Genomic DNA, 64,357 nt, shown 5'->3' with positions numbered 1-64,357 from the left:
CCAAAGCTGAGTCGAGGCTGTCGATGGTTCGCGTGGCCGACACATGTATTGTTCTTAGCGGTTGATGTGGTGGCTGCTGGTGCTAATTTGCGCTTCCCTCTTGAGTTGCACACTTGCACGTCTCAATGCTGGTTTCTGTAACTGGTTCAAAGGATTGGAGAAAAGCTTGCATATGGCTACTCAGACACAGGTTGAAACACATTTTTTCCGGGTATCCAAATATTATTTTTGTTGGTAAATTATAAATAACAAAAAGTTATTTTTTTAATAAAAAATTATTAAATATTGTTAATATAATCTTTTAATTTTATAAATGATATTAATAAATTATTGTTTTATTTTTAATACATCTAAAAAGATACGTATCATTAATTAATTCTATTTGTAAAATTTAAAAATTTTATTAATAATGAATTAGATAATTTTTTTTAAATTATCTAAATTTAACATTTGAAATCATAAATTTAATAATTTTATTCATAATATGACTCATATATATATATATATATATATGCCTAGCATACGTATAAACAATATTTTTAATAACGTAATTAGTGGGAACAATAAGTAACGTGCATGGCATCGTACGGGTCAAAAAGTTACTGAATGTTTGGTAAAATAGGTGTGAGTTGGCGAAGTCCAACATTGGTGCTGTTGTTAAATCAAAGCAGATCCCTCAGAGAAAACGCAACAGTTAATCGGTTATCTTATTCGTAGCTCGAAGAAGGAAAGGAGGATGGGGCCTTTATTCGATGCCAACCAAAGTGCCCAACTCTGCACCATGCCGGCACTGCAGTACTATAGTGCCAATTCCCCTTTGCTCTTTTTTGCGCAAACACTTGAAGCGATCAAATCAAACGCTGCTTTTTTTATTTATAGAAAAATTTTGAATTTTGTTTTTTAATAAAAATAATACATCAATTACCATTCACCGCACGAAATGTTGGGACACTAACAAAAAATGAAGCAGCGGTTTTAAAAGATTTTTCATTTTTCGTTTTGCTCTGGGGAAATTTGTGGAGACAGATCATCTGATTTTGATGGGTTCTGACATAAAACGTTGAGACGGGTTACACGTGGACGTTATGGATAGTAGTTGTGATGACGGATGGCATTCAATAAGATGATAAATCAGTGGTTTATAAAAAGAAAAAATTGCAAAACCTAGTTGAGGTGACAATAATGGACCTGACCGGACCTCACCTATGCTTAGGTGTCCTCAAGGACTTTGTCCTCCATTCAAATGTAAATGGGCTGCCCAGATGAGCACCAATTTTAATAATACAGCGAGTTGCGTCCCGAATGATTCGAACTCGGAAGTCGGATCCATAAGCTCAATGGCACAAACTAATTAATTCATCCCCCACTAAAACCCAGCTTCCGCCGTCTTGCGTTCGCAAATTGCAATCCATTCTCAGTTCCCACACCCAAAACCCTACGACAGAATCGGAAAGAGGACAGAAACGCAAAGAAGAAGCTGAGGATGAGACATCCATGGAGATTTCTTCTCTTCCGAAACCACCCTCGATCTCCTCTTCGAGTACCCACCATGTCCCAGGTACTCCCTCCTTCCGTTCCTCCCCCTCATACTCACTCGTTCCACAACATTTATTCACACTCGCAACTCGCAAACCCCTTCAACATGATGAAAGAATTATCCATGTTAAATTCCAAAAATACTCCCATCAATCATTGTAGTTTCTCATCGGCGGCGGCTGTTGAACAGAAAGAGCCAGATCATGTTTTGGTAACTGTGACTGATATTTTTACTAGACTTGGTGATAGGAATGATATAAAGAGAGAATTGGAGTTAAATGATATTGTTTTTAGCCATGAAATGGTTTTGAAAGTGCTGAGGAGTGTTGAGTCTAGTCCTGATGTGGCAAGGAGGTTTTTTGATTGGGTTTTCGAGACTGATGCGGAGAGATTGAGCTCCAAGTCGTATAATCGGATGCTAGGTATTTTGGGTGTTAATGGGTTGGTTGAGGAGTTTTGGGGTTTGGTTGATGTTATGAAGAAGAAGGGGTATGGTATTTCTGGTGGCGTGCGTGACAGAATTGCAGTGAAGTTTGAGAAAGAAGGGTTGGAGAGCGATTTGGAGAGACTGAGAGGGGTTTTTGCTACAGGATCGGTGGATAATTCAATGGAAAAGGCTTTTTCTAGGATTTGTAAGATTATTAGGAGCGAGTTATGGGGTGATGATGTTGAGAAGAGATTGCTTGATTTGAATGTTACCTTTTCTAATGATTTGGTGAAATTGATATTGGAAAATCTTGCTTCAGAGCCAGCAAAAGTGTTGATATTTTTCCGGTGGACTGAAGAGTGTGGTTTGGTGAAGCATGATGAGCGCAGTTATAATGCTATGGCGAGGGCTTTGGGGAGGGAAGATTGCATTGATAGGTTTTGGAAGATTGTTGATGAAATGAAAAGTTTAGGGTATGAAATGGAAATGGAGACATATGTGAAGGTTTTGGGGCGCTTTTGTAAGAGGAAGATGATTAAGGAAGCTGTAGACTTGTATGAGTTTGCAATGGCTGGTTCCAATAAGCCTTCTGTGAGTTGTTGTACCTTCCTGCTGAGGAAATTAGCAGTGAGTAAACAATTAGACATGGGTCTGTTTTCAAGAGTTGTGAGGATTTTTATGGAGAGTGGGAATGTCTTGACAGATTCTATGGTTGATGCAGTTCTCAGATCTTTGGCAAGTGTTGGTAGACTTGGAGAATGCAACAAGGTTCTAAAAGTAATGGAGGAGGGTGGGTTTGTAGCTGGTGTTAACTTGCAGAGTAAAATTACTTTTAGACTTGCTAGCGCCGGTAAAAAAGACGAAACTGCTGAGTTTATAGATCTTGTTGAAGCTATCAATACCAACTTGGATCACAAGGCATGGGACTCTTTAATAGAAGGGTGTTGTGCTGCTGGGGATCTTGAAACAGCATCAGCTTATTTCAAAAATATGGTTGAAAAAGAAGGGGTCTCTCATGCTGGTTATGCCTTTGAATGGTTGGTATATTCATATTGCAGTAGGAAAAGAGCAACGGATGCATGCAAGCTTCTACACAAGTACGTTAGTGAGAGCCAGTTAAGGCCGTGGCCCACTACCTACAAGGAATTGATAAGGAAGTTATTGGCTCAGGGTGGATTTAAAGATGCTTTGAATCTCTTAGGTTTGATGAAAGATCATGGTTTCCCACCCTTTGTGGATTCATTCATTGAGTATGTATCAAAGTCTGGAAGTAGTGACGATGCATTTGCTTTCCTCAAGTCTATGACATCAAAAAGGTTTCCATCTCTATCAGTGGTTCTCCGTGTTTTTGAAGCCTTTTTAAAAGCTGCAAGGCAAAATGAAGCACAAGATTTATTGTCGAAATGCCCAGGTTACGTTCGTAACAATGCCGATGTTTTGAATCTTTTTTGTTCCATGAAATCAGGTCAAGTTGTTGCTGCACCTCCTGTGGTTGCTTAGGCTTCGTTGGCTGTCATTGACATTGTATTTTTCTTGATGAGCTATGGCATTTGTTCCCAAATTTTGGCATGAATTGTTCTCCATCAGTCCTTAAAAACCGTTGTCCTCTTGGCTTCCACTTGCCTGGCTGGCAAATAAAAACCAAGATATTCAAGGATTTATGATTTTTCCTTGTCAGTGCTTTTCAATTGCATGTGGCTGTCAATTTTAGGTGGATACTTACGCCCTATATTGTGGGTATAATCAAATGAAACAAACAATAGAATGGCATCAGTCTAGACTCTAGAGGGTTTCCTCTAGGTGAGCGTGTGAACCTGGGGATACGTTTCACGAACTAAACTTAAATCAAGTTCAATATATAAAACCTATACGAAGTTCGATGGGGGAAGTTTGTAAAATTTTTATAAAAAATAAATAAATAAAAAATTTAAATAGATAGATTAATATAATTTAATGTAAAAATTAATAATATGTAAAAAAATTATTAAAATATTATTTATAATTTAAATTTAATTGACATTTATTAAATGATAAAAATTTTATTAATATTTTTTATTAAAAATATTTATATAATAAATATATAAAAAATTTAAAATTTTTTTTAATTTTACACGTTTAATCTATATAATGAAAAATTTTAATATATTAATTTTGATTTTTAATTTTAATTTTAATTTATTTATTTCTAATAAAAAATTTTATAAACTTTACTTATATAACTTTGCATAAGTATTTTTTTATGTTTCATTGTCTTATATTACTACTATATTGTATTATAAATTTTTAACGATTTTCCTTTTCTTAGTATGAGAGAACAATTTTTTTTTATTAATAAAAAACATTTTTTTAAAAAAATTTGAAATGTACAAGTTTTAAAATTGATTTTATATAACCAAATTAAATGGATGGTTGAATCCCAACCAACCAAAATCCAATAACTATTTATCAAGTGGGACAAAGAAAATATAACTTGCCAAAAGGTCAGACATCATACCAAAACAAATGATCAAAAGAAAAAAGTTAGGCTCCAGATTTTTACTTATTACTCTTTTCGTCCCATTTTATTTGTTTAATTATTTTTGGATGTTTCAAAAATATATTTTTTTAACACTTAAAATGTTTTATTTTTCTATATTTTAAATTTATTTTTTGTAATTTTTTTATTATTAAAAATTATGAAACTTCAAATTTATAAAAAAAAATTTAATATTATAAAAATTAAAATCAAAATATTTTTTTAAATTTCGTAAAAATCAATGATGAATTAATATAATGGGAGGAAAATAGTAATACCTTCAATTTTAACGTCTTGCGCCTTCCATTAATAGAGAGAAATAGTAAATAGAAGTGGTTTTCCTTAAAAAAGAGAGAAATGGTAAAATAGAATCGATTGAGTTGATAAATATTAAATATTTTATTTATAATGTTTAAGTTTGATTTTTGGTGTCAATAATTTTTTTATGAGTTATTGTAATTTTAATGTAAATTTTTGCTGAAATTTATAGTATATTTTTAAATAAAAAATCTACAATATATTTTAATTTAGAAATGAAGTAATAAAAATTAAAAAAAAAAAAAAACCCCTGAAGGGTTGGCAACCGCGGCGTTGGAATGACGCGCAAAAAAACCCAAAGAGCATCCCTCGCCCATGTATAAATGTAGTTTTGTCTAATATGTTTCTTTGCACTTTTATCTCTCTCGCTATAGATTTTGAATCCGGATCTACCGCCATCAACCAAAGTAACACTCACCCCTGGTCTCTTTTCTCTGTCTTTTATAGGTTTAAAAAGTAAATTTGAATTAGTTTGAATTAAATTTTTTTATTTTATTCAGATTAAATTTAAGTATTAAATATATATTAAATTTAAATAAAAAATAAATTTAATGGAATTATATATTTTAATATATATTTTAAATTTTTATAAAATAAAACTGATTATTTTATATTTAAATTTATTTAAATATATTAAAATAATATATAAAAATAAAAAATTTAAATTTAAAAAATCCATAAATTGAATTAAATAAATAAAATTAGATTTAAATGGGATCATATAAAAATTCAATTTAAATTTAGATCAAATTTTAAAAATTTATAATTTTATTTATTATTTAAAAAATTAAATCAAATCAAATTTCATCCAGTTCTAACGATTATCATTTTTGTCTTTAAAACCTACTTTGCCATTGCTTTGGGTTTTTTTTTTCTTTTTATAATAATGGTAATAATCAAAAGGAACCGAAGAAGAAAATTGCCTCTAAAAAACAAATGAAGAAGGTAAAAGCTTATTCGTCTTCTTCGCAAGAGAATCAGAAGAATAAGTTTAAACCTATTTTCAAAGCTAAGTGTGCTAATACCTCCAAGCTTTAGCCGTAGCTTGAGTACTTCGAAGATAAGCATAACTTTGTATCATATTTCTCTTCCTTTCTCGAGTCAAAATTTTAAATTTGTTGTTTATGATTGTATTTAAAAAAAAAATGCCTCTAGGTTTTCCTTTTGTGACTTTATTTTTTGGTTTATTGAATATCTGGATGAATACGATGCTAAAAGATTTAGATTATATGATAAATTTCTTAATGTTGTTGACTTTTTCAATAGCATTTTTATGAACTTTTAATTCTAGATAAATCCGTGGTTAAATTTAAATTTATTTTATGAGTGTAGATATTTGATTTTGATTACTCATACTTTATTCTTTTAAATTTTTTTAAAATTATTAAAATTAAGGATAAATCAAAGCAGGTAAAAGATTGTTTCAGTGAATTATTTTATGAAATAAGTGATAAGACTATTTTAGTAAAAGTTATTTTACGAAATAGCTAGTCATGGAACAATTTTTTTTTTTTTATAGAATTGCTTTGTATGAAACAACTATTCAAGGAACAACTCCTTTGTAGAACAATATGTCACGAAATAACTATTCTTGGAACAACTTTTTCAAGGAACAAGACCAACACCTTTACCAAAAAACTCTTGAAACACAAATTGCTTCACTTAGAGTTATTTCACAAAAGATATTTCATCAAATGTTACTTTAACTAAAGAAAAAGTGAAAATAACATCGAAATATAGTAAGATTTTTAGGTTGATTTCACTATTGGAATGTTCCGTAGAGCTTGGCTTAGTAGATCAGATATAGAGATGGTTAAGAGGTTTTCTCTTAATCTTTCCCTGAAATATTAGTGCTTTTCCTTTTCTTTTAGAACGGATAATGAACTTCTATATTCACTATATCTATTACCAAGAAGCTAATTAAACTCTTATTAAACAATACATTTATACCTCGTGTAACAGCTAAGTCTCCCATTACTCACCATTATTCTTATTCAATACTTAAGATATGTAACTCCTATTCTTGAAACCTATAAATGAGAGTTTTCATAATTCATGAGGGATTTTGGACTTTGGCAGATTTTTCACCACTTTCTCTCAAACCCTTTTTATAATCCTCCCTTCATAAATCCTTCTTTGAGCCTTATTCTCTTCTTAATTTAGCCTTACTTCATCATTTACCACTGCATTCAATATTTTTCTATTCAATACTAAAGATATGTAGCTCATATTCTCGAAACCTATAAATAAAAGTTTTCATAATTTATGAGAGACTTTTGGACTTTGATAGATCTCTCATCATTTTCTCTCAAACTTTTTTTATAATCTTTTCTTCTTAAATCCTTCTTTGAGTCTTATTCTATTCTCTACTTAACCTTCACATCTACTAGCACCTGTCACTGTAATCAATACTTTAAGGTTTGCTTCAATCTTTCTTTTTGCCATATTTCAATACATCATGTTTTTCTTATTTACAACATTTTCTCACTTCAACAAAGAATCTGTTTACATTTTGACAACACTACTAAAAAGGAGTGATTGCATTAAGCAAAACAATTTTTAATCTTGCTTTGCCAAAAAAATGGAGGATTCCACTAAAAACCAAAATGCTCAGACCCCTGCTTATATCCAAGAACTGATAAAGATAATTTAAAATTTCCAAGAAATGATGCAAAAGTTAAAAGAGACTATCTCCCAACTCACATCTTCTAATGCCATAACCTTTCAAGCCTAAACTACTACTGATGGGAATGAAAACACTTCTAATTAAGCTATCCTAAATGGCAATAAAGAAAACATTACAAATGTGCCAAATCTTGGTGTTAATGAAAATTTTGGTAAGAACAACACCTTAGTTGTTGGTACTTTCACTGTGGCTTTTCCTCAAACTACAACTCAAGGTTTTGCCACGAAAGAAGAACTTCAAAATTTGCTTGAGAAAAAGAACAAGAGCTTGAACTTTTTTGAATTTGATCTTAAACTACCTTATTTTGCTAGAATGGCTGCTAAATCGTATCCTAAGGACTATTCTAGTCCTAAGTTTAACCAATTCAATAGCAAGATTGGAGATGCTTGTGAGCATGTAATAAAGTTTGTGAAAACTTTTGGAGGAGTTAGATTAGATGATGATTTAAAGTTAAAGGGATTCTCTAAGTCTTTTATGGAAAAAGTGTACACATGGTATGTCGATCTTACAATTGGCTTTGTTAAATCATAGAGTCAAATGTGCAGAATGTTTGGAAAAAAATTTTTTCTACCCAAGAAAATGTTACTTTGATTGACTTAGGAATAAAACATCAGAAGTCATGAAAAGATCTTATGGAATACATCCAACATTTTAGGAAAAGAGTGTTAGATATTCAAGATTCTCATGATGAGAAGGAGCTAGTAAAAGTATGTATCCAAAGAATATTTGATAAGTATAAGGTGCACTTGGAGAATTTGTCTCTTCCAACTTTTACTGCTTTTGGTTGAAGCTATAAGAAGAACCAACAATATAGTTCTTAGGTAATGGGGAATCAATCATTTCACTAGAAAGAATACTTTTACAGTGAATACGATTTAAAATGAAACAAGAGAAAAAAAGAGACCTTCTCGGCCTAATATGTGCCATAGAAGAGACAACCAAAGAAAAAGATAAGATAATGATATTGACTTTCCACCATTCTTAGTTCTAAGGATAAAGTGAAAACACTTCTTAAAGAATGGATTAGGGATGAAAATACAAATCTACCCTATGTTTCATGACCTCTAATAGCAGAAGAAAAGTCCAACCCAAGACATTATGACTATCATTGAATGATTGGTCACCACTTTCTAAATGTAGAAATTTTCATAGAATATTTCATCAAAAAGTGCAAGTAAGAGAAGTGCTAATTGAAAATAATAGAATTAAAAATAATCCACTTCTAATTTATCAAAATCCCTAAGGCATGTGAATATAATCATTCATACTAATTATGATGATCTTTTTCCTTCAACTATTCTGTTTGAAGACATGTAAGTAGCAAATATGGTTACTTTTTCCATTGTAAATTTACTTATGAGAACACCCAGTTCTAGGCATTTTTTTTATTAACTTGAGTTTATGGAAGAATCAAGAAAAGATGCAACTCTTGCATTAGTGAAGATAACAAGATAACAATATAAAGAATGTAATATTGTAGGAAGATCTATGAGAAAAATGGTAAATGGATATGAGAATGTCATAGTATTCATAAGGCTAATATGTGTATTCTTCATCATTTTCAGAATAAGCCACTTTATGTAGAGAGTACCATCAATAGATATCCTATCAGAAGAACATTCAATAATGATAGATCTTCTGTGAACCCTATGCCTTTGTCCATTTTGAAGGCAATGAATATTAGCTTAAAAAGTTTATGTCATCCTATAAGTATCATTTCTTTTAATAATAAGGAGATTTTGATATTGAGACAAGTGATAGTGAATTTCAAGATATGACCAATTCAAGATTAGACTTGTTTCCATGTTATTGATGCTAATGTAGCTTATCATGTTCTTATAGGAAAAAAGTTCTTGTACACCCTTAACATTATCTCATCCATATACCATCAATGTATTAAATGTCATTGAAAAGGAAATAAATTTTCATTCTATCTATAAAGGCACCATTTGATTAAAATAAAGTAAATTATACTAAGGTATTTTTTTAAAAATCAAGCAGAATATGGAGAAACATCTATTGCCAGACCTATAGGTGTTTCACTTCCAAAATAAAAAGAGTTCTTTAGTAAGAGAGATGATAATGGTGAAAAAAATGTCAAGGTGGAAAAAGAAGACATGAAAATGCTTTTGGAGATGAAATAAAAGTAGAAGGAAAAACTACTAAGGCAAGTTCTTACACTTGTAAAGATGGTAAAACTATCTATTGTTATGATGGGACATAGGGTTTGGGGAAACACCTCTCTTTACCCCTATACCATAAGAACCTCGTAATGAGTGATCACTTTGTTTTCAAGTAAAAATGAGTAAATAAAAGATACAAGACAAGTAAAAATGAGTAAATAAAAGATACAAGAGTTTGTACTTAGCTCTAAAACAACTTCAAGATCAACCTAAGCCATAAAGAGATAAACTGGAAGAAACAAACATGGTTAAAAAATGAGAGACGGTTAAACCACTTTTTATTAGCAAGAATCTTTTAAGTGAACAAAGAATTACACTGATTTAACTCTTGAAAGAATTTTAAGATGTTTTTGCTTTGACATTTGAATAGTTGCCTGGGCTACAAGAAAATCTAGTTACACATGAATTACACATTACTCTTGGAAGCAAACATGTCAAGCAACATACTTGAGTGTTCCACCATGAAGTTAAAAACTAGATTAAGGAAAAAATCAACAAACTTCTCAAAGTTGGGTTTATTAAACCAATACAACATCTTGCTTGGTTAGCTAATATAATTCTAATTAAGAAGAAGAATGGAGCAATCAAGGTATGTGTATATTTCAGATACTTAAATAAAGTATGTCCCAAAGGTGATTTTCTTTTTTCCAATATTGATACTTTAGTTAATGCTACTATTGGCCATGAAATGTTCTCATTTATGGATGGATTCAGTGGCTACAACCAAATTAAAATGGCCCTAAGTGATGTAGAGAAGACAACTTTTCTGAACTCTATTTGAAAATTTTTATTACACCATTTTACCTTTTGGATTGAAGAACTTAGGTGCAATTATCAGCGTGCTATGATAACCATTTTCCATGACATGATGCATGATTGTATGGAAGGTTATATAGATAATATAGTAATGAAGTCCAAAAAAGCCTCAGATCATTTCCAAAATTTACATTGAGTCTTTGAGTGGTGTAGAAAATACAAGTTAAAGATGAATCTTTTAAAGTGTGCATTTTGGAGTTTTAGTTGGGAAGTTCTTGGGTTTTGTAATTCATATAAAAGGAATTGATGTTGATCTAATAAAGAGAAAGGCTATCCAATCTATGTCACCTCAATAAACCAAAAGTAAATTAACAGTCTATTAGGGAAAGTCTCTTATATTCGAAGATTTATTCTAGCTTTGAGAGAAATAATAATTCTTTTTCAAGCTCTATTGAATATGGGAATTTCTTTTGAATGGGGGGTACAACAACAGAAAAAATTTGACAAGATTAAAAAAATTTTAACTTATCCAACAACCATGACGATGCTTATGAAAAATCGACCAATGATATTATATCTTACTTTTATTTCACATTTAATTGGTGCTTTATTAGCACAAGAAGTGGAAGAGCAAGAATGACCTGTGTATTACTTGAGTAGATATCTACATGAAAGTGAGTTAAATTACTCACCAATGGAGAAACACTGTCTTGTGTTGATATTTGCTACTCAAAAGCTTCGTTACCACTTTCTGGCTAATAAACTTATAGTGGTGATCAAATCATATTCAATCAAATTCTTACTTTTTAAACCAGCTTTATTAGGAAGAGTAGCAAAATGGCTTTTTTTTCTTGGAGAGTTCGACATATCAATTGTTCAGTCGAAAGCTATCAAGTCTCAAGCATTTTCAGATTTGTTAGCACATTTTTTATCCCAACAATAAAAAGGTCTACACTGTTCTATTCTAAATGAATTTCATGAAAATATATATGCAGTAAATATAAAAGAAAAAGAATAGAATTTATATTTGATGGTTCTTTTACAACTTCAAAAAAAGGCTCTACTATAGTTTTGATCCCACCAGGTAAAGAAGTTGATTCCTCGAAAGAGAGTATTGAGTTAAAGTCATCTTATTCAAGTAGAAGAGACACCTTATTGGATGAAAAAGCATGAAAAGAATGACACTCCTTGATTCTAGGTTTAGAGTTAAACTCCCTAGAATCAGGTAGAGAACAATCTCTTTAGCCTTTAAATTGGATTTTGCATGCACCAATAATCAGATAGAATATGAAACATTGATTTTAGGATTGTTTATAGTAAATACCATTAAAGTTAACAATCTTTATATTCATGGAGATTCTAATCTTATTATTAAGCAGGCCAATGGTGAATTCGCATTGAAAAAACCAATATTAACTTCTTATAGAACACTTGTTGAGGCTCTATGGAAGAAGTTTCAGAATGTAAGATGTGAACATAGCCCAAGATCCATAAATATGTATGCTAATGCACCTGCTACCTTAGCTTTCAAATTTTGATCCTGGATGAAAATTAAAGTATTATTATATCAATAATCAGAAAAACTCTTCCATGTTTATCTAGTGAATTGTGATAACCTCCAGATTATGAAAATGATGAAGATTGGCGTTTCCCTATCATCAATTAATTGGCCAAGCCTACTTTTATTAGTATTTTAGATTTGAAACACTTTGTTTTAATCTATGGTGTTTTATACCATAAAAGTACCAATGGGGTACTAGCAAGATGTGTTTCTAAATGTGAAGCATAAGAAATATTAAAAATGATACATGAACAATTGTGTGGGGAGAAAAGTCTATTATTACATCATTTACTTAAAAAAGCTGGATACTTTTGGCCAATAATGTCTAAAGATGTATTGTAACTTCAAAAATCTTATAGCAAGTGTTCTAAACCTCTTGATGTCAAATAATGCAATTTTATTGGTAGTGTTGGTGATTGACGAAGGCCTTATATTGATCATCTCAAAAATAGAGTTCTTTTAACTAATTATCATGATGCAAGATGGTTTAAGAAAAGAGTTCAAAATTTTTTCATGAATGGGAATGATTAATTTTGAATCTCATTCTCGAAAAAGTCTTTGAAATATGTATCTCCAATTGATGTACAACTATTGTTAAAAGAAGTACATGGTAAGAATAGTAAAAAACATGAAAAAGGTAAGAAGCTCTATCAAAAACTTTTAGATATTAGGTATTACTGGTCTACTATAGAAGCAGATGTTTTGAGTCATGCAAAGAAATATTACCCATGCCATGTTCATGGAAATGCCATACATGCTCCAGCAGTAAAACCCTATAGCATTACCACTCCTTAACCTTTGAATACTTGGGCATTCAATTTGATTGGGCATATTAGTCCTTCTTTCAAAAGTTACACATGGATACTAGCAGCAATAGAGTATTTCATGAAACGGGTAGAAACTATTCCTTTAAAGAATGCAACAGGTCCAGCAGTGGCAAACTTTATTAAAAAGAACATTAGTTATTTTTTTAGAATACCCAAAAGAGTTATGTCAGATAATAGCACTCCATTCATCAACTCAAATGTGAGAGAATTACTTGCACTTTATGATGTTGATCATGTGAAATTATCTCTTTACTATCTAAAAGGAAATGGTCAAGCTGAAGCCACAACAAAGTTTTATTTAAAATACCTAGTAAAATGGTCTATAAAGAGCCGAAATAGAGGTGTAAAGCTCTCCCAGTAGCATTATGGGTGTATAAAACTCCAAAACAATGACCTATAAAAGTGACTCTTTTTTCATTAGTATATGGAACAAAAGTTGTATTACTAGCCAAAATACTATTGCCTTCTATAAGACTAGCTCTAGATGTTAGGTTTGATAATGATTGTTTATGAATTTTAAAATTAGAAGCATTAGGAGAAATAAAAGATAAGGCAAAGAAAAACTTGTCAATGTACCAAAGAAAATTGTTTAAAGCCTATGATAAGTTAGTGAAGAAGAGAAATTTTGAAGAAAGTGATTTGGTACTACATGCTGCAGAACATATCACAAAAAGAACACTAGCTTCAAAGTTCAGTCTAAAGTGGGAACGACTATTTATTGTATATGAAGTAAATAATAATGGCTATTGCAAGTTGATGAATCCTTAAAATAGTGCTATCACAGCACTTATCCACTTTTAATACATCAAGAAATTTCATGTATAAGACTTAAACTCCACTTTTTTTCTGTTTGATGATTGAAAAGTGAATTTACCTTAGTCGTAACTTTATCGCTTATATTTTAGCTGTACTTTATTATTTATAGCCGCAGTTTTTATTAATTATGTTTTGATTATACTTTTCTACTTATACTTCAATCACAGTTTTATCGCTCATATTTTGACTGAAATATGTTATGTACATTTACAAATCATACATTGACTATAACGTTAACGCTTTTTAAAAGGACTGAATTAATCTCCTAAACATTGAGTTAAGAGATACTCTCTTTTTAATGTAAAGTTGAGAAAAAATTTTCCTTGGTCGCATATAAGTAGAAATGAAGAATAATTATTAGCAATGAAAAAATAAAGAAAAGATGTAAAAAAAAGTATTCAACCAACACTAAGAAAAGTTTAAAAAAAAAACAAGAGAAATGTTGAAGTAAAGAAATAAAAAAATAAGATCTAATTGACTATGTAACTTCATAAAAAAGAGTTAGCCTTGCAAAACTGAGAAATAGTTTCCAACTTCTTCCATAACTCAGCCTAATGATCTTTTTGCAACTCTAATTCCTTTTGAAGTAAGGTAATCTTTTCTATGTTTCCACTTTAGTTTTCTTAGCTCCTACAGAAAGAAAAACTTTGGCTTTAGACATACATATGTTAATACACCCAAGTCTAAATCCAACTTTTAAGGTATCATCTATAAATTATAACATCAACAACAATCTTTCTAAAGAAACATTAGACAATAATGTATCTACAATCAATAAAACTTTTCCCAAAACATTCAAAGTGCAAGAAATAAAATCTTCACTCTGAAATATACATGTATTCCAATATTTACTTTCTTTCTGATAAATACAATCTAAATATTTCACATATTATGATAGAACAAAAAAACCATAAAAATCTAATCCACTTAGGTTAGAATACTCGCAGAATGTGTTTCAGGAGTATCAAAAACACTAACAGTATTCTTATGCCTCGATATTGGATAAAAAGAAACATGAGGAGCCATATCAAAAGCAATAATAGTTTGAACAAGTTGAGTCTGAACAATTTGAGGTTGAGCACTCCGAATAACATCACCAACAACTTTGTTCACTTTTGAGATTACAATTTTGTCATTATAAATATCATTGACAAACTTATTAAAAAAATCATTAGCATCAATATCAATTAAAGATTTAGAATTATCTACTTGGATATTATCAGCATCAACTTCATTATCATCTTTTTAAACATCATCATCCGTATTCGAAAAGTATTCACCATCAATCCTATCATTATATTCATCATCACAAGACTTGTCACCATTAATAACAATAAGTCCTTCTTTCTAAGTAAAGTTTTCCTGTAAAAGCAAAATATAAAGATAAAATATACATCTTTACCCAAAAAAAAAAGAATAACAAAAATGAGAAGAGCTTACTTTGTGAGAAGATACATATTTCTCTTTTGATTGACATGAAGCATGAGAAGTAATAATCCCAGTGGTTTCTTCATCTATTTGATTCTCACATGTTTTTTCTTTTTCTTTGGATGAAATATGTATCAAGCACAAAGATATGTCACTCGGAGCAACATTGAGAATTGGAAGATATTTCTTAGAATTAGACAATGGTATGCAAAAGGTGTTCCAATAAAAAATACGTTCATCCCAATAAGCAAGCCATCCAAAACTGTAGTAGCTGTCTTTATCAAATAGTGGCACAACATAGTGTCTAACCTCTTTATATTTCTTCTAAACTTCATAAAAAAGAAACTCAGAAACATAAAAGAAAAAATCTTCATCCAAAGGCATAAGAAGAGCACGTGAAACCATTTAATCGTACCTAAATTGACGTGTAACTTTACACATTGAATATACTTCAATGAATGTGAATCTCTATCAATACTAGCAGTAGTACTCTATATTATAAAATGCAGCATAATTAGTTAATCTAGAAATAGAACTCAATTTCTTGCCTATTTAATGTTTGAGAATGAAGTTGGCTTGGCGTACCATAGTAAAAAGCATGATCACCATAACCATTTTTCATCTACAAGTTTGGGCGCCAAATAAACTTTTTGGCTATATCTAACATTTCAAGAACACTTTTTTTAATACTCTGATTATGCCATGCCCAAGCTCTATAATTATTTTTGAAGAGAAGGCTGGATGAAGAAATAGCAAGTGGAGGATGTGAATTAGGCATTGGAGCACAAACACTAAATCTTTCCCACAAGCACATCTGAATGAAGAAAAATTGATATACGTTAAAATCTTTTACCGAACAATTGATGCTTCAGTTTTTGAAAGATATAAATCCAATCACTTAGAAAGAAATCCGAGATAGAGATGAGCTAATAAGAAACGCATACCGTTAGCAATTTTAATAGATATAAGAATCAGAGCTGGACTAATTCCATTATCTAGACATCTTAAAAATACATACCAAGCTAACTACATCATCAATAGTGCTTCCACTTCATACTTAGAATCAAGAAATTCCTGAGAGTTATTTTCATCTTCTTTTATTCTGAACTTATAAAAAAAAAGTCCAACCTAATTAGATAATCGAGCTATATTAGATTTTTCCTTTTAACACTTAAGCAAATCACAGAAGAAGCTACAAATTTTCTTTTCTATTTTATACAATTCAATGTACAAATATTGTCTCTAAAGATAAGGAAGTTTAAGAAGAACACGTATATCTTCCAGAGTAAAAGTGAACCCTTTTCAAGTAGTGATTATAGCATAAGAAAAATTGTTCCATTTGTCAAAATAGCACACCATGCATCCATTCTACCTTCTTTATGAATACGAAGTTTGGAGGTAACTTATACAACATTAAGCACCCCTACTGAAGATAAAACTTTTGCATAGTAGGCTTTTTAATTATTTTGTTCAACCAATCTTCCTAACCTTGAACAGGTTGTGAATTTCAACCAAACTTAGTAACAAAAAGTGGAAACACTCCATATTCAAACTTGAACTTTTTAGAATAGAGGAGCCTAGAATATAAACTCTATAGGTTGATGCTTTAAAACCATTACTTTGCCAAAAATAGCCAATATTAAGACTTTGATAAGAAAAAAATCTTTCTCTCACACACTTGTTCCCAAAAATGATCTTTTTCTCCTTTTCTAATGATTTTATTTAACCAATCTTGGGGAAAAGAATGAAGTACATAACTCTTTCCATCACGAAGACATACTTTCTTTCCAAGATGCGCTTTTGAAATAGAATCTTCTGAAATATTATTTTTTTTCTCTTTCTCACAGGAGCTCAAATTGTGTGGGAAGATTGACCATAATTAACTCTCGACATTGAAATTGAAGAATACCTACAAGAAATCAACAACAGAATTCAAATAAGTTTTTCTTAAACACACACAATAGTTTTTGTTTTTACTCTAAAAAAATAAAAAATCAAATACCCTAAAAAAAAGTCAAATAATTAAAGAAAAGAAATTTGCTAGAACTTTTAAACAAAGAATAAATTGTTAAAAAATTATTCATATACAGTTAATATATCATATAAAACATACTTATCAAACAAATCAATTCTTTTTCTTTTCTATAACAATTCACATGTATCACATAAAACAATATAACAAAAAAAATTGAAATATAAAATCTCATCATAACAATATGATAATAAATACTATTTTTTACTTCTTTTACGTTTTCCAATAAACAATAGTATCATAACTTTAAAATGTACTATTAACACTATTATTTATTATAAAATTACTATCCATCAAAACTATTATTAAGACTAAAACTATCCATCAATTTTTTTATTATACACATAGAAGTTATGATGACATACATATAAGAATATCACAAATATTTTTTTTAATTCAATTGATTTGACGAGACTAGTGCCTTCACACGACTTCCATAGCTCAACTATTTGCTTGAAATGGGCAAGCCAGAGATTAGCCACAATATATATATATATATATATATATATAAATTGAATAAACAAATGAAGATAGAAAAAAAAGTTAAAAAAAAAATACTTGTTCAAAAGATAAAAAAAAATTTTAAAAGAAATTAGACTTTCACTTTGAATTGAAAATTTTTTCAATATAATTTTTATATTTATAGGATCAAAGAATCAATTTCTTTAATAAAAAATATTTATTTTTGTTATTCAAAATAATTTTTAATGAAATCTCAAAGTCTTCAATTTTTATTCTTCCAATTCCATCAAATTTTATTCTTAAAAGATTTTAATATTCTTCATATCTTATGCAAAATTCTACTATATTATAATTAATTTATTCATTAATTTGAGTATGACAAAACACTATTAAATGACATGATTAAATCTTTAAAAAGAATTTTGGCTTGGTTCTAACATATAACGAGGTGAAAAACATCAACCTACTAATTTTAACAATTTTTTTAAGAATACAAAAGAGTTGCTTTGGTAGCTGCCAACTTTCAATCAATGAGTTCTTGATACAAGTCTGCTTTTCCAAGTTGTATAAACCCATATTCTCACTTTTTAAGCATCCATCAAATGCTTCATGTCTTGATGTTAAAGTTATACCCCATTACATATAAACAATTTTTAAAAAAATAACATACAAACTAATTATGATTCACTAAAACAGCACATCATTGTTAAAAACTTTTCTTTACTTTCTTATACAAGGAAGTGATAAAAGAAATAATTACAAATTTTACTTTTTTTTTGTTATTAAAAAAAAGTTATATATATTGCTCCTCTTTATTTTTGTTATATGAAAGATAATTTTATTGTTAAAGATTGAATTTATGCATATTTTTGTTTAAAGGAAATAGTCACATTAATTGTTTCATTGAATTTAAAATATATATATGTAATACCCCAGCCCAAATGATAATTAGGCTAAAATAATACTAAACCCATTAGTTTATTAAATGATTAATTAGTAAGAGATAAAAAGGCTGAGATATTATATAAAAGAAAATATAGCTATTATGAAACAAAAAAGAAATTAGAATTATTCTTCCTCATCTTTCTTAAGGTTAAAGAATATGAAAAATCAAGATGCAGATTGGAAATCAGAAGCTACAATCAAGTTAATCTCCTAAAAGTGACTATATTTCATCTTTTTGTTTAAGAAATATGTCATGTTGGTTGCTATTATATGAAGTTAAAGTTTCGAGAGAAAAATAAAATAAAATGAATTCTTTCATTAATCTTCATGATCAATTTGGGTAAATTATTGGGTTTTATTTAATTCATGTTAATAAGATTTAATGATGATTATTAAGTAGATTGTGAATGCAGAAAGTTGGGATTTGGATTTTTAAAACTTAAAGTAGAAATTATATTTTTAGATAAGATACTATTATCTATAATAGTAGACTAAAACAATATTCTATATCAAGAGATTAGATTTTGCCATAATTATTATATATCGTTAGAACACATGTTGAATCTACTTTCTAATGAAATAAATGAAAGTCGAATTTGGATTTTCTATGAAGAGTTGTCTAATTTTTACTTAAAGATATGTAGGCTATATGGCAATAGCATCATGGTTGAATTATGAAAAATGTCTTAAATTTTATACAAGGAATTAAGAATTGAGCCATACATGTTTGAAAATATTATTGAGTCTAATTTCTAACAAAACAAGTAGAATTGGAGTCTCCTATGAATAAATATTTAATTTTTATTAGAAGTTAGACATGCTATCTCAAAGCAGCATATAATGTCAATTGAAAATTTTATTATAATTAGTATACAAGGAATTATGAGGTGAGCCATATATGGTTAGAAAGCTTATCAAGTCTAGTTTCTAACGCATTAAAAATATCTTAATTTCAAGTTGTATATCTTGAGATATGATCATTTTAGTAAAAGTAGCGCGAGTTGCTAAAATTAATTAGTTAAGTTAATTCTTGAGTAACTTAGTTGTTTTTAGTATAAATTGTCTCAAAAAAGGTTGATTAATTTCAGATGAGTTGAAATGATCTTGAATAAGCCATTAATAATTTTTGGGAAAAAACTAAGTGGTGAAATCGAAAAGAAGTTAGTAGAATCTCACACACTTTGCTTGGTTTCAAACCTATGTATATATGTATGTTTCTAAATGAGTAAATGTTTTATTTTTTTTATTTTTGTTATATGAAAATTGATCAAGCATATGATTAGTTTGTGTTTTTGCTATGTAAATGATGGATCATGCTTATGAATAAAATTGGAAAATGATTCATGTTTAAAGAACAATTTTATGACAGCTACATTTTTACATCCCAAGGAAGTGGGATCATTGACACCGAAACTAGTTTTATGACCCAGGCTAACAGGTTATATTAGTTAGCATAGTCATGATCATACGGCCTTACTAATGGGTTATAGTAGTTAGCGTAAGGCTTTCGCTAACAGATTATAATAGTTAGTAATGATCATGAGGATGAAATTATTGATACGGTCAATATCACAGGTTATAGCAGTGACCATAACATATGATAAACAAATGATAATGATGATTTTTAAATATTGATTCATGATTTAATTTAATTACGATATTTGAATGGCAACAATTTTGAAATGATTTATGAATTGATATGTTTAATATTGATTTGTTATCTACAAAATGTTTGACATAATATTGATTTTTGAAATGTTTTGATATTATGATTTAACGAATGTTTTATATTGGTATGTATGAAAACAAGCTTGATCCAGTAAAATATATGAGGTTATACTTGTTGAGTTGTGGTTTGTTCATTTCTTTTTAACTTTTTCTTTACAGATAATTAAAATGATAAGTATGCTTGGTCTTTAGAGAGCTAGAGGATCAAATTGGAAATATCACTTGAGTATTAAAGACATTGTTCGTTAGTGAGATCTTACGAAATAGTTTTGTATTTTTATTAGTTTATATTTGATATATATATATATATATATATAGATTTATCGTTAGTTGGATTAAAGATATGGATTTTATTTGGTAAATAATTTTATTGAAGAATTTTAGAATGATTAAGAAAAAAGGCTTCGTATAATTTTAAAGTATTACTTCAAAGTAATATGACTGTGTTGTGTCTTAGTCTTAAAGCGTGACAATATATATATATATATTCTTTTTTATTATTCATTTTAATCACTTCTCTATTTTTTTAGAGAACACCTTATTACTTTTTTTTAATATTTTTTTATTTTTAGGGAAATACTCTCATTACCTATTCATTATAGTAATTTTTTTATTTTTTAGGTAAATACTTCCATTATCTATTTCTTTTAGCAATTTTTCTATTTTTTAGGGAAACACTCATTTATCTATTCCTTTTAATAGGTTTTTTATCTTTTAAGAAAATACTACCATTACCTATTCCTTTTACTTTTTCCAATTTTTAAAGAAACATTCTCATTATTTGTTCACCTATTTTGTAAGGAAACATTTTAATTATGTATTCTACTATTTTTTAAGGAAACATGTTTATTACTTACTTTTTTATTTTTTTAAAAAATAAACACTTCTACTATTTCTTCTCCTATTTTCTTTAGGAAAACACTTTCGTTAATTGTTCTATACATTTAAAAGTTTTAATAATTTTTAAAATTTGATCATTCTATGCATGAAACATTCTTTAATTTACATCAAACAATTTTCATACAGAGGCAAAGAATCCATACATATATAGTCAAAAAATATAAAAATATATATTTTTATTTTCTTAGATATATAGTTTACTTTTACTCTTTCATTGTACTAATGCATAAGAACTTCTTATACTAAGAATTCTTATACATGGGGCAAAATGTATATACTTAATACTTTATTCTTTTAAATTTCTCTAAAGTTATTAAAATTGATGATAAGTTAAAACAGGTGATAAAACAGTTTCAATAAAGGTTATTTTATGGAACAGGTGATAAAACTATTTCAATAAAGGTCATTTTACAGAATAGTTATTCATCAAACAACCATTTTTACAAAATAGTTGTTTACAAAATAACTATTTAAGGAACGACTCATTTGCGGAACAACACCTTCACGGAATAGCTGTTCTTGGAACAACTTTCTCTAGGAACAAGCCAACACCTTTACCAAAAAACTCTTAAAACACAAGTTGCTTCATTAAGAGTTATTTCATAAAAGATGCTTCACCGAATGTTACTTTAACAAAAGAAAAAGTGAAAATAACCCAAGATATGGTGGGATTCTTGGGTTAATTTTACTATTGAGATGTTCCAGAGAGTTTGACTTGATGGATCAGATATGAAACTAGTTAAGAGGTTTTCTCTTAACTTTTTCCTAAAATATAAGTACTTCTCTTTTTTCTTTAGAATGGATAGTGAACTTTTATATTCACTATGCTTATTACCAAGAAGCAAATTAAACTATCATCAAATAATACATTTATATCTTTTGTAATAGTCAATTCTTCCACTACTCATCATTATTCCTATTGAATACTCAAGATATATAACTCTTATTCTTGAAACCTAAATAAGAGTTTTCACAATTCATGAGAGACTTTTGGACTTTGATAGATTTCTCACCATTTTTTCTCAAACTCTCTTTATAATTTTCTTTTTCTAAATCTTTCTCTGAGCCTTATTCTCTTCTCTACTCTGCCTCACTTCACCATATATCACCACTTCCCGCTATACTCAATACTTCAAGATCTACTCCAATCTTTCTTTTGTCTCCTAGTACATCTTATTTTACTTATTTACAATGCTTCTTCACCTCAACAAAGAACCCGTTTACATTTTTCAAAGAATTCGTTCATATGTAGTAAAAAAATATAAAACTATATATTTTATTTTCATATATATATTTTACTTTTACTCTTTCATTGTACTAGTGGATGAGAACTTTTTATATTAAGAATTCTCATGTAAAGGGTAAACTATAGATACTTGATTTTGGTTACTAATACTTTATTCTTTTAAATTTCTCTAAAGTTGTTAAAATTGAGAATAAGTCAGAAAATGTGATAAGATTGTTTCAATTAAGGTTATTTTATGGAATAGGTGATAAGACTGTTTCAGCAAAGGTTATTTTACAGAACAGCTATTAATGGAACAACTCCTTTATAGAACAATACCTTTATACAATAACTATTTTTGAAACAACTTCCTCAAGAAACATGACCAACACTTTTATCAAAAAAACTCTTGAAATACAAGTTGCTTCATTAGGAGTTATTCTACAAAAGACGGATCAAAAGTTACTTTAACAAAGAAAAAGTAAAAATAACCCCAAAATATAACAGGGTTCTTAGGTTAATTTCACTATTAGGATGTTTTGAAAAGCTTCGCTTGGTGAATTAAATATAGAGATAGTTAAGAGATTTTCTTTTAAACTTTCCTAAAATATGAGTGCTTCTCTCTTTCATGTAAAACATAGTGCACTTCTATATTCACTATGCCTATTACCAATAAACTAATTAAACTCTTATTAAACAATATATTTATACCTTTTATAATAGTCAATTCTCTCACTGCTCACCATTATTCCTATTTAATACTCAAAATATGTAACTTCTATTCTTGAAACTTATAAATAAGAGTTTTCACAATTTATGATGAACTTTTAAACTTTGATTTTTCACCATTTTCTCTCAAACTCTCTTTATAATCCTCTTTTCTAAATCTTTTTGTGAGCTTTATTCTCTTCTCTACTCAGTCTTATTTTACCATCTACTATAACATACCGCTGCACTCAATACTTTAATCCAATCATCCTCTCAGCCGTCTCTGATATATCCAGTTTTACTTATTTACAACACTTCCTTGCTTCAACAAAGAACCTGTTTACAATGAACTTTCGCATTCTTCTGTGAAGATTAAAGCTTAATGGGTAAAAATTTGGAGCTTGAATAATATTTATTGATATAATTAAATGGGGTAAAGTCTTGCTTTGTTATTGTTTTGTAAATTCGTTTTGATGAAATTGTCAATTTACGTTGTGTGGGAAGACTTATGGGAAGCTGCATTTTACAGAGGTTGGAATTTTTTAGTTTCATATGTTATATTTTTGGTTCGCCTTTTTCATGATTGTAATTCCTGTTGAGTACAATTCGTTTTTCTTTTGCTGTGTGGCAGTGGAATCAATTGCACATTGTTTACTAATACAACTGAAACTTTTCCAATCTATGAGTTGCAGGAGGTTTTTTTTGCCTTCTCATTTCTCATTTTTAGTTGCTGGATTGCTGCTTTGGTTTTCTCCAAGTATCATACGAAGTTTGGTTTAGAGCTAACTGGATTTTTTTACTGTTCTTTTTATGTTCAGGATGCATTTGAAGAGAGGGGAAATCCATATGGAAAGGAAGTTTATCTCTTTGGTTGTACGGAGCGTAAGTAGTTCACAGCCCTGGTCCTGGTATTTTGCACATTTATACAGAAAATTTGTGGCTTCTTGAGGGGAGAAAATGTTTTTTATGCCATTGGCTGCATTGCCCCTTCTATTGTTATATATTTATTTTATTGTGTAAAATGTAAGAAAGAAAGCTTGTGTGCTAGGTTCTTGATTTGATCTAAGTTCCCATAAGTTTCTTTCTTGCATCATGCAGTTTAAATTTCTTCTGACCTGTCCTTTTTGTTCATCAATTACACTTGATTATTTTTTGTTATTTTCTGTTTGTGCAGCTCAATTGGTCCCTTTCTAGGGAGAAAGCAAAGTCATTTTTATAAACGTGGTTGTAGCTGTAAGTTGTCTAGCATTGTTGTGGAGTGATTTTAATGCTTGTCATGCTAAATTGATTCAAGGGATGTTTCTTCCTTCTTCATCTTGTGATGAGTGGGCAGAGTAATAATAGCATCTTTAACCATCTTTTATGCTAAAGGTTTATTATTCAACAGTATTTCTATGTGGCATTGAAGTTATATATTCCCTTGCTGATCTCATTTCAACATTTTCCTTCGACGCTTCAGTGTGGCTTTTCCTTTGAGGTGCAGTTGTCAAGCTTAGAATCTTAGAACTCAGGGCTTTGCCTCTTGGATAAATGGGTTTCGTTACTTCACCGCTATAGCTGTGGACATGATTTTGTCACTCACTGCCTTTTGATGGCCATATCAAGATGCATTTTATGGACCATTTTCCTTACGTTTTATTCAGTGCAAAATGCCATCTCAATCTATTATATTTTTTATGGAAAGAGTTACCATGACGTTGCTTAGTTAATTAGGACCAAATTAGCAACAGTCTAGAATGTTGAGAGTTAAAATCTTCCTAACTTCGGTCTAGCTTTCTTTTATGATTGATAAGTGTGCATCTTTGTTGTTTTTTCAGTGGTTTATTATTTTCTACAACTGCAATGACATAATTATTAATGGTTTATGAGATTGATTTGTTGAAAATAGTTCTTTCCACCATGACCTGGCTGTATCTTCTTACTGATTAATCTTTGACTTTCGGTGCTTCTTTTCAGGTTGTGTTTGCTTTCCCACCTTCAGATAAGATTGGTATTAACTCGGTGCATAGAGAAGCTGAAGAGATTGTTCCCATGAGACAAATGAAGATGGACTGGGTTCCATATATTCCACTTGAGAATAGGTACCCAATTTTGATTTTTTATTTTTTGATAAGATTTAAAGTTAATCATTAAGGGGATTATTTAATCTAATTCATCTATATAGTGGGCCAAGTTGATAAATGAAATATTATCTATTTTTCATCTTTATTAATTTTGAGTTTGAATTGATTCAAAATCAATTTTTGAGGTGATTGTATATTTTGATTCCTTTCCAGAGACAGCCAAGTTGATAGACTGAAATCTCAAATATTCATCTTAAGCTGCACTTAGAGAAGGTATAGTTATGCACACTAACACTTACAATTCTTTTTAATGTTTTTTCTTTTGCGTAAGATTGTCAACTAGAGCCAATCATGGTGTCTTTATTTGAAATGCATTTTTCTTAGATTGTCAACTTGGGTCACGCTTCTTTTGGTTCTCTCTAAAAGATTTGCTATAAGTGCTGGAATCAGGTTTGCTATAAGTGCTGGAATCAGGTTTGCTTCTTTTGAAATTGCCAATGGATTCTGATCAGTTTGTTGCTGTGCCAGTACTTCCAGAGAAAGAAATTTGTAGTCCATAAACTTGCCGTGAAATAATTGTTTACAATCTATACAAGAAAGAAATTTATGAATTGTTTAAAATAAGGTCAACTTAGCTAATACACAGACATACAAATAGTGTTCTCCAAACATGGACATTTCAATAGGAAACCACAAAACCAGGAGGGTCCAAATACTAGAAATGCACATTGATAAGAAAGTGCTCAAGCCTCTGTGGATGACCACAAGTTTCTATTATATTGTTATTTTCAATAAGCATGACTGAAGTCTCAGCACTTCATTTGGTTTGCTATGTATCTCTCCCTGAATTTGGGTGTGCATATGTATATTTTCAATGCATGCATGTATTTCAGGTTAACTTTTTATTTTTGAAACTCCTGCAGGGTTGCTGTGAAACAAATGAAACTAGATTGTCTCAAGAAATACGGGAATTGTCTGCCTTGTGAGTTATCTAGATATCTCTGGATGTTAATTGCTGGAGTGCGCATTAACTTCACATGTCTGCTGCTTGTCGTAATGGTTTTGGGATCACTAGACATAAAAAATTTTAAAATCAAGGAAAAAAAATAAGAGAATCACCATCAATCTTTTTTAGAGTGTGATTGAACACTCAAAAGTTTATCTTTTGAATAAAACTATAAAAGCGAATTTAAAATTTATCAAAAAGATAAATTTCAATCAACAAAAACTAAGTTGGGTCCGGAAGTCGGTTATGTGTGAGGAAGGGTTAACACCCTCACAATGCCCATAAATTGATACCAATTAATTATGCATTATTTTAAGTGTTGGATGAAACAGTTTTAATTTAATATTTAATAATAATTCATTTCATTTTAAAAAGTAAAATTTTGTTAAAAGCTCTTTATTTAGAAATATTGAGAAAATCTTTAAGTTAAAGAATTACCTTAAAATTTTTCAATATCTAGGCAGAATTTAAAATAACTCTTTTCACTTAAGATTTAACACAATATTCTTTAAAATAAAAATAACACTCTTTGTAGAAGATAATTGTTGGTGACTCTCCAACATTTAGGTAGAGTACCGAGAATTATTTCCTTCAGAATGTTATTTTTGTTTTAAAAATATATCTCTTTTTTTTTTGTGAGACATTTTATATAAGAAAGAAATAATGGTATTATTAGGTAACAGATAAAGATCAAAGATAGAGAAATACGAAATAAGTGTCAACAACAATATAATTATGCATATATATGCCAATGGATATTATGCAAGATGATGAAACGCAATTAAAAAAAATGGATTCTTGAATACAATGAGACCACATTGACTCTCTAACATCTAGGCAGAGTTTAGATACGTATATTTATATCTAAGACCCATTTTATTATTAATTAGTTATTAACCCTATGGTTGAAATGAATTAAGGACTCACATGAAAATTTTAACGGAATAAAATTTCTAAAGGACCCCATCATCTATACGGCATTTGGTAACAAGCTATTCCATTAGAAATTTTCACACGTATCCTTAAAGTTTCAGAATAGTTTTGAGTATAAGTTTAGGTCGAGGTTTTAAGGTCTAGTGACTTTCGGGTAATGATTCAGGATTGCATACCAAACTTGCGACTTTTAGAGTTTTGGATTTTAAGGCTTTGAATTTCAGGGTTCAGGATTTTGAATCTTAAGGTTAATGTTTTGAGTTTCAGAGTTTGGGGTTTAGGACTTTGATTTTAGGGTTATGAGGATTTAGGGTTTTGATTTTGGGGTTTGAGATTTGGGATATCAATTTTAGGGTTTGAAGGTTTTAGGGTTTTGACTTTATGGTTTGAGATTTTAGGGTTTAAATTTTAGAGTTTAAGGTTTTAGGACTTCAATTTTAGGGTTGGAAGATGTAGGGTTTTGATTTTAGGATTTATTTTATTATTATTAATATGTTTTTAAAAAAACACGAACATTTTTAAAAATTTCAAACATCTAGGTAAACTTTTAGAGCAAGTTCAACTTTTATGATTTTTAAAAATTAATTAAAAAATCATGTATTTCCTTTTTATAAGAACTTATTAATAATAAAATTACTAATTTATTCTATGATCATTTTATACTTATTTTATTATTATTTTTTAAAACTTGGGTTATGATTCTTAGAGAAAATAAAAAAGAATCAAAAGTTTTTTTTTGTTATTGGTGTTGTTGTTATTATTACTATCGTTATTATTATTTTATTATTAATGCTTATTGTAAAACAATAAATTTTAAAAGTCTTAAGTATACAAAAATAACAATAATGAAATAAAAACAAAAATTGATACATAATATATAAAAAAATTAAAAATTAAAAAAGCATAAAAAAAATTACTTGAACCGGATTGGTTAACGATCCGATCAACGTTGGTTCGATCGACTGTTGGTTTGGTGGTTTGACGGTTCGATCCAATTTGATTAAATCGGTTCAGAGCTATTGGAAGAGATGGGTCAGCGGGTCGGTTGCGCGGATCCCAAGTCAGGTCACGGGCATGCGCAGATCCTTCCTGGTTCAATACGACATCGTTTTGGGTTTTTTTTTTTATATAAAAGCCAACATTTTTTTTTCAAATCATTTTCATCCTTTTCTTAAAACAAAAAATTTCAGAGCTTCGCCCAAATCCAGCACCGTGCCGTTGCTCCAACTGCAGCTGAGGTTCACCTTCGACGATAGTCGTCGGTGATTGAAAAATGAGAAAAACCTTCCAGAATCTCTTCTCGGCTTTCTCTTGTCAAATTCGGTGTCTTTTTTATCAAAAACAGTCTTGATATGAACAAATCAAGTTTTGAGGATTCTGTTCTCTTTTTTTTTAATTTTTTCCTTTTTTTTTTGAAAACTCAAACTAACAATCTTTTTTTTTGTTACAGGAAAGCTTTGGCGCTGAGGTTCCTCCCTACGGGAAGAACTGTGTGTTGTTCTATGATCTTTTTGGTTGGGTGTTTAGGGACTTGTTTGCGAGAGCTTCTGAATGTAGAAAAGCTGAGGTTTCTATATGTAGGAATTTGGGTCTTCTGGGTGTGGAAAAGCTTGGGTGCTTGTGTTTGTATTTTTTTTCTTTTTGAGTCTGAGAGCCCTTTTAGGTGTGTCTGAGCTTAGCATTTAAAGGGACTGGGTGTTTGAGAAACAAGAAGTGCTGATGGAGCTACAGTGCTCTAGTGAGGGGACTAGATAGGAGGTGACATGATGGCCAGGGCAGGGTTGCAGGTGGCCGGTGGTGCCATACATAATACCCACTGGCACTAGCCCTTACCTCTTTGTTTCTTATTCTGTTTGAATTTTTCTGTTTGTCTCTTCTTCTTCTTCTTTCTAATTTGTTTTATTTTTTTAATTTTAATTAAACCATTATTATTATTATTATTATTATTATTATTAAACAAGAATTGAAAATGATAGACTTGAACAAAATCCAATGTCTATAGCTGTCCTTCTTTGCACATTACTAAGAATCATAAACAGGGCAAAGATAAAGATAACATTTTGTCCGAAGCTAACTCGATGAGTTTCCTAAAAAATTTTTTAAATTTTTTTTGGTTTTTTTTTTTTAAATTCAAGATAGAACTATGAATTAAATGGAAAAGAAAAATTGAAATGATATCGTGAAGTAAAAAATAATGATAGAGATAAAATGATTGGGATTAAAATGTGAGTTAGAAAATGATGATGATTAGGATTGAATAGGCAAGTCAAAAAAATAAAAGCGACTAGGATTAAACCATGAGTAAGAAAAATATAAATAATTAGGATTAAACCACGAATTAGAGATTAACGATGGCTCGAACTGATCCGTAAGTCAAAAAAATAAAAGCGACTAGGATTAAATAGCAAGTTAAGAAAATAAAAATGATTAGGATTAAACCGCGAGTCAGAGATTAATGACAGCAGTGACTGAACTGCAAGTTAGAAAAATAAAAGTGATTAGGATTAAATCACAAGTCAAGAAAATAAAAATGACCAAGATTAAATCATGAGTCAGAGATTTACGACGGCTGGGACTGAACCGTAAGTTAGAAAAATAAAAACGACTACGATTAAACCGCAAGTCAGAGATTAACGACGGCAGGGACTAAATCGCAAGTCAAAAAAATAAAAGCAATTGGGATTAAACCACAAGTCAGAAAAATAAAAGCAATTGGGAAAAATAAAAGCAACTGGGATTAAACTGTGAGTCAAAGATTAACGACGGCTAAGATTGAACAACAAGTCAAAAAAATAAAAGTGATTGGGATTAAATCGTAAGTTAAAAAAATAAAAATGACTGAGATTAAATTGCGAGTTAAAGAATAAAGACGGCTGGGACTGATCCATAAGTCAAAAAAATAAAAACAATTAGGATAAAATCGCAAGTTAGAAAAGCAAAAATGACCGGGATTAAACTGCGAGTCAAAGAATAATGATGACTGAGATTGAACAGTGAGTCAAAAAAATAAAAGCGACTAGCATTAAACTGTGAGTTAAGAATATAACGATGACTGGGATTGAATCTCAAGTCAAAAAAAATAATGACGACTAGGATTGAACTTCGAGTCAGAAAAAAATAACAAGATCAAGATTAAACTACGAGTCAAAAAATAACGATGATAAGAATTGAACCGTGAGTTAGAAAATAAAGATATCAGGATTAAACCGTAAGTCAAAAAATAAAGATTGAGTGGTGAGTTAAAAAAGTAAAGGATTGAGTACTCCACAAATTAACAGTCTCGATTTTAAGAATCGTGCTAGAGGTAACATATCATCTTCAAAGCCATCATTTTTGTTTTGAAAAAAGAAAAATGTTGATTTTTTTTTATGTCTCATAGAAAACCTCCAATTCATTTTATCAAGAGGTATGTGATGCATGCAATGATTATGAGGAATGAAAAGATAAAGATGCAATTAATGAATTATATCATGTATATTCATTCATGTTAATTCAACTTTTGGTTGATTCTTTTAGACTTTAAAAGCTGTTTCTAGTATTCTCCTTTTTTTGAATCTTTCGATTTTCATCTAGTTATTTCTCTTTCTTTTTATTTCAGAATCTCTGTCTTATGATGGATTCATTTAACTTTTGGTTGCTCTGAAGTCTTCTTTGAATCATTTCTTCATTTTTTTTTTCTTATTTATGGTGATCAATTTCATTTTATTCTTTTTGACCTTGTATTGTTATTTCTGTTATCTTTACATTGCATTCTCTTTTTAAGTGATGCATTGGTTTATTATGAACTTTATCCATCATTATCTTAACTTTAAATGACAAATGCAATGATTTCATCTTTAAGGCTGAATATGAAACACAGTCAACAATGGAGTATTTTGGTTTGGAAAGATAAAAATAAGCTTTTTGAAACACAAAGAACAAGTAATCCAAAAACATTTCAAGAATCAAGCATCAATTCTCTAGATAATGAATATTTGAACGATCTTGACCTATTTGGACTAGATCTTTTTCCAAAAACTCGTTACATTTACGATCTTGTCACGTTTGATCTCATACAACCAACCATTGCTCTATATTTACAACTAATGAAAACTTGCCCTCAAAAGTCATCTTCCTTAATTCTGGCATTGATTCGTCTAGTTAGTGCCAACCTTTTGTTCTTTAAAGGACTTTCTCCTAGCTCTATCTTCATTTAAGCTACCTTTTTAAGTTTTCAACTTAAATGATCCATCTTCCAATTCAAACCATCCTTTTGGGGTTTTCAATTTGAATCATCTCCTTTTTCTTTTTTTTTTTTTATTTTTTTAAGCAAAATATTTTTTAACAATATATGAATTCATAGGATTCGACAATTCATCACTATCCATTTCTACAAGAATCAGAGTTTCACCAAAGAATGCCTTTTTTACCATTTATGGACATTCCCAATTGGGCATCCATTTTCCTCTATTGTCGTGTTGATATGGCAAAATCTTTTTTAAAACCAATTTGCCTTCATGAAAACATCGAGGTTGTATTTTCTTGTCATGTGCTTGCATGATTCTTCTTTGGTACATTTGCCCATGGTTAAGTGTTGAAAGCATTTTTTCTTCAATAAGATTCAGTTGCTCAAAATGGTTTCAAACCCATTCTGCTTCTTCCAATTTTACCTCCATTAAAACCCTTAGGGAAGTAATTTCTACTTCGATTGGTAGTACAACCTCTAACCCATACGCTAGCAAAAATGGGTAGGCCCCTATGGAGATTCGAATTGATGTTCTATAGGCAAGTAAAGTAAAAGGTAACTTTTTGTGCCAGTCTCTATATGTATCAGTCATTTTTATCAATATTTTTTTAATGTTCTTGTCTGTAGCTTCTTTTGCGCCGTTCATCTTTAGACGATATAGTGTTGAATGATGATTTTTTATTTGAATTGTGCACACAATTTTTTCATCATTTTATTATTCAAGTTGCTGGCATTATCAGAGATAATCTTTTTCGGGAGCCTATATTGGCATATTATTTTTTTTTTATGAATTTGCACACCACCGATCACGTAATATTAGCATATGAAGCTGCTTCCACCCACTTTATGAAATAATCAATTATTATAAAGATAAATCGATGCCTATTTGAAGCTTTTGGGGTTATGGGTCTGATCACATCTATTCTCTACATAGAGAAAGGACATGGTGATGCCAAGACATGCAGCGAGATTAGAGGGAATGAATTTTATCCATATAAATTTGGTATTTATGACACTTTCTAGCATAATTGATGCAATTATTTTCCATTATGGACAATAGTAACCAGCTCTCATAATCTGTTTGGCCATCATATGCCTATTGAGATGTGTTACACAAATTTCTTCGTGTACTTCTTCAAGTATCCTTCTTGTTTCCATAACATCTACGCATCTTAGCAAGATTTAGTCTCGACTTTTCTTATATAAGATTTCACCATCAAGCATAAACCTCGTTACTAATCTTTGGATGATCCTTTTATCATTTTTTTAGGCTTGTTTAGGGTAATTTTGGCATTTGATATACTGTACAATGTCATAATACCATCTTTGCCAATCTACCTTTTCTTTTATATTTGAATAGTGAGCTAGTGAATCTCTTATTTGTATTTGGATGGGTTGGATTCTCGTATTGTCATTTAACTTGAACATTGCTACCAGAGTAACTAAGACATATAATGTTCTTCTCAGGGAACATGCTAAAACTGAATCTCTTTGAACTATTTTATTAGGCTAGTTATGTGCCTTTGGTGTAACAATAATTTTGGGTCTTTAATCTCCCATTTGCCTTTTAGTTGATAAATTATCAAGGCTAAATGCCCATATACTTCTAGTGTTTCAATCTTCTTTTCAATGGCCATCTGCAAACCCATGACACATACTTTATTTTCAGCAACATTGTTTGTGCAATTGAAGTCTAACCTTGTAATACATGGGTAATAACTTTCTTCTAGGGATATTAGCACTGCCCAATACCATGCCCCATTATATTAGATGTTCCGTTAAAAAATAGCTTTCACACTTTTCTTACAGGCTCTTCGTATTCATCTTGCAAAATCACCATTAAGTCTTCATCTGAAAATTTAAACTTTATAGGCTAGTAATCTTATGTAGTTTAGTCAGTAAGAAAATCAGCTATTGCACTCCTTTTTATGAATTTTTATGTCACATACACAATATAATATTTCAAGAGCGTGACTTACCATCTCACTATCCTACTTGATAATAACGGTTTCTTAAAAATGTACTTGAAGGGATCTAACTTCGATATCAGTCAAGTCGTATGATAGAACATGCACTGCCTAAGTCTACGAGTAGTCCAAGCCAATGCACAACATATTTTTTCTATTTGGGGATGCTTAGCCTCATACTTGTAAACTTTTTACTCAAATAGTATATGGCATACTTTTTCTTACCAGTTTCATCCCTTTGCCCTAATGCACATCCAATTGATTTTTTTTGCATAGTAAGATATAAAATCAATGGCCTTCTTGCGATTGGTGGTATAACATCAGTGGGCTTGTCAAATAGTCTTTAATATTTTCAAAGGTAATTTGGCATTTTTCATCCTATTCGCCAGGATTACTTTTACAAAGTAACCTAAAGATTGGATTGCATTTTGAAGTGAGTTAAGATATGAAGCAAGAAATATAATTCAATCACCTCAAAAAGCCTCTCACTTCTTTTTGTGTATGTGCACTGACAACTCTTGAATGGCTCGAATCTTATCAGTGTTTACTTTTATACCTCTTTCATTGACTATGAACCCTAACAAATTTTTAGATTTAACACCGAAGGTGCATTTGGTTGGATTCAACTTAAGCTGGTATTTTTGTAACCTTAAAGAGCTTTTTGAGATTAGCAACATGATCTTCACCTTCTTGAGACTTAACTATCATATCGTTAACATACACCTCTATCTCTTTATGCATCATATCATAAAAAATAGTAACCATCGCCCTTTGATACATGGCACTAGCATTCTTTAGCCCAAATGGCATGATTTTATAGCAAAATATGCCCCACATGGTTACAAACGTAGTTTTTTCCATATCTTCGCCAGCTATTTTGATCTGATTATAGCTAAAAAACCCATCCATAAATAAAATGATGGAGTTTTAGCAGTGTTATCTACAAAAGTATCAATATCTGGTAATAGAAAATTATCATTTGGGCTAGCCCTATTTAAATCTTGATAGTCCACACACGTCCTAACTTTTTCATCTTTCTTGGGAACTGAGACTATATTAGCTACCCATTCAAGATACTTGGCTACTTCTAGAAAACCTATGTCAAATTGCTTCTTTACTTTTTCTTTTATCTTCAATAACATTTTCGGCTTCACGCGTCTCAACTTTTGCTATACCGATCAACATTCTAGCTTTAGGTAATTTATGTTCAACCACATCTATACTAAGTCCAGGCATATCTTAATAGGACCATGCAAATATATCCACGTATTCTTATAGCAAATTCACTAATTTTTGTTTCTCAATTGGTGATAATGAAGTACCAATCCTAACTTATTTCTTATTCTCACCATCTTCTAAGTTTAACAAATCAATCAATTCTTGATGTAGTTTTATAATTTTCTCTTCTTGCTCCATCTATTTTAATAGATCATGAAATAAATCATAGTCCTCTAAATCAATATCATTATCCAATTAGCTAATGTGAATCAAATTTTTGAAATCAAACCCGATGTTATTGCCTTGGTCATCTATAATGTTCATTATTAAAAAACCTGAAAATAGGTATAATCACAAAGAAATATATATTGATCTTGGCAAAGGTGATAAGGATAGCAAAGAAAAAAAATGGAAAGACATAGTATATGTGAAATACATTGCATTCATCATTTTATTAAGACAATGAAAATAAACTCATACATTTAACCTCCGCATGCTCTTGGGCAGAAGCAATTGGAATTTTGAGGTTAGGAGGGTTCAATGATAACAAAAATGGTACATCATTCTTAGGTCTCTTGTCCTAAAAAGGAAAAAACATTTCCTCATCTTGCATGACATTTTCACCTACTCTAATTTGAACTCGAGAAAAGGCTTCATCCAATCCCATTACTGGTTTTCCTTGTTCAACCTCCGATGATATACCTACCTGAATGGAATGTTTCATACAAATAAGGGAATACCATTTTCCTATCAATTGAATCTTGCCCTTTGAAACGTGCTATTCTTTTTTCTTTCTTTTCCAACATTATATTTTTTTTATCAATAGCAATAGGCTTATAGCCTAACCCCTATTTTTTTTTATTTTTAACTGAACATGGTGCTCTTTCAATTTCTTGTAAAACTTTCTCTAAGCCTTGCTCGGCTTGCCAACCCTTGCCAATAGTTTGTTTGATCACCATGTTTATAGTTTTTGACAATCGAAGGATTGGTATCTTTGACCCTTCTCTAACATAAATAGCATTTGCTACTTTAAAAGCTTTAAATAAGCATTCAATTACCATTTCTGTAGCTTTAACATAAATAGTAGTTAAGGTCTTTGTCACTAATAAATCTTCCTCTCTGTCTATACAAACTTGTTTTTCTTTCATAACGAATTTCACCTTCTGATGTAGATATGAAGATACAGCTCCGATCTTATGAATTCAAGGTCTTCTAAGTAAGCAAATATACATTGGTGTTATTTCTATCACCTGGAATAAGACATAAAAAGTACATTGACCAATCTATAATTGAATCTTATATCACCAATTACCTCTTTTCATGTTCCATCAAAAGCTCTTACATCATATGACTATTTCGCACGTGAGCAGGGTCCACCGGAAGCTTTGACAATGTCATTAGAGGTATAACATTAATAGAAGATCTATTATCAATCAGTACTTTGGTCATAGTATAGGTTTTGCACTTGATAGTAATGCGTAAAGCCTTAACGCTACCTCATATTTCTAGGGGTATTTCATCATCATTAAAGGTGATGAAATTTTGAGTTATAATATTCCAACCATGTGATCTATCTTATCAATAGAAGTATTATGCTCGACATAAGCTTGGTTGAGCACCTTCAACAAAGCATTCCTATATAACTCAAAATTCAATAATAGTGACAATAAAGAAATATGAGCAAATAGTTTGTTCAGCTGGTCGATGATACTGTACTCGCTGTGCTTAATGATCTTTAAGAATTCACAAGCTTTTTTCTATCACTGGTTTATTGATTTGTATTTCTGGGCTTACTACTGGCTGAGAACCTTAATTTTCCCTTATGTTTTCTTCTTTCATTTTACCCTTTCTTTTTTTGAAATTTTTGGACATTTTAAGAGTGTAACACTGACCACTTCAAGTCATTCTTCCTATTCTTATTATGTTGATAGTATTCCTCATACTTGGATCATTCGAGGTCACATCAAGCCCTCTTATCACAACATCATAATCGTATTTCCATGAGATTGCTTTATCGATCAATAAGGGAATGAAATAGGGACATATATAGTCATTGATGTCTAAGAAGAGGAAATGGCTTTTTCGGTTACGGGCATAATTGTAAATCGTGAGAAGTTTGGGAATAAAAAACTCGCCAGGATGCTCATCACCCATCGTATTCACATAGTTCTCGTCATATTCATCATAAAACTTAATGATGGCCTTATCCATCAAGCTTTACAATATTTGTCTAAAGGCTTCACAACCTTGGATCAAATGTCCAACCGTTCTTTCATGATACTTGTAAAACTAGTTAAGGTCTTCATAACTTTCATTATCATCCAAAAATAGCGATTGAATCATGCCTGTTTTACACAATCATATTTTCGTTCAAAAAGGGTCTTTACTTCATCCACGCATCTTTTGATCCTCACATTTTTTTCATTGCCTACCATATTAATCTTCCCTTCTGTGTGATCTGGTAAAGGATTTTCACTGACACTTGGCTTGAATTTGGTGTCAAAAGTTAAAAGCTCATCATTTATTAGACCCTACATTTTATGTTTAAGTGTTGTGTAATTTTAAGTAGAGTGTCTTGTAACATCATAATGATAATCACACTTAGCATTAGGGTCATACCAACTCGAGTGAGGTGGCTTAATGGTTTCATGTAGGTAGAAATGATAAGGTGACCTCTTACCAACTGAGGGTACAACTAGGTGTAAGACATGAGAATTGGATTGAAATGAGGTATTTCTCAATTGTTGTTGTTTTGTGGGTTTCTTTGGTTGTTATTTTGGTCGGTTGGTTAGGCAAATGATTGAGTTGAAGGTACAAAAATGTAATTAGATGGCTGAAGGCTAAAGCTTAGTCTGGGCGATGGTTGTTGAGGTGCTTGGTAATGATATGGTTGTTGAAAGATTTGGTTGATAGTAGGATAGTAGGAGGGATAAAGTGGGCTTGGATTATACGAAACAAAAAGACAGTGTAAAAAATTTCTGTGGGTGATAGCATGTGTCTCATGTTCTTTTTTGTTGAATTTAATGTCTTCTTTTCAGGCCCTTCAATTTTGTCACTTTTAATGGCATTTTCTATCATTTCTCTCGAAATTACTAGATCAATAAAGTTTTTCGTAGCGTTCCCCACTAACTTATCATAGTATGGGGCTTTCAACACGTTAACAAATAACACAATTATCTCCTTCTTAATTAGTGGTGGTTGGACTTGGGCCACCCCATATTTCCACCAATGTGCATATTCTTTAAAGGTTTTGATTGATTTCTTCTCCATCTTTTGCAATGACAGCTTATTAGGGGTTGTATCAAGGACATGCTTATATTGAGTAATAAAAGTTTTGGCCAAGTCTTCCACGAATAGATTTTACTTCGATCTAACTGCACATATCATCTTATTATCGATCCAATTAAACTGTTTTGAAAACAATGTATCAAGAATTTGTCATTTTGGGTATGACTCACCATCTTTCGATAAAACATGGTAATATGAGTAGAAGGACATTTTGTTTCATCATATTTCTTAAAATTTGAGATTTAAATTTGGGCGAGATAACTAGGTCAAGTACTAGGCTTAGCTTACTAATGTCGACAACCCCATAGATATCATTATCTTCTACTGCTTTGAGCCTCTTTTCAAGTTAATCATACTTGTTTCGTATCTTTGTTGACATTTCGTGAGACTTTTTTTGTTCAACAGGATCATCAAGATTTAGCACCATGATGAGGTCAACTGGGATATTTCTCGAGTTAGTATTTAAATTGATCGATTGTTAACTTGCAAAATGATTGACATAAGGGTATAATTGCACACTTTGTGGCTGTATGTTTATGCCACAAGGAGCTTGAACTTGAGCTTGAGGTAGAGTAAATCTCGAAGGGTATAGTGGCTCTTTCATATTAACTTTTTCTCTTATCCTTGACTCGCCAGCAACTTCTTTACCTTTCAATGAACTAGACAGTAATTGTTTTAATTCAACCATCTATGCCTCGATACTTTGTTGTATCTCTATCACTCTTTCTATTATTTTTTGTTGTGCCCTTTCGACTCTTTCAAATTTGGTACGTTCTCCTCTTCTTTAGCTCGAGTCTGAGAATGAGTATTATATCTATACGGGGATTGATTGACTTAGATTCTTCGGCTTTGCTATCCTTGAACCTTAGTTTATTAACCATGAATTAGATTGCATGATATAATATCATTGTTATTGTTATTAGCATCTACTTTTATTAAAATGCATGCATAAAATGAATGTAATGCAAATTGGGGTATTGTTTTGGATCCATTGGAATAAAAAGAAACTTTCATTAACCATAAGGATTTTTATAAATATTTCGATCATCTTTGCATTAAAACCATAAAAACATTTGATTTGAGCGTATTGCTCCCTAGTTTCACATAAAAAGTTCAATAATCTTTAGCTATGGCCTTGGGTCGGTACGATCTTTCATTCTAGTGCTTTCACTTTTTTGACCATGTTGCTTACTTTTCAAATGACCTTGTAAATTTGAACGATCAAATGTTCTATGTATTGCTGTCTACTTAAACTTTTGGCTCTTCATATTTTTCGAGCATCTATTTTTATGTTACAAGTGTGGGCCCAATAATCTTTTATTTCTTACCATTTAGTCAAAATCTTATCTATGTGGTTCTGATTGTTGGTCAACTAAAGCTCCAAACTTATTAATTCTTGCTCCAAGGCTTTTTTCTCATTTTGCAACTCAGAATTCCTATTTTATTCCTTCCTTAGTTCGACCTTTAGCCTTTTGTTTCCTTTTTGGCATTTGACTACCTTTTCAAAAACTCCCAAAAACTTTTCTTCCCATGTGTGCTGTTCTTTGGTGAGAATGGAGATCATTCTTTATTATCTTGAGCTCTATTCTTCTAATACTTCATCATCTCTCTTAATTTTTCGATGTCTTTTTTTGATCCCTTCGAAGGTCTACTGTCCAACCTTAGTTTCTTATTTTCTTGATGCAAATTTTGGAGATCTTTTTCAATGCCTTTCATTATTTGGTCAACTTTTGTACTGTATATTCTTTTATCATCAAATCATATCTCAATTGGTTGACTTAATCCATCATTGCCATCTTTTCTTTCTCTAACTTTTTTTTTTAATCTCAAACTCTCGTAAAGCGATCTTAAAAGTTGACAATATAATCACTGAAACAGGAGTGGGCAACTTATCTAAAACATCAGCTGGTAAAGGCCTAACTTCATTAACCCTTTTCATTCTCTATACAACATAACCTTTCATAATATTATCTATAAATCTAGTCGAGCTCATTCGATTAACTTACTTCTATGATTTGATGACTTTATGAACCTTTTTCACATAGCCAGATACCTTCTAATCAAATTCAAGCGAACTAAGTCCATGAGTCTTAGAGATAAATCGTCGCAAGTTATATTATCTTTGAACCATAAGAGGTGCATAACTCACTGCCCCTCATATTTCTAACAAGGATACCCATGATTCGTCTCCACAACTATATAAGATAGGCATAAGAAGCATCTATGGTACCCTTTATGTTATATCTTCACTGGTAAGCTTTAAAAAGAATAACATCCATTGGCCTTTTGTCCACTCCCTCCGCCATTCTTTGGCAACAAACTCCTTGATGGGAACAAAATTAATAGAGAACAACTAAAATGATATCTTCTCTTTTCCTCAAAAGTAACTTCTAAGTTAAATAAAAAATAGCTGAGCACACCCTATAAATCACCTCTCACCCTTTTTTTGATAAAAATTAAGTGGTCTAATGGTTTACACTAAAATAATCAATGAAAGATTTATACCTTTATCCAGTTGCTCAAAAAAGTTAACCACTGATGTTTCTATATGTCCTAACACCTCAGGGAATATCATTAACCTATATACGGCTAGAGTAAACACATCCAACCCCTGATCAGTATCAATATAATTTTTTATATGCTAAAAAAAAAGTTGATGAAATAGCCTTAACCCTATTTTTTTTTCTTTTTGTGCTTATCTATCTCCTCAAACCTTATTTGCATAATCTTGGCTAACTTTTTTCTATATCCAGTAGTCTTCTACTCCTTCCAATAGATCTTATCTTGATTGACAGACTTTATCCAGAGTAAACTAACTATTCTTTAATTATGAGAGCCAAGTCTTCTTAGTTAAACACAAAGCATTAATAAGATAGATCCCAAAATTACATTGCGGCTCTAATCAACTGTTCATCAACCTTTACTGACATAAGTAATGCCACATCCTCATATTTCTTAGAAAATTATTCTTTTTTCTCTATTCCCTACTATTTCCAAATAGTATTCAATTTAGATATGTCATTTTGACTAAGATCCATATGCACTAACTGTGGCAGCATTGATATATGACCATTTACTAAATAGTCTCCTTCTTTCTCTTAAGTACTTTTTAACTAGCTCTTAACCTCAAGTAACTTTTACACATGGATGACATCTCTATAGGTTTTCTGAGAGTTTTTCTTGCTAAATATTGGTCCAAAACAATATCCTTCTAAGAAATATGATACCTATATAATGCATCCAACAAAATTAAAAGAAACAAAAGAATTAAACAAGTCAATAATGTAAATAAAAAAATAAAAAAATAAGTAAATAAATAATCAAACAAGTATAGTACATGACAGAATAGAATATGCATAGTGTCTTAGTTTAAGGTAATTTTTTTTTAAGAAGGACAACATGGCTCTATCCAAAGGCTAGGCTTTACGGCTCACTGTATATCGGCTTAAGATTTATGCGTCTAAAAGTTCCCAAACTATTCCTTACATCATCGTCCATTATAGACTAGTAAGGTTTTTCAATCCTCACCCATTACGAGTTACTAACGAAAAAGATTCAATCTGAATATAAGTATTTCACTAGCAAATGTAGAGGTTATCACCTCACGAGAGCGTAGCTACTTCACTTTCTCCTACAAATGATGAAGCTCGAGTCTAGAGTTGATGCATGTAAGTGTATATGCTAAAGTGTGCAAAGTGACATATTAATCAAAATATCCTAAATGCAAAATCAAAACAAAATAACAACTAACATACAATTTATCTTATTTATTAACGTTTACATATATATATTTTTTCTTGAAAAATTGAAATAAAGGGGATTAAATTAAATGTCAAGTAAGACCAATTAAATCCAACAATTCTTAATAGCACATAATTAAAAAGTTTTGGCTTAACTCTAAAAAATTCTCAGTAGAGTCGCCAAGCTGTCGTAATGGTTTTAGGACCGCTAGACGCAAAGAATTTAAAATTTGAGGAAAAAATGAGAGAGTTGCCACCAATCTTTTTTATGGTGTGATTGGTCACCCAAAAGTTTATCTTTTTAATAAAACTATAAAAGCAAATTTAAAGTTTATCAAAAAGATAAATTTCGGTCTACAAAAACTAAGTTGGGTTCAAGAGTCAGTTACGTGTGGGAAAGGATTAGCATCCTTACAATGCCCATAAATTGGTACCAATTAATTATGCACTATTTCAGGTGTTGGATGAAATAGTTTTAATTTGAAATTTAATAATAATCCCTTTCATTTTAAAAAGTAAAATTTTGTTAAAAACTCTTTATTTAGAAATATTGAGAAAATCTTTAAGTTAAAGAATTACTTTAAAATTCTCTAACATCTATGCAGAATTTAAAATAACTCTTTTCACTTAAGATTTAACACAATAGTCCTTAAAAAAATAACACTCTTTGTAGAAGATAATTATTAGTGACTCTCCAACATCTAGGCAGAGTATCGAAAATTATTTCTTTCAAAATGTTATTTTTGTTTTAAAAATATATCCCTTTTTTTTTTTGTGAGACATTTTATATGAAAAAGAAATAATGGTATTATTAGGTAACATATAAAGATCAAAGACAGAGAAATACGAAATAAGTGTCAACAATAATATAATGATGCATATATATGCTAATGGATATTATGCAAAATGATGAAATGCAATTCAAAAAAATCGATTCTTAAATATAATGAGGCCACCTTGACTCTCCAACATCTAGGTAGAGCTTAGGTACGACTATTTATATCTAAGATTTTATTTTATTATTATACTTTTGTTATTAATTAGTTATTAACCCCATGGTTGAAATGAATTAAGGACTCACATGAAAAACTTAATGGAATAAAATTTTCTAAGTACCCCATCATCTATGAGGCATTCGGGAATAAGTTATTTCATTCTAGATTTTCACACATATCCTTAAAGTTTCAAAATAGTTTTGAGTATAAGTTTAGGTCGAGGTTTTAAGGTTTGGTGACTTTCGGATAATGATTCGGGATTGCGTACCAAACCTGGGGCTTTTAGAGTTTTGGATTATAAGGCCTTGAATTTTAGGGTTCGGGATTTTGGATCTTAAGGTTAATGTTTCAAGTTTCAGAGTTTGGGGTTTAAGACTTTGATTTTAGGGTTTGAAAGGTTTAAGGTTCCGATTCTGGGTTTTAAGGTTTAGGATTTTGATTTTAAGATTTGAAGGTTTTAGAGTTTTGATTTTATAGTTTGAGGTTTGGGATTTCAATTTAAGGGTTTGGAGGTTTAGGATTTTGATTTTACTATTTGAATTTTAAGGTTGGAGGTTTTAAGATTTGAATTTTAGGGTTTGAGGTTTTAGGACTTTAATTTTAGGGTTGGATGATGTAGGGTTTTGATTTTAAGTTTTATTTTATTATTATTTTATTATTAATATATTAAAAAAAACTTGAACATTTTTAAAAATCTCTAACATCTAAGTAGACTTTCAGAGCAAGTTCATTTTTTATGATTTTTGAAAATTAATTTAAAAAAATCATATATTTTCTTTTTATAAAAACTTATTAATAATAAAATTACTAATTTATTCTATGATTATTTTATACTTATTTTTTTTGGTAAAAAAAAATATGGAGGTAGATAGGCTGCTCAGTCCCTCAGGTCAAGGCAAGATGTGCCGTACCTGACAACCTAATACAGGTAGCTATAGGTCGTGCATTCGAGATGACCACAATAAATGACCACCGACAGAACTCGAACCCAAGACATCTTCATCAATGAGGATGAAAGTTGAATGATTGAACCAACCACTTATTGATATACTTATTTTATTATTATTTTTTAAAACATGGGTTATGATTCATAAAGAAAATTAAAAAGAATCAAAAGTTTTTTTTTTAATTTTTGTTATTGGTGTTATTGTTATTATTACTATCATTATTATTATTTTATTATTAATGCTTATTGTAAAACAATAAATTTTAAAAGTCTTAAGTATACAAAAATAGCAATAATGAAATAAAAACAAAAAAAGATACATAATGTATAAAAACAGTAAAAAAAATGAAAAAAAATTTACCTGAATCAGACCGATCAACACCGGTTCGATTGGCGGTCGATTCAGTAGTTTGACGATTTAGTCCAATCTAATTGAACTGTTTCAGAGTTGTTGGAGGAGGCGGATCAGCGAGTTAATTGGCAAATCCCAGGTCGGGTCACTAGTGCATGCGAATCCTTCTTGGTCTAATACGATGTCATTTTGGGCTTTTTTTTATATAAAATTCAACTTTTTTTAATGATCATTTTCATCCTTTTCTAAAAAAAAAAGTTTCAAAGGTTAGAAAAATCTCTCTACCTCGCCAGAATCTGGCACCTTGCTGTCGGGCTAGCCGTTACTAAGGTTCATCATCAGTAGCGATTGTTGGTGGGCATTGGTGACCAAAAATGAGAAAAAACCTTTCAGAAGCTCTTCTCGGCTTCCTTTTGTCAAATTCGATGTCTTTTTTGTCAAAAACAATCTAGATACGAACAAATCGGGTTTTGAGGATTCTATTATCCTTTTCTTTTCTTTTTTTTTTAAACTCAAATTGACAATCTCTTTTTTTTTATTACAGAAGAGCTTTGGCACTGAGGTTCCTCCCTACGGGAAGGACTATGTGTTATTCTGTGGTATTTTTGGTTGGGTGTTTAAGGACTTGTTTGCGAGGGCTTTTTAATGTAAAAAAGTTACAGTTTCTATATGTAGGAATCGGGGTCTTCTGGGCGTGGAAAAGCTTGGGTGCTTGTGTCTATTCTTTTTTTTTTTTTTTTTTAGTTCGAGAGTCCCCTTAGGTGTGTTTAAGCTTAGCGGGACTAGGTGTTTGGGAAATAGGGAGTGCTAAAGGAGCTACAGTGCTCTAGTGAGGAGACTGGACAAGGGGTGGCATGATGGCTAGAGTAGAGGCGCGGGTGGCTAGTGGTACCGTGCACGGCACCCATTAGCACTAGCCCTTGCCTCTTTGTTTCTTCTTCTATTTGGATTTTTTTTGTTTGTCTCTTCTTCTTCTTCTTCTTTTTAAAATTTTTAAATTAATTAATTTTTTTAATTTTAATTAAACCATCATCATCATCATCATCATCATCATTATTATTATTGTTGTTATTAAACAAGAATTGAAAATGATAGATTTGGACAAAATCCAGTGTCTACAGCCTATTCTACACTGCCTATTCTAATGACTTGTCAACGAGGAAAAAAAAAAGAAGGAACAAACCCTTATTTATTGCTATGTTTTTTGGCATACCTGTTTTAACAGATTTCTATCAGCCTTTGAAGGAAGATGAGCTTGGATAAAGCACCGACGTTCAAATAATTTTTCCAGCAGAACCGAAGTCGGTAAGGGTTTTGTATATTCTGAGAAAATTAATTATGAGTGACACTGGGTTTTGTGGATATTAATGGATGGATGGAGTTGGTTTTAAAGGTTGAGCTTATCATGCTTTGATAAATGAACTGTTGCATTTAGTGTAGTTGAAGCCACCATTTTAAGGCTCATGGCACAAAAAAGGTGCTTGCATGAGTGAAGCAAAGAGTTAATTGCTAAAAAGATTAATTCACACCATACACACGTGCATATTTACCTATTACGTTTTTATCTATGATACTCCCAACAGTTAAAACTTGGAGGTTTGAACTTCAAACCTCGTGGAGGTAGGGTTTCTAAATGTACCAATGCCTCTTTTATACTTGTAAACCTGAAGTATAGATGCATTAGTATATGTTGAAAAGTCGGTCTACTCCTTTGCCTGATACAGAGATCAAGCATTAACCAGCATCATTAGTCTAGCTTTATGGACATAATCTACTTATTTTTGAATCGTGAACTGTCCTTAATCTAATGAAAATTTATCATTAAAAGAAAAGAATTGAAAACAAAAAAGCAGTTTATTTGAGGCATGCCTTGCACCTTAACAAAGTATCTTGATTTGAGGGGTCTGAGGTGCTTTGCTAGATGGTGTTGTGCCTTGGTGTCGAGGCAATCCTTGACTATACTGCCTGTAACCATTTTTATTGGGATAAATGTGGCATCTATTCTGCAAAATATTATGTAAATCCATCCTTTCTGTCCTTGTAGGTTTTCTGTGAATTTGATTGGGAGTTGGATGAACTTGATGTAAGACAACGCTTTCGTCATTATGTTATAATCTAATTAGCATGATTTTTGTGATGTTTGAATTATGTGAATTGGTAGCTTGGAATTGTTTCAGTTTCAGTTATTTATGCATTAGACTTTAGTCAATCATTTTAAGCTTTGGCTGTTTATTTGCTTGTCATAGGAATTGGGTACTAAACTATATCTACCAATTTGCAGGAACTGATTGAGGCAGCTGAATTTGATAAAGATCAAAAGGACGCTTTTAAGGTGAAGTTCTTTTTGAAGATCCACGTGGATTTCATATATTTCCAACTACTAGTTCAACCTAACATGCTTTTGGTTTTGTAGGAGTTTGTCAAAGAGAAAGTTTGAGAAGCAAAGGAACGTAATCTGCAGGTGTATTGTTGGCAACATTGCTTGACTTAAGAAAATACATTTCGTTGGGGAGCATGAATTTGGATATGGTGATTAATTTGGCCAATTCCATTGTTATAGGCAAGAGAAGCTTGCAAAAAAGCCGTTGAAGAAATGAGCAAGGAAACAAAAGCAGCATTTGAGAACATGAGATTTTATAATCTACCCTGCTCAAACTCTGGATGCTCCTGATGTATCATTAAGGTAAGGTTTTATGAATTACTGCTTCATATATGCATATATACATATATATATAAATATATTCTTTAAACAAGGTATTATTTTTTGGTAATTATTTATTTTGTTAAATGAAGCCTTATAGCTAGTTTTAACATCTAGTTTGGTGAGCACAAATTATTTCTCATACATAAAGTTATTTGTATTAGTTCTGAGAAGATTTTCTTTATATCTAGTCATGGCATTCTTATCAGAGCTTGTTACATAAAAAATTAAAGCATTTTGATTTCTTGGGGAATTATATCGATGATAAGTAGTGATCGCACGGTTTGCTTTAAGTGTCTGAATGGTAATAATGGCTTAAATGTGTTTACCTGGTAAGATTGGACAAGTTTATTTTGGCCGAATGGATTTGATGTTGGCATGGTTTATCAAATATGCTGTCGCACCTCTACTTTTTGTTGGATTACTTCTTTTGTTCCCAGTGTTTTGGATTTTTCTCTAGGAAATCAATTGAATTACATACTTCCTCTGTTCCTTACAATAGTTTATCCCTCAATCTATGGCTTTTCTTTGTCCTCTCAATCCCAGTTGTATAATTCTGTTTGGCCAGAAGCTCCTAACCAAGTGGATCTCCTTTTAGTTAGATATGACATAACAACTGGAACTTCATGTGGATCCCCATGGTGGTTATAAGCCCTTCAAATAGTTAATGATGTTGCTCGTAATGCAGAACTGAAATCATTAAACTGAACATTGCTTAATAAATTTCATTCATTTTTTCACGTTACTTGTTGAATTTGAATTCAAATCATAACCAACTTCACTTCCAATAATTCCAATTTATATTTGTACATTTCATGATTAGAAATTCAATAACAACTCATCTTCAGTCACTTGTCCACTAAGGTCATGCTTCAGGGACGTTATCTTTAGGATTCTAGATGTCACATCCCCATATCTAATCTCATTTACGACAACAGCATGATCGGCAATTTTTTGAATTATTCTTTTTTTGTTTTTGGTGGTTCTGCCTTTTCGGGCTCCTTTCATAATTTACTAGACTCCTTGGTCTAAACCATAGTTTGAAGTAGCTCATATAATAAATAAAAATCCAGCAATTGATGCTCATTTTCATTTACTCTTCCCTGCTGCCTTGCATTATTACATGCAGGAAATTCAAAGAGAAGCAGTATGAGTGAGAAATCTGACTTGTATTTATATATGAAATAAACTTCACAATTAATGCCAGATTTTATATTGCATTTAAATAAGGGAAGAAGTACAACTATTTTACAGTTGTACAACCTCTGTATTATATATATTTGCACCCATTAATTTATTTTATTCTATTTTATAGTAATGTTTATTTGATTTATTATCTTTTTATAGGCACCGTTGGTCTAAACAACCAAATTATATTATTTTTTAATAATCAGATTCATAAATAAAAAAAAAATTTCACTATATATTATAATATTACAAATTATTAAAATTTTTTTAATTTGTGAATTGCGGATCAATGAAAAGTGTTTGCATCTATAATTTTATAATTTAAGTTCGTATTTAATGATTATTAAATATTTTAATTTCACAAATAAAGAAATCAGGTTAAATTTTAAACTACTAAACCGTCTTTAATATCATATTAGACAACGAAAATGGTAAGAATGACAAACTGGATGCTTATCATCCTCTTCTAAAATTGCATATTGACTATAAAAGTATGCATTTTACTTCATATGGTCATTTTATCTATTTATATGTTTGTTCAATTTATTTTATTTTCTTGGTTATAATTTTGTAATTAACGGTGGATTTTGTATAAAATATTCACCAAACAAAGTTGCAGCCAGCTTCCTAAAGTCAACAGAATATTCTGTTAATAAGGCAGTATTGACTCTCTGGGTATCAAAATTAGTTCTGAATAACAGGTGACTATCTCTAGCGAGCTAAAGGCAATTAATTTCTCAAACTGCCCTAAATCAACTCCATTTACTGACCTAAAAATATCTCTTCCTGAAATTTTTGCTAGCCATCAGCCCATACCAATCTAATGTTAGAAAACATCCTGCTTAAGTGGAAGTGTCAAAGAATCTAGAACATATACAGATATAAGAAATGCAACTTCTTACTAATTTAATTATAGTTAAAATCAAATATAAGAATGAACCAAGAGTTTAGTTTAATTAGTTTACATCATCACTTATTAAATGATATAAAATAAATTTCAAATTTAAATTCTAACATTTATATTTTTTTTTAATTTTCAAATTATGATCTTTTTGTTAAAAAAATAACAAAACCAGGAATCTGCAGAATAGATAATTGAAACCTTGCCCCTGTTATAGTTTCTAATCATTATGAATTTTTAATCAAATTAAAGTTAGAGAAGAACATATATAAAGCTTTAACTCTGCTTTTTAACTATAATTTTAGCAAGAGAATTTCTAATCAAGTTTTATATATAGTCATTTGATAGTTAATCAAATTGAACAAAGAAAAATAAAATTCAACATATATGTTAAAGGGAAAAAAAAAAAACTATAGTAGTATTTTGATTTTCAAGTCTTTAACTACTACCAGTCAACCCTGTGGAGATGAGATGCCATGGTTCTATTACCATTTGCATCTTCATTTTCTCGGATCCTGCTTGTGTTGAAAGAATCAGCTGTCACCAGTTTCTCTCCATAGCCGATTCCTCTTCCTCCATGATCTCCATAATTCAGAGGATGATGAATAACTTGAGCCCCAAGCGAAAAGAATCCACTGCTATAACCCTGGAAATTATCTGTAGCCGTAGCTGATGCCGCTGCATTAGCCGCACTACCATGGTTGATTGCAGCATTAGCTGGAGACTGATCTTCTTGCCTAGCCATGGAATTCTTATCTCCTTCAGTTTCCCTGTACTTGTTGAGATAAACCTTGAGAGGTCCAACATAATTCTCAAAACCCAGTGTTGTCATAGCCCACAAAAGATCATCGCCGTTTATGGTCTTCCTCTTTTCCCTCTGACACTTATCAGAAGCCTCACCCGTGATGAAGCTGATGAACTCAGACACACATTCCTGAACGATTTCTTTGGCTTCTTTGGATATTTTTGCATTTGCTGGGAGGGATTTTTTCATGATACGACTTACATTAGCTATGGGGAGGAATCGGTCTTGTTCTTTGGAAGAAGTATCCGAGATGTTCCCAGATGACGGGCTGCCGATGGGGCTGGTTTGGTTTCTTTTCCCAGTCATGGAGAAAATCAGGAGGCTGAAAAATAATAGAAATGGAAGAGTTTGTTTGGGAAGATATGAATGAATTCTTTCTGAAACCACTTAGTTGAAGAATCTAAAGAGGCGGAGTTTGGAGTTATAAGCTAACAGAACAGAAGGGAGAGAAAGAAGCCAAAATATATTAAAAAAAAAAGTGGGAAGGCGGTTTGATGTAGACAGGAAAGGAAAGAAACAAGCACTTGGAGGATCAAAAGTTCGGAATCTTAAGTAAAGAAAAAACAAAATTAAACTCGGACTTTAATTTAAATGATTAATATAATTATTTTAAAATATAATACTTTAATAATTCTAAAATTTAATATTTATAATTTTTTGTTTTTAAATTATAAAAAACTGAAAAATCTTAAATGGATTTTGAAAATTAAAAATAAATAATTAAATAAAATATCTTTGTCCATAGAATTTTTTTTTATGTCAAGGGCAAAACTCAATCAAACATATCAATTTGCTTCTCTTTTACTCCACTCTTATCTTTCACCCAGTCCTCACGAATGTATTTTTCAGTCAAAACTTAAAACTCACTCCTAGGAAAAAGGAAAATCACCAACCAGCCAAAAAAAAAAGCATAATATATTTTTTTCCAATATGCAAAAGGTTTAACCTTTTGCTAGTGAATTCTCTAACTGAATTTTCCCCTCTAGAATCTAATCAACCAAATTGCATGCCTGATATGACATTGGGCTTGACTGACTGAATCAATTCACGCCATGCTTCCCACTGTTTATTGCTTGACACAATGTTCAACTATGGTAGCAATTCTCATATTAAAATCTTAGTCCTTTTTTTTTTCTTTTTCTTTTTGAACAAACAGACATTTATTCATTTTAATCTCTTTTACTTATTATTTTGTTAGTAATTTCGTAAACTTCACTTAAATCTTTCCCCATCCAACTAGCTGCACCTGTCCTTTGACTAACATCCATCCATATTAGGCTTTGTTTGCTTTTAGGCTTTGAGTAAGCGAAAACTTAAAAAAAAAAAAAAGCCTCTACATGAAGCACAAGAAGAAAAAAGAACCCCAGATGTTATATTATTATAACATCAGCAATGGAAACTTAGTCCATGGGAGATTCAAATATATATTATTATATCAAAAATCATATTAATGTCCAAATGCATAGCTAGATGGAGTTGTGATATAGCAGCGAAAGAAAAAAAAAAAAAAAAACAACATTTTCGATTTACCATACATTGAAGAGGAATTTGTTTTTTTTTTTTTACAACATAAAATTGAATAGAAATAAAATTTCTTGTTAGTGAAAATTTGTTTTTTCCCTTTTTTTTTCTTTGTTAGATGTATACTACTAATTAAGTTCAAAGGGAAAAAAATTCGAATTTTTTAGGCTGATGAGCCGTTAAATCATTTAATCAATATAAGTTTTAGCCTTGGTAAACCATTAATATCATCAGGATGAAATTAATTAAGCCATCTGGAAGAAATAAGAACCTTAGAGACTTGAAAACTGACTTAGAATAATCATCGTGCCAAAAAAATCAGTACAGTAATTTAAATTTTTTTATCTTTATTCTTTTTTTTTTTTCAAATTCCTAATCTACTCTTTAACTTTTATTTTTATACTTTATGCATAAATCCCTTCAAACTCATAATTTTCAAACACTAATTCCAAAATCATATTAATTGATCCAAAGGTCAATCGATTGAATTTTAGTCTTCTTAAAATAATAAAAACAACTATTGAACTAATCTCGTGGTTTGGTAATTAAGGGCTTTAATTTCCTATTTTGTAATTTGTGTCTTTGCATTTTTGTAAAGACAAATTGGTTAGCTAACCACGAAAGTAGTAGTTTTTCCTTTTTTTTGTCCCTAGCTAGCTTTTATAGCACATATAGGGGTTCCATTTCCATTTGTACCTACCAAAAAATGGGGGAATAAAATCCTAAATATAGATTGGACATCCGTGGAAGCTAGCGATCCTGTTGTCTTCATGCAGATATTTCGCAAGGTTAATGTGAAAAATTTTCTTGATTTTTAAGTTAGAGATGTTAATCAATATATTAGCCTTGAATTCATATTCATGTAGAAATGTAATGGGCATGGTATCTTTGTACGACTTGAAGAAATAAAAAGCATGCAAAAGGTTAGCTGGGGATAGACTTGGCACATATGCTTCACTTCGCTCTCTCTTTTTCTGCTTTGTTCTTGTTTTCCTGTGATTGTGAGATTCTCCCTATCACATCCTCCTGTAAGGGATTCCCACAACAATTAATTTCTCCCTATTTTGTTTTTCAATTTTTAATTTAGCCTTGATCCTCTCTAGCCATATAATTACCCATTGAAAATGCATTAGGTATAAGGACGACAATGAATAGTAAATAAATATATGTTGTTATCCTATTCATTTATATTAAATTCAAATAATTATAAATAAATAATTAATATTGTTGAAACTTAAATTTTAAATTTATTAAATATTATTTTTTAGAGGTGATTGAATGATAGATTTAATTTGTTTAATATTTTAAGATCATGTTTGATGTATAAGATTACTAATAAAATAAAATAATAATTATCTTATATCATATTTGATTTACATATAAAAAGAGATATAAAAATTATAAGGAGGATTAATATCTTTTTGATATAGGATTATTCAATCCTCCCCAAGTAAAAAGCAATATTTTTAATATATGAGATTAAATTTACATATTTAATTATACCCTTAAAAATTATATCAATAATTTAAATTATATAAACTTTAAGGAAGAATAATTTTGACAAATAAATAAATTATTCTATCATAATTCTTATATACATCAAACATAAAACAAAATAATATTATTTAATATAATTTTATTTATAATATTATTTTATTTTATCTTATCATATTTTATGTAAAACATACCAAACATGATCTAAATAACCAATTATATACAAATATTACGAAATATGTAAAAGTAAATAATAATTTAAAAAAAAAAAATTTGTAAGTAGTCAGATAGTTTCAATTGTTTGAACACTTTAAAAAAAATTTTTTATCTAATTAAATATTTTCAAGCAAAATAAACATCGGAAACATATAGAGATTTCCAGAATACAAATATATGAGTGATAATATTATTATAGCTATTAAGAAAATAAAGAGAGAAGAATATGTTTTTTATAATTGAATAATTTAAGAGTTGCCCCTCTAAAGTGAGTGCCAGCCTGCTAGCTAGGCTCAGCTACCGTAATCAACAGCCTCTCAAAAAAGTTTTAAGATATATCAACCTCATATACACACCATTAACAAATAAAAATATATTAGTACATGTACATTTATTTAGATAAATTCCTTCTATCCTTCCAATTTTACAGGAATACCAAGCAATGGGCCAATGGCTATTTGATTAGAATATTTAAATTTTGGAGACTACTAGTTCTTCTTTGGAAGTAAGTCTTGATGACTCACTCTTTTTCTGTTTCTTTTTTTAAAATTATCATCATAATAATAAATAAATTCAAGTTTAATATTAATGACAAGCCTTAAGACTTATATTGTTAAAGAGGTTTTAAACGTTTTTCTGAATAAAAAATAAAATCATTTAGTCCTCCATTTCTTGATCTAATAACTAATAACTAAAGAAGTTTTATGAGAATATAGAAGTTTTGATTTGATACCATGATCTTTTCACTTTTTTTTTTCTTTGTAAGGGTTATATCTTCTTTTTGAACTAAATAAATAAAACCATTTAAAACTTTTACCAAATAATAATAATAAAGGCATCTAAATGAATGATCAGTTAAAGGCCAAAATTAACCTGTCAACAAGAAGAGTTTGAAATGAGCTTGGCAATATTAGGCTGGATATCGGAACTTGATTTCGAGCTAGTGTTTTTTCAACCATGTATATATATATATATAACACTTTTGAGCCAGCAATTTCTTTAATTAACTATAATATTTGAATATGGGCAGTTTTATTTTATAGTTTAGACCATCTTGTTCACATTCTCAAGTATTATTTATTAGGTTAATTGATTTTTTAATGTCAAAATCTTCAAAAACCTAAATATGTAAAATATGAAAACCCTAAACAAAACCTTTCAGCAGAAATGTGACAAATGGCTTCTTGTGCAACTAACTTTACCTATTCCACCATTGCACAATTAAAAATAATGGAGACTGTGTCTCTAACTTGCTGTCTCCTCAATAAATTAAAATGCAAAAGTCTCATTAATGTTGATTTAGAAATAGTCAATTGTCTACGGAAAATGTGACAAAATTTGGGGTTTGACATGGGTGGAGGCTTCTAGGTCAAATTAATGTTAGAGTTGGATTTATAATTTCATTATGTAATCTTTCCTTGCAGGGAATGAATAAATTAAACCCTATAAAAGTCTCAATATAGGTGTGAACAAAACCCCATCCAACCATAAGATTTCGTTCACCTAAGACAATCTTAGGTTGTTAATAAGAAAAACATAAAAGATACATAAACTCACTCGTTAAGGCTGTACTTTAAACGTTTATTTTATGTTTTAATTCTAATAAAGAATTACATGGTGGAAAATTCTTATTATTTTCTATTTTTCTTGAAAAATATTATTGATCTCATAATTAATTTCTTAATTTGTAAATGCGTAATTATATTTTGTTCGACTATCATAGAATTCACAAATGGTATGAATATAATAACTAACAATACATTTTCTATGAATCATAGGATCATGGGACTCTAGAGCACGTTAACATTTTGAAAAAAATTTTAATTTATCTTTGACCTTCCAATTTTTATCCGATAAGTCAAAATTTTCTCTAACATACAATGTCAGGAGTCTAACTAGCATACGTACCATCTGATAAATTTTTATCAAATACTGCATCATGTGATTAAATCTCCATGATCTAATAAAACCTTTTATAGTTTCATTTTTGAGGGGGAATAATCCATATTCAGCAAATTACCTTAATGGGCTAACAAATTTTATGCATTAGATATGATGTGTACTTGCATTACATACCATTAGCCAGTTGAGATACTTTGATTATCTTAATTATTATAATAGAAATATATATTAATATATATATATTATTTTTTGGCATGTGCATGACGCATGTGTAATTTTTTTCCTAAAAATTTATTCTAATAAATAAATTTTTTGATATTATGATAATAATGAAAAATATTAATAATTTAATTTTGATTTTGGTATAATATAAGTAAAATTTGATAATTTTTATTTAATTTTGATTTTGATAACTTTTAATAAAATTTTAATAACCTTCAATATAATTTTGGTAACTTATTATATAATTTTTGTAATTTTTTATAAAATTTTAGTAACATTTTAGTGTAATTTTAGTAATTTTTTAATAACTTATGATATACTTTTGATAATTATTAATCATATGTATCATTATATATTTAATTTTATTGAATAGGTTTATGGCAAGTTTATCATAATTTCTAAAAATAAAAAGGTAAATTACATAAATATACTTTGAGGTTTAACGCAATTTGAGTTTGCCCTTGAAGTTTAAAAAGTGATACTTAAACACCCTAAGTTGTGTATTCGTAATATTCCATTAGTTTTCATTAACACCATTAACGCCTAATTAATAAACCATAACTATTTTCCAACTTTTTTTATTTGCTATTTATCATATTCAAACTTTTTAAAGAAAAATTAGGCTAGAAGTATAAATTCTTCATAATCTTCAACAAATAGGGGATCAAACGTTGAAAAATTATACTATTATGGTGTGTGCCACCAGTTGATCTTCTCTCTCTTCCTCTTTCCTCTCTGTTTTAGAAATCCAAAAATTTTAAAAAAAATCAAATCAAAACCCACAGAAACAAAAAAAAACCTTGCCGATGAGTTGTTGTGGCTGTTATGTAGATTTGTGGTTGCTTTGTAGGTTTACTGGGTATAAGTAATTTAGGGTGGGTTCAGGTTCTATAAGTTTTTCTAGTGATTACTAGGTTTGTTTCTAGGTTTCTTTTAAGCTATTTGCTCTGTTGATGGTTGTCCCTGAAAATTAGTGTGGCTGTCGAATGAAAATTGGTTGTTTGTTTGATGCTTGATACAATTCCTTACAGCAAAAATTTCATTCCCAAAAAGACACAAAACTTAAAAATTTCATACAAATAGATAAGTAAAAAAATTGAAAATCTCAACTATGAATAATCAACATAGCCAAAGAACACAGGAACATCCAAGAGCAAAATCAAAATTTTGGGTTTTGGTTTGAGATTGCTTTTTTGGATTTGTGAAAAAGAGTTTTTCAATGGTTTTGGGTTTTGTTGTTTTTTAGATTTTTTTTTTTTTCAAACTAAAGAGAAGAAGATGTTATTGGCAGAAAAAAGTGTGGCAGCATAGTGGGTTCTCTAAATTTAGCATTGGGATTTCCTTTCTGGTTTACGGTGGTGGTCATTGGTGACGAATGACGATAGAGACAGCCAACAGTGGTAGCATAGTGGACGGTGTTGACGAGTTTCGATAGAATTTGGGATCTTATTTTCTTCAATTCTAAAAAGAAGGTAGAGAACTTAACATAGGGAGAAAAAGTTGTTGTAAAAAAAAAATTGAAGCATTAAAAAAAAGAGAACCATAGGAAATAAGTTTTATTGAAAATGAATTTTATAGAGAAAAAATTTTGTTGATTTTAGAGAGAAAATGAATTGAAGATGAAGAAGACAAAAAAAAAAAAGGAAAAAGTAACATTTTTGGGTAAAAATACAATAAAACAAATTATAAAGTAGTTAAGTATCACATTTTAAGCCTCAAGAGACAAACTCAAATCATGTTTAACCACAAGGTATATTTATATAATTTACCCAAAATAAAATTTCTAGCTCCATTATGCTAGTAACAAAAATTCAATTCTTAACAACTTCAAGTTTAAAAAATTTATCAATGATTGACAATTAAGTTATTATTAATTTACTATTATATTATCAGTGGTTTACTACTAATTTATCGATGATATTTTGTTAAATTATCGATGATTTACTACAAAATTAACATTGATTTATTACTAATTTATGAATAATTTACTATTAAGTTACGACTGATTTACTATTAAATTATTGATGATTTACTACTAAGTTACTAATAATTTGTTATAAAGTTATAACTAATTTACTATTAATTTATCAATGATTTATTATAAAATTATTAATTATTAACTAATTTATTACTAAATTATCACTTATTTACAACTAAATTATTAGTTATTTACTACTAAGTTATCAATAATTTATATCTAAAATATCAATGATTTACTATTATGTCATCATTGATTTACTACTTAGTTTTCGATTATTTACTACAAAATTATCACAGATTTATTACAAAATTAACCATAAATTATTACCAAGTTATCATTGATTTATATTAAATTATCCATAATTTACTATTAAGTCATCATTGATTAACAATTAAGTTATTTGATTTACTTTTAAATTTTTAATGATTAACTACTAAATTATCATTCATTTACTATTAAGTTTTTTAAGATTTATTACTAAATTTATCAATTAATTACTATTAAATTGAAATTGATTTACTATTAAATATCACTAATTTACTATTAAGTTATCTTTAATTTATTACTAAGTTATCAATAATTAATTACTAAGTTATCACTTAATTTTTCTTAAATTATCTTTGATTTAGTATAATGTTATTATTCCTTTATAATTATATTAGAATTGGTTTACCATACTTAATTTTTAATTATTTATCACAAAGTTATTACTAATTTATCATTAAATTATCTATGATTCACTATCAAGTTATTACTGTTTTATATTAAATTTTTTATTATTAAGTTATCAATAATTAACTATTATATTATTAATGATTTATTACTAAATTATATTAACTTACTTGTAAATTTTCAATGAATAACAACTAAATTATTAATTATTTACTGTTAATTTATAATTAATTTACTACTAAATTATTTATTATTTATTACTATCAATTAATTACTATTGAACTAAAACTGATTTACTATTAAATTATAACTAATTTGCTATTAAGTTATCATTGATTTATTACTAAGTTATTGATAATTAACTACTAAGTTATCACTTATTTTTTGTTAAGTTATTCTTGATTTAGTACTTTGTTGTTTTGCATTTATAATTATATTATAATTGATTTACTATTAATGTATTATGTATTTATTATTGTATTATTACATATCTACTAAAAAGTTATCAACTATTGACTATTAAATTCTCATTCATTTACTATTAAGTTATTACAATTTACTATTAAGTTATCGATGATTATTACTAAGTTATATTGATTACATTTAAATTTTCAATGATTAATTAATAAGTTATTAATTATCCTATTTATGTATATCCAAAAAAAAAATAATCACAGTGTATACATGCTAGATGATGCAATTCGTAAGGTAGAGAAAGAAAGAAAAATGATTCAAGTGTAAATGACTAGAAAAGTATAAGTAAATACTTTTAATTTATTATCAATAATTTAAGACGTAATACTAAATTAAAATTATAACTTTGTATACTAACGTAAATATAAAAGGTAAATTAAATAAATATATATAATATACATTAAGTCAACATTTCTAAAATACTCTTCAAAAATTTTAGTTCATAATAAAATAGTATATATTAAGATAAGCTTTATTAATGATTTGATTGAATTATTAATATTTATGTTTTCATACCTGTTAGTGAAGTACAATTATATATGAAAGATCAAAAATTTTAAAGTGTTCTATCACCAATGGATTACCTTATGTTTTTATCTTTAAGTATATAATTTTGAGTAAAAATTTTGTTGTATATGTGATTAGATAAAATTTTGTTAATAAATAAAATTTATAAAAATTAAATAGACCATAGTTTAAAAAAATATTAAATTCACAATAATTATCTTTGTATTTTCCATAAAAATTTCCTTTTACTAAACAAAATGATGGTATATTTTTTAATTATTGTTTTATTGTTATTACTACCATTCAAAATAATTTTGTTGATATTTTCATGTCAATCAACTTTCTATTCAGAAAGAGTAAAGAATATTGCAAGGGGTTCATAACAATTAAAATAATATCTAACTTTATATTGTCTTCTTAAATGAGTATGAATTATGATATCTATTTCAAATAAAATGTATGAATTGTTTCCCTCAACATATATAAAGCATTTTGATTAACAAATGAACGATTATAAACTCATTGATCTATATTATTATTTTTGTAATATGAATTTTAAAATTCTCAAAAGAAAATTTATCTTTTAATCTCTGTAAGACTTGGATATAAGGATTTTTTTTCTAGAATTATTATTAATGTATCCATCATTTTTGCTCTTAAATTTTCATTGTGTTAAATTTATTATTGTTGTCATAAAAGTATAACTAAAATAATATAAATTAATCAACTCAAACTTAAAACAATTCAAAACTCAATTTAAGTATAAATAAATTTTTACTCATTTTAAATTTTATTTTAATTAAAAAATGATTTTAAAACTCAACAACTTAGTTGTCATTTAAAACCTGAAATGATTAAATATAACCAAAATTTAAATTGAAATAGTAATCCAATCAAAATCAAATATTTGTTATTCATATTTTGTAACAATTTAAAAGTTCTAGATTTAAGCTTTTTTCCTTCATCTTCAATATCTTATTTTTATTGTCTTTGTGGTTGAATTAGTTAATTAATTTTAAAAGTATTTTTAAAATAAAATTATAATTATAAATAATTGAGTATACTATTTTTATTTAGATTTAGGAAAATTTAAATCCTGCTTTTTAAATAAAGAAAAACATACATCAATTGTTGAGCCAAATTTGCTTAATTACATAATTAAATAATTGAGTACACTATGAGTAAAAGCAGATGATAAAACTTGACTCGACCTAATTAGTCACTGATTATAAGTTCAAAATTCAACTTGAAATTATAAAAAGTCAAAATTCAAAATGATTGAAATACTAAATACACAATTAAATAAAAAGTTATCAAATAAATTTTACAAACGAATATTTTTAAATTACTTTAAAGTTTAGTTAAATTATAAATTATAATAATATTTTTATATTAAATGTAATAGTGATAATTAATTCTATAAATTTTACTTCTTTTGAACAAATATCATCTTATATGGCAACCTTAAAAAATTTGATACAAATGTGAATGTTCTTAAACTAACATCAAAGAGAAATGAATGAGTATACAATTTTTTTTTTTTAATAAAATAGTTTCGTATTAATTCTAAAGAAAGTTGAAACCAATACATTAATATATTTTTCATTAAACATCATATAGAAATAACCTTATTTGTTATAAAGAAAAGATGGAGTTATGCATAACTAATCCATCTTTAGTCTAATTTTTTTGCTTAGGATAATTTTCCATTGATGTTTCTATCAATTAAATGTAATTGTAAGTTCAATCAATTAAAAGCTTAATTCTTTTTTTATTTAAAAAATGTTATTATATATAAATTCTTATTATATAAAATATTAAATACATAATTTTAAAAATAAAATAACATTTCGTACTTGTCATGTTTTATTAATCACAATTCTAAGAATAACAAATTTATTATGTAATTCTTATACAATTTATAATAACGTTTTTAATATTAACAATATAAATTTTCATGAATGAATGTAATTTTGACATAAACACATTCAAAAAATAGTTATAATGAATTTTGTCACATCTTAAAAGAATTCACCAAAAACAATTAATTTTACTTCACTTGATAATTTTTACTTAAAATAATTCAGGTTAGGTTATTTAACCACCTGGATAAAAGTAAACAATCTAACATAATTGAGAAAGATTAAACAATCTTGAGAGATAAATTAATCATATATAAATATATTAATATAAAAGTTGAAAGAAAGTTAAATCAATTATTGTTTCAATCAAGGTGTACAATTTTTATAGTAATTTGATTAGACTTAATCTTGAGCTACCGATAGTTTAATCATCTTTTAAATTATCTAATTTTATAGGTAAAAAATCCAATTAAAGTGTTCAATAAATCATATAGTGCTAATTTTTTATGTATAAGGTATAATTAATTTGTAATTGATTTGATATTAGTTTTTGTTCATGAGAAAAAAAATTATAAAACTCTAAAAAAAAATAAAAAGAAAAATTAATTATAAAGGTCTTATTAAAGTATAAAAATAATATATTAAAGAATTATTTCAAGAGACTAAAAAAATTTAATTATATTATTAATGATTAAATGATCAACTTATGAAATATATAAGTAATAAAATCATTATTATACATATATAATTAATATATTAAAACAAAAAATTGAAAGGCAAAAAAAAAAATGCTCTAAGTAACTAAATTATAATTATTTTTAATAAATTTATTTATCAATATAAACCGAATATACAATTACTTTTATACAACTAAAGAAATAAGTTTCATATAATTATTTTATTTTTATGCACATTAAGTTTTTATATTGTTTTATTTATATTTTCATTTGACATAAAAAATCATTTTACTTATAAAAAAATTTAATAATAAAAATAAAATTATTTAAATTAAAATTTATTAAAAATTACTAATGATATATTAATCAATTACTTTTAATATTTTTTGAATTAAAATTTTATTAAAAATTTAATCAATCACTTTTAGCATTTTTTTAATCTAATTATAAAAAAAGCTAATAATAAAAAAATTCATTTAAATTCAAATTTATAAGAAAATACTAAAAATATTTTTATCAATCACATTTGACACTTTTAAAATTAAGATTTTAAGTAATTTAATTTATCATAAACTCTATTTTTAATTAAGTTGATTTAAATTAATTTAAATAAATTAATAAAAGTTATATATTTAACGATAAATTTATTAATTTAAAATTTTATAAGAATATTTAGTTCATTTCCATTCCAGCCCAGAGCCACCTACCAGCACCCTTTCGCCGAGCACCTCCCATAGCCCTCGACTAGAGCTTCTCTATTACCACCAGCCTCTCCATAACCACCAGTAAATACCACAAGCCAAGAGCCCCCATATCCCCATTTTTGGCCGAAACACAGCTGCCATCACCTAAGCACCCTCAGCCGAGAGCTCCACTCCCATTCGACAACCACCTATCCCAAACAACCAGAAGCTCTCCCATTCCCTGACTTGCCTTCATACCCCTACACAATCAACATTAAAAAACACAGCCACCGACTGCCAACAACAATCAAATCGAAAATTACAACAAACAAAACCATAGTCCTCCCTTTGGGGAGAAACCTCAGTCAAAGCCACAAAATACAAAAAAAAAAGACAAAAAAAAAAACAAACACATCCCCGAAGGAACAGTAGCGCCAAAGCCAGAAGGAATAAAATGAAAATAAAAGCTGGGTGGAGGATTTCGGCTTAGGAGGTTTTGGATGATTTCAATACATTTTGAGGTTGAAAAAGGAAGAAGGTGGTTTCAAGGCAGGAGAGTCGGCTTGCAATGGCAATGGAGTGGCAGTGGCAGTGGCTTGCGACGCGGGAGGCAAAGACTAACGGCAACGTATTTTTTGGACGATCGAGACAGTGAAAATGAAGAACGGAGAGAGAGGAATAACATATTAAAATTGTAGAAGGATGGGATGGTGGAGGGAAGATTTTTAGAAGTTTGAAGTTTTGGCCTTTTGGCTTAGATCTAGAATTGTGGAGGCTGATTTGGAGAAATCTGAGCTCGAATCCGTAACGAGGAAGGCGAGGAGAGCTTACGGCGAAATTTTGGGCCCAAGAGATGCCAGCCGGTGGGGCGGCCGTCGATGTGCGGCAACGGGTGCAGCGGAATAGCCGCTTGAATCTGGTGAGAGAGGGGGTCTGGCTTTTGTTGTTTTGAGAGGAAATAAAGTTTTTTTAGAGAAGAAAGATGAAATGATTTTTTTTTTTTTTCAGTCTGTTTTTGTAAGTTGTGAAAAAACAAAAAAAAACTAAAGCTGTTAAGCGGGTCAAACCGACCCGATTTGATCCAATCAGTGCTCAACCGACCCAACTTGGTGGCCCGACCCGATTTTGGTGGATCCAACCCAGATCATTTGTTTCTAGCCTAGCAACTTGTTTCCTTGGGCCTCGATTGTGGGTTTTAGGTTCCAACGACAAAATTTTATTAGGTATAATCTTAGTTATTTCATTAGATAGATGTATTTATTTATTTTTCTTTTAAATGCATAACATGAAAAATGATATTTAGGAAAATAAAATTATGAATATTTGATATTTCAATATTATTATTATCATGAAATATTTACAAGAAATTATTATTTTTGAAAATAAAAATATAAGATGATATTTAGATAAAAAAGAGAGGATCTTGAAAATTTTATCTAAATGTTGAAGGGAATTCAAATCGTATTTTGAAATATTTGATTTTGCCTAAATATTAAAAAATTAAAGAATTAAAATTTTAAAAATTAAGCTAAATTAAATTAAATTAAAATTAAAATTATAAAATAAAAAATTTCATAAGTAAATTAAACAACAAATAAAATTTATTTCACCTTTTATTTTAGAAAGGAAATAATGATATAAAAAAATAAAAAATAAAAAAAAAAGAAAATAATAAGATTAAATATGTATAAGATGGATTAAATTGCCATTTGAACCTTTTAATTTGTATTTGCATTATTTGTCTATCTCTTGTTGCATTAAAAATAGAGTTTTTAAAGAAAAAAGGGAAAATTAGAAAACTAAATTTGCTTCGAAAATCCGTATAGATATTAGAAATAATTGAGAAAATTCAATTATCAATAATTTCTATAATTCTAAAACTAAAAAACTAATGATTCCTAAAATCCTAAAACATTAAAGCCCTAAAACCCAAATTACCTAAACCTTAAAATAAAACCTTAAACTCTAAAAGGTTGCCAAAATCCTAAATTACTCAAACCCAAAACCATCAAAAAATTCTAAGAATTCGTATGAAAATTTCTTATAATGTAATCTATTATCAAATGTTGTCTAGAAAATGAGATATTTAGAAAATTTTATTTCATTAAGTTTTTCATACGATTCTTTAACCCAAAATAAAATGAGATTAAATAAAAGAATAGAAATAAAAAAATAAAAAAATAGGATCTTAAATATAAATAGTCGCATCTAAATTCTATCTAGAGGTTGAAAAATCTAAGTGATCTCCTTATATTTAAGGACTTGATTTTAATTTTGCATATTATCATCATGCATAGCATCTATTAACATATATGCATCTATTTATTATTATTTATACTCATTTTGCATGTTTATGCTTTTTAATTATTATTGGTTAGCTAATTGTAGCATTATTTCTTTTTCACATAAAAATATATATTTTTTAAAAAATGTGCTATTTAAAATATGGAATTTCAAAATAAAACAAAAATAACATTTTGAGAAAAATAATTTTTACTACTCTGCCTAGATGTTGAAGAGTCACTAATAATTATCTATAAAAAATATTATTTTTATTTTTAAGGATTTTTATGATAAATCTTAGGCGAAAATAATTATCTTTAAATTCTGCTTAAAAGTTAAAGAATTTTAAGGTAATTTTTTAACTTAAAGATTTCCTCGATATTCTTAAATAATGATTTTTAATAAAGTTATTTTTCCTTTTTATAAGTGAAGGAAATCATTATTAAATTTCAAATTGAAACCATTCTTATCCAAAATAAAAG

The 64,357-nt window shown here is 29.1% G+C and overlaps 3 pseudogenes across 1 annotated transcript; 2 read left to right on the top strand and 1 right to left on the bottom strand.

Annotated features, from left to right (window-relative positions):
- Window positions 1–1,164: 1,164 nt before the first annotated feature.
- On the top strand, window positions 1,165–3,627 carry LOC111316924 (pentatricopeptide repeat-containing protein At3g02490, mitochondrial pseudogene; annotated as a pseudogene). Its single transcript, XR_016333372.1, has one exon. The product of XR_016333372.1 is annotated as a pentatricopeptide repeat-containing protein At3g02490, mitochondrial pseudogene (transcript).
- A 4,167-nt stretch (window positions 3,628–7,794) lies between these two features.
- On the top strand, window positions 7,795–47,109 carry LOC149511957 (protein HEAT INTOLERANT 4-like; annotated as a pseudogene).
- A 1,736-nt stretch (window positions 47,110–48,845) lies between these two features.
- LOC111316112 (nuclear transcription factor Y subunit B-1 pseudogene) lies at window positions 48,846–49,856 on the bottom strand (annotated as a pseudogene).
- Window positions 49,857–64,357: the final 14,501 nt, after the last annotated feature.

Source organism: Durio zibethinus, chromosome 24 (assembly GCF_047325235.1).
Source record: "Durio zibethinus cultivar Kanyao isolate XHJ-2024 chromosome 24, ASM4732523v1, whole genome shotgun sequence".
NCBI lineage: Eukaryota > Viridiplantae > Streptophyta > Magnoliopsida > Malvales > Malvaceae > Durio > Durio zibethinus.
This window is presented reverse-complemented; position numbering and strand designations above follow the sequence as displayed.